This window comes from Leucopleurus acutus, assembly GCF_964270905.1.
Source record: "Leucopleurus acutus genome assembly, chromosome: 2".
NCBI lineage: Eukaryota > Metazoa > Chordata > Mammalia > Artiodactyla > Delphinidae > Leucopleurus > Leucopleurus acutus.
In genome coordinates this window covers 182,818,990-182,891,078 of record NC_139143.1, presented here as the reverse complement: position 1 = coordinate 182,891,078, position 72,089 = coordinate 182,818,990, and positions in this window count along the sequence as shown.

Here is a 72,089-nt window from a genome sequence, read left to right as displayed (position 1 = left end):
ATCAGAATGACACATTTCCATTTGCTTCATGGAAGAGAAGGTAGAGGAAGGTCACGAATAAGAAAACAAAGCGGCTTGTGATTCGTGATGTTTGGGGTTTCTTTTGAAATTCATTTCCTTAGGAAGTTCATAATCCATCATTTTCTGCTCTCAGCTTCATTTATCCAAATTGCCAGAAGACCTTGTGAGCGAAGACGGAAATATTTTGTCTTCTGAGTAGAGAAAATTTTAATTTCCTCTAGGTTCCTTGACAAATTTAGGCCTTGAAGGTATAAAATCTCAGAATTTCTGGCTCCAGATATCTCTTTAGGGGGTACCAATTCCATCCTCTGTGTGATAAGATTATACCTGCAAGGTTAATGTTCCAGCTGGTCACAGCCATGCCCATGGGAGATGGGGAGAGAAACGGATTGGAGGCCAGCGCTTTATTAGAAGCAGACACCAAGAGCCTCTTCCCACTCTCCCCTCTCTGTGTTTTAACACACTTAACTCCTTAAGTGCCTAGCAATAGCTAGGGTCTGGTTAAAGCTTTACCTTTCTTGGATATCACCTTTCATAAAGGAGCACATTTTCCTGCTTTTAGTCTGTGGTGGGTTTGGGGGACGGCGGTGATGGTTGTGAATCATAGCGCAGGCCTGCCTTTGGGGCCGTTAGACTTGGCTTCGTGGCCGAATACTTATAGAACCTTCTAGACATCAGTATGGTAGCTCATTGTGCTGTGGAATATTATCTGGCAGGTACCGTGTACATCACTAAAATTAAAATATAATTTGTAAAATAGAGGAAATCTTGGTATTGGGGATCGAACACAGATCTCTCAGGAGGGATGTAAGGTTATTTGTTCTGAAATCCAAGGATGGCATTCTTCAAATGACGGATTTGGTCTTTGACTTGACCAAGGTCCTATGCCCCCAGTATTTTGAATTTGCAAATGTCATGATGCCTAGGTATCTTGACATAATTGTATGACCTAGTATTTAAGTTGTCCAAAGCCTTTTATTGTCATCATCATCATCATCAATATTTAAACTGGAGAAGTTAAAATAAAGAGTTGTTAAGCTATGGGAGAAGACTGACTATAAAGTTATAAAGAGAAGCCTAAAGGGTATGCTAGGATGAGAAAGAGTGCCAGGGAAGGACAGACATGGAAGGGGGGCCCCTCCCCCGGGATGGGGTTTAGCCCATGTTGGAGAAAATGTGGTTGCAGACACTAGATGCTGGAGAAGTTCTCTGGTACAGGGTCATCAGAAAAACTGGAAACAACCTGCAGAGGCATGGAACACTTGTTATCTTGCAGAAACAAAGATGGTGGCCTGGAATGGTTGCTTAGCAGCAAGATCTTGTGAACATGCTTCCCTCCCTGAGCTTTGCAAAAATCAAACTATAGCAGGCTTTTTCCTGGCAGAAGCCGTGAGCCCAGTGCCAATACCTGAGGAACTTACGCAGTCTGCATAAGTTTGGGGTCCTCATAAAGCCAAGCTTTATGAACCCTGTCATCAGCAAGGCACTCGACAGAGACCCCAGTTGGTGCCACTTGATACCGACTTACCCACAGTATGAGTTTCCTACCCATGCTCCTTTTGGTGTGGCAGAGCTCTGTAATCTACAGTTACGATTTTCTTTTTGTGTATTCTCCTCTCTTGTGTTCTTTGGTTAGTCTTTTTTTTTTTCCTAAGAAAAACTCCGAAATTTGAATGTTCTCCCAAATCGCTATTCTTTTTCCAAATATTAGGAAATTGTGCTGAAATTACTCTTAAACTTCTTTGAACTGATTTTTCAGATAATACAAGAAGCTTGGCCATGAAACTGATCCAAAATGCAAGTCTCTGGATTAGTTAAGACTGTTTGGATTTGAGGGAAATATCATTGATTTGGTGGGAGGGAACAAAAGGTAGGAGGAGATTTATAAAGTATCTAATGGAACGCAAGGTCCCTAGTCCTTGGCCAGTTACTGAAAACAGGAACTCAGAAGCGCCAGGACCCTCTATCTGTCTATTATTTATGCCTCTTGCAGAAGGTCTGACCTTTTTCTCTTTTTCTGAAGAAAGAATGTCTCTGACCCATAGTCCCTGCATTTCCTTTTTTTTTTTTTTTAACTCAACTGACTAGGCCACACTGCACTAAAATCTTGTTGATTTCTAAGAATCAATTTGAAGTTCACTGAATAAAGACTCTTGTTGGTCCCGCTTGGTCATTTGTCCACCCTGTGTCTAATCTGCTATGGTCAGAGGGGCAGGGTCATATCTGGTACAGACAGAGTGGTTGGGACCCCACATTGGTGGACAAGGGAAGCAATTCATGTCAGATGGGAAGGCAGCCTGAAAAGGACCCTCAACAAACACGGAGAGATTGCATGTGCCATTTAGAATTTATGACAGGTGGGGTATGGGCACTGACTTCCTAAAGCAAAGTATACAACCTTTTTATATTTTAACAAGGCAGGCTTTTTAAAAATATACTTCCGTGGGCAGAGATGTTTTTTATAAAGACTCCAGGGGTGAATGACTGTCAAAAATGAATTTCTGACACCCCAAGTGCCAATACTTTTGTTGTGAAAGTCAAGAGGTATATTAATGTAATACCCAGGATGCATACCACAAGCTCAGACTTACTAAGGATAAAAGGAGCAGGACATAGTTAAGGATAAATGCAAGCCTGGAATGAATGGGAAGAAAGGCAGGACCAAAGCACAGAATGAAGGGTAGAAATGTGCTAAGAGCAACCACAAGAAATATTGTTTGGGTTTTAAAGGTTGTAGTAAATCAAACAACAAAGAGTAGAAGATTCTAAGAGGAACCAAAAGAAATATCATTTAGCTTTTAAAGATTACGGGAGTAAGAAGATAAAAATGGAAGAGGACACCTGTCTCTTGGATGTAACTGAATAATGCCAACAGATGCTGGAGAAAACATAACTATGCTTAATCTCTTTGGGCTTTCATTTTCTCTGTCAAGGGAAAACCTATGGAGGTTAGAACTAAATTGGGCATCCTCGTCAAGGCTCCTTGAGTTGAAAGAACCTATCCAAGCTAGCTAAGAAAAGGTGGTTACAAGAATGCTACAAGAATCTCACATAATGGAAGGAGGGGAAGCCAAGTACAGCTAGATCTCAGGAGAACCAGAAAGAAAGATGCTAACAAAAATGACTGCCCTCTCCAGGTCTCGGGGGCGGGGGGGAGAAGTGCTTTGACCTCCTGGATCCAACGCTCCCTTTTTATAACAAATGTTTTTACAACATCCCTTTTCCTATCTTGGAATGAACTTCATAGATAATTTCAAAATAAAATTAAGACAATGCCTTAACTGAAAAATTACAGATGACAAGGAAAGTAATTTAAAGCAAAAAGTAAGATATAGTTTAATATATAAACATTTAGACAGAACAAAAAATAAAAAAAGAAGAAGCAGCCCTGCATTTGCATCCGTGTGTGGAATCACCGTGAATGGAACAACTTCAAATATAAACTGATAAAGTCGGATTGTACTGGCGATACGATTCAGTTATTTATTGCAGTATAACAAATCAAAACTCAGCGACCCCAAGCCATCATTTTATGATGCTCATGGATCTGACAGGTCAGGAATTCAGAAAGAGCACAGCAAGAATGACTCTACCCGGCTCTGTGATGTCAATGGGGCCTCAGTCGGGGGAACTCCAGTGACTGGCCCTGGAACAGCTGAAGCTTAAAGCATCACTGTCAGGGTGGCTATACTTCCCTCACTTGCCTGGCCTCGGGGCCAGGAGGTTGAAGACTGTGCTGCCTGCATGTGGTGACCCTGCATGACAATCTCAGGGTGTTCAGGCTTCTTACATGGCAGGCAGGGCTCCCAGGACAAGTGTCCCAGCTGAAGCTGCATAACCTTTTATTGAACATCACAACATTTCTGCCATAGTCCTAGTCAAAGCAGTCATATGGGGTAGGGGTAGAGTCGGGGAGGATGTGAATACATAGATTCCATCTCTTGATGGAAGTACTGACAAAGAATTTGCAGCTATGTTTGAAACCACTACAGTGACTGGCTCTTAGCAAACTTCCAACAAAGCAAACTGTGCCTTTCTTTAAATTATACACTAATTGCATTCCTGGGAAATTCAACATGTATTAAAACCTTGTGAACAATACGTTATGTATATATGTAACATGGAGTCAGTTCTAGGCTTGACCTTTATCACATTGTCCAGCAGGACTTTTGAAGGTTGTGCAGGACACAGGATGCTTCCTTGTATATAAAACTCCCACACATTGCAGGATTCTGTGTATCCTTGGCCTTTGACCATTAAATGCCAGTACTGTCAGTATGGTCATTTATCTTCCTTCTACAGACAGGCTCCCTTTGCTTATTCAGTAAATTGCTTGTGGACCAAAATGTCATTCTCAACCCTGAATCTACAAGCCTTTCAGCTTATCCCTCCTACTCACCTGGGTTCAGAGGGTGATGACAGTGACGGTGATCATGACGATGATGGTGATGGTGGTGATGATGATGATATTTATATTGATGATGATGATATTAATCTTGGTGATAATGATGGTAATGACAGCAGCAGCTAACCTTACGAAGTGCTTCCATTTCGCCAGGGACTATATTGTTATACACCATCTCACTGTACACTGACAGCAACCCTGAGGCAGGTATCATTGTCTTTGTTTTCCAGATGAAGAAACTAAGGCTTAGAAAGCTTAAATAACCTATACAAGATCACAGATCTAGAAACTGGGGAACCAAGATGTTCAGGGTTTTTTCAGGGCTCTGGACAGCTCCAGGTGACATCTGGATTCTACACAATCAGCTTTGGCTGAGGGGAAAGAAGTGGTGTCCTGTATATAACTGGAAGCAATTCCCTCAGGAGACGGCTGTAGGCAGGCGGGCACAGGGATCAGCACCTCTGGTACAATGAACGAGAGGAGATTGAAGTTCAAAATAGATGTGGAAATTGTAAAAGAACATTAGCCTGCTCTCCTGGACGAGATAAATTACCCCCTAGACTCTCAGAAGACATGGCAGAATCCCTACCCATAATCTTTGGGAATCCTGGAAAATAAAGCAAACTTAGTTCTAAAATTGAACCAAAGGAAGAAGATAGAGCTTTTAAACTTTAGCCTGATGAAAAATTCCAAATCATGTTATGAGAAAGGACGCCATGCTCGTCTATTCATTGTTGCCTGGCCAAGGAGGTCTCTGCAATGTTTTCTACATACCATTAGATGGGCAAGGTATCCCTGCCTAGACCACCCTCTTTGTCTCCGCTGGTCCACATTTCCAGAACTGCACTCAGGATATTATCTATGTGACTCACCATTACATGCCCGTGGAAGAGCTTTGAACATCTATGACTCAACTGAAGAAAATACAAAGCATATCTACTAATGAGTTGCCTTCGTTTAGCAAGAAAATAATTTATAAGCTCTATTTTGTATGATCTTTAAAAATGGGAAAAATAAAATTGCACTGTGAACTATAAAAAGACACAAAAGAAAAATACCTTACCATTCTTTAATTCAGTTGCAGTCAGCTGGATTTCTCTCTTAGCTTTTTTAAAAACCAAAACAAATTTATAATATAAATGCTTTTTTGACACATAACATATCCTGCTTTATCATTGCATATCTGTTTTATGAAAGTGTGTTTATAAAAGTCTTTGAACGCTTCTTGGAAATATACCAACATCTTTAGAAATAAGTGTTGTCATGGTGTTGTTCTCTGAATTTAAAAAGAAACAGCCTGAATATAACATATTTTATGCCCATGTAACATTTTATATAAAAATATGGTCATATTGTGGGGGGAATGCAAAAGATGAAGAGATGTAAAGAAAATTCATACTCCTGTTTGCTTTCGGACCATTAATTCTATGGCAAACAATGTCTCTAACATTCTGTGTTTTCCTTGAATGGTATTTTCACAGCATATATGCATATCTTCTTCATATGCCCCCTAATGATGTCCTCAGCTGTATCTTGGTTGTCATTTTGATCCTTTCAGGACCCAAGCCCTGGACAGGAGTCAAGTACTTAGGGGATGCCAACGTCATCTCCTCCGATTTCCTGCCCTGGGGAACCTGCTGTCATTATTAAGAAATCACACACAGAGATGTTCTGAAAAATTGATTATCTCTCCAAGGAGCGTTAGATACTCAGGGATGCAGAGGGACCACTTTGGCTTATCTGGTCCATCAACCTTCCTTCAGCAGAGCTGTACACAAACTCCCCTATGCGAGTGAATGTGTTCCCTGAATTCCTTATGAACCTATTCTTACTCTAGACCCATGATTCCCAACAGAAATTTCCGTACTGATGGGAATATCGTACATTTGCTCTGTCCAGTATCGTAACCACAAGACTCATGTGGCTGTTGAGTGCTTGACATGTGGCTAGTGTGACCAAAGAACTGACTGCTTAATTGTAATTAATTTAAATTTAAATAGCCTCATGTGTGGCTAGTGACTACCATATTGACCTATTGACCATGCAGTTCAGGGATTTTGAAAAAAAAAAAAGCAAAAACCTATTGACCATGCACTTCAGGGATTTTGAAAAAAAAAGCAAAAAAAACCCAAAGGTTAATATAACCAGCTCAATCTGTGTTGAATAAAACTTCCAGGATTACTTGAAAAGTTGTCTTTTTCAAGAAACTAATAACCCTTGAAATAAACCCTGCCATTTAATGGGCACCGTCCGAGAGCCAGGCAAGTTGTGGAAAAACTTTAGCAGTAGTATTTTTATTGTATTATTTTATTTAACCTTCATAACCTCCTTATGAGGTAAGCATTATGATCTTCCCTCCTTTTTTATCTGCAGATGAAAACAATGTGGCTTTGAAGGATTCAGGCCACAGCTTGTTCTGGGCAGAGGGAGGCTTTGAACTCAGGTCTGAGTCCAGTGCCTGTGTGCAGGGTTTCACATTCTTAAATAGCTTGTCAGAATTCACGCTTTCTTCTAACTAGAAATTCCAAAGGCTCTACTGACTGGGTAAACATAACTTTTTGCTGGAAAGTTCTATTTCCACATGAGACCCTTTTATAAGATTATAAGCCCTGTCGTGGATAGTGACCCTAAGACTCTAATTTGTAAGTTTCTGAAACATCTACTAGCCCCTTGGTGGCACTATTTTTCCAGTACAAAAGCTATAGAAATGATCCATGACCTCCTGAGGTGCTAGAAAACATTGCATTTGCATTTTTATATAGTCACATGACAGTCCAGTTTAGTGCTAGGTTACAAATGACGGTCTCAGAGATGTCTAATGCATAAGGGCAGGGCATTGTGCAACCTCAGACAAGTTACATCATCCTTGGAACCTCTGTTTTGTCATCAGTAAAATGGGCATAAAAATAGTTCCCACTTCATGAGTCCCTTTCTGTGAAACAGTGAAGGGACATATTTGAAGTACTTAGCACAATGCCTTATATGAAGTAAGCGCTCAATAAATGTTAAAGGCTATTGTTATTATTATTATTCTATACCCATTTCAGCAATACTGTGTTGATGTAATTTCTTACCTGATTTTTACTAGTAAGGAAAAGAGGTCGTGGCAGTGGAAAGCACATGGATCAAAGCCAATGAGATGTTGTCAGTTGACTTTTTCTCTCTTTTGAGATGTAAATACAGTCAAATGAGTCCCTGAATTGCTGGTTTGTACATAATAGGGGGAAAAAAAACCCTGAGAAAATGCTATTTTCCCTTATAATTAACAAAATGCACAAAGAAGAGGAGGCTCTTCCTGAGTTTTTCTCCCCAGCATGGCCCAGATTCTTGGCTATTTAATACTCACCTCTAGCTTGTAACTGTCCATGCTGCTGTAGTATGCAAAAAAATAAAGGTCGAATGGTAGATCAGACAAAGCCTATGGCAGAATCAAAAAACCTGGGTCTGAGTCCCAGCTCTGCAGTCTTATACAAATTAATTGAGTCCTCAGTTGATCCATCTGTGAGATGAAAATTTTAAACCCCAGGGGCTTCCCTGGTGGCGCAGTGGTTGAGAGTCCGCCTGCCGATGCAGGGGATGCGGGTTTGTGCCCCGGTCTGGGAAGATCCCGCATGCCATGGAGCGGCTGGGCCCGTGAGCCATGGCTGCTGAGCCTGCGTGTCTGGAGCCTGTGCTCCGCAAGGGGAGAGGCCACAACAGTGAGAGGCCCGCATACTGCAAAAAAAAAAAAAATTTAAACCCCAGGAATTCTCACACACAACCTGGTTATAACGCTGGTTATCTGTGTCCAGTGCACCAATCATGACACAGAAACTGTTTTATCAACAGCCATTTAATTACATCTGGGTGAGTTAGGGCAATGCTAGCTACTATAATAGATGATTATCCAAGTCTCACTGGCTTAGCCTGGCAAGAGTTTATTTCTCATGCATGTAAAGTCTAAAAGGTGCTCCAGATCGGCAGATAGCAGTCCTTCAAGTGGTGACTCAGGGATCCAGGCTCTTCTTGTTTTGTGACCCTGCGGTATTCAACATTCATTCCAAGGTTGCCAGCTTCCGGGGTGGGGTGGGGCGGGGGGGGGGGGGGGGGAAGGGTCTGGAAGACGGCTTGGTGGGGGAGTTTATATGGGCCAGGCTATTGGGAGAACTACATTCTGCATTCCATTGGTAGAACTCAGGCTCACCAGCACATCTCACTGCAAAGGGGGCTGGGAAATGTAGTCTGGCTGAGTGCCCAGGAGGAAGAGGAAATAGATGTGGTGAACATCTAGTGCCTTTGCCACAGCCTCTCATTAGTATTAGGTGATTGGTGCTGGCACACCAAGTACCTCCTGTTATAGTCAAAAGCAATGTAACGTGAAGTTTTAGGTAGTTTGGTGATTGTGTGTGTATATGTGTATATGTATGCCTATCTGTGGTGTTTGAAATATTGAAAATAGTTGGTGAATTATTTTTTCATGCTTGTAGATTCTTAGGTTTAGCCTCTTGACAAAGCACATAGAAGCTCCATCCCCTGTTGCTAGTACCTGGTACCAGCGACACAGACACTCTATCCCACTTTCTGGGTTCTCAGGGCTCTGGAGAGGACGTCTTGAGTTCTCCCTAGAAGCCAGCAACATCCCTTCCATTGCTGATGTTCTGACGTTCTGGCATTCTCTTTGAGTTGGCTACTTACACAGGGCTTTATCCCAATTGATACAGAACTGAGATACAGTGGTCCTTTCTTCACTGCATCTTTCTAAAGCATTTCTCTCTGACTTAGAAGAATGTTTCATATCATCCCTGTTCTCGTGCATGCTCCTGCCAGATGTTCTTAATTGTTGTTGCTTGATTTTTTTTCTTGACTGGTTCATTAATTTTTTTTCATAGTACTTCTAATTTAAAGAAAACAATGAATATTTTTAAATAAAAATAATTTAATATACCAATTTCTCAAGACTCATATAAATTACAAAGAAAAAGTTAGGTAACAAGACAATGATATCACAGGCAAATGTGATCACCATTTTTAGGGTAAAAGCTTTTAAAAAAGGTAAAGGAAAAAGGTAAAAGAATGAAGCTTTTTTTATATTTGGAATATTTGATTGTTTTCCTATCATTTTAACAGTGGGGCTAGATTTTCGAGGGCCTGTGTGTACCTGTAAGCAGCATAGAACAGTGAAATGAGATCCAGGTTTGTGGTCACCCCTGTGTTCCACAAGACTCTCTACTTCTCTGATCTCAGTATTCTCACGTGTAGAATGACAACAGTGGTAGCTGGTTGCTAGTTCTGCATTGACGTTTTGAAGATTAAGTGAGGTAAATTATAAAGCATATAGCAAAAGCGTCTGGCACATCGTAGTTGCCTACTACAGAATCACTTCCTCACCCTTCTGACGTGGTTGGTGGAATCGCAAAGCCAAAATAGGCTGATTCTCTGCCTTTAAAGGTCCTGCGATCCCACAGAGGACCCAGAGGCATGAACGTCTGCCCCACTGGGCAGTGTTCTTAATAATATAAATGCAGCACCACTTGCCCAACTTACATGCTTTTTAAATTACTAGCCAGAAAGCCTTCACGGTGTCTTTTGTATGCAGAGTCCTTCCCTGCTTGTTCTGCCAAAAAAGAAAATAAATTGAAGACATAGTACCTGACTTTAAGGAGCTTGAAAAGCACACACAGATGAAGACTCTTTAAGAAAATTCCCAAGTAATTTACAGATGGAGCTTGAAGATCTGGGCAGGGTGTGGGAGTGGAGGGGGTGATGTTAGATGTGGGTGGTACACAGAGAGCAGAGTAAAAGACAACTTGGGATAAACTTTAGTTCCTGGACCAAATGAAACTTGTGCCAGATTTGGAAGGTGATGGATGTGAGTTAATGAAACAAAAAGAAAACTGTTAAAGAATTGCTTATGCCACCTTTCAGCAAAGAAGTTTGGCAGCATGTATCAAGAGGCTTTAAAATGTGCATGCCCTTATAAAGTCTAGAATTCCACATCTGGAAATCTACTTATGGAGGGAATCCTCAAAATGGAAAAAGCTCCATTGCTGATAGGATTATAAAATGGTACTTTGGAAAATAGTTTGACAGTTCCTCAAAATGTTGAACATGTAGTTACTGTTTAATCCGGCAATCCCACTCATAGGTATATACCCAAGAGAAATGAAAACATATCCACACTAAAACTTGTGTACAAATGTTCACAGAAGCATTATTCATAATAGCCAGAAAATGGAAACACACAAATGTTTCCATAATCTGATGAATGGCTCAGTTATGTGCAGTATATCCATACAGTGGAGTATGACTTAATCATAAAAAGAACAAAGTACTATAACATGGATTAACTTTGAAAATATTATGCTTGGTGAAAGAAGCTAGTCACAAAAGGCAACATATTGTATGGTTCCATTCATATAAAATGGCCAGGATAGGTAATCTATAGAGACAGAAAGTAGATTACTGGCTGTCTGGGGATGGGGGATGGGGTTATGGGGAGTGACTGCTAATTGTTAAGGTCTTTGGGGAATGATAAAAATGTTCTAAAACTTGATAGTGGTGATGGCTGCACAACGCTGTGAATATCCTAAAAACCTCTGAATTGTATACTTTACAAGGGTGAGTTTTATAGTATGCGAATTATATCTCAATAAAGCTGTTATAAAAAATAGAAAAAGTTTTATGCACGAAGATGAAACAGTGGCATGTTTTCTAAGAGTGAAAAATTGGAAACAATCTAGATGTCAATCACAAGTGAAGTAAGAAAATGATATAGCCACCAGATGGACTCTGAGGCATCCATTTAAATGATCATACAAGTGACGAGAGTCCCTGCAGGCTTTAATGCTGGAAACAGCCCCCTTGACAATGACCTCATCTCTTTCTGAGCATCCTTCCACTGTCTCACATGGACCCAGCTTAGCTTGCTGGGTTTTGCTTTGTTTTGTTTCACTCTGGTTTCGTCCCTGTGTTGCCTGAGATTGTCTCTTCAATGGGAAAAGCTGTGCTGTCATCACTGTTTTATCCTTAGGAGAAAAGATATCTATGTAATATTGTTTTAAAAAAAAATACACAGAATCTTCTCTTAATTTCCCAGAATACAGTGGTATATTAGTTTCTGGGAGCTGCCATAACAAAGCACTACAGACTGAGTGGCTTAGCCAACAGAAACTTATTGCCTCTGGAGGTTGGAAGTCCAAGGTCAAGGTGTCGGCAGGGTTGGGTTCTTCTGAGGCCTCTCTTCTTGGCTTACAGATGGCTACCTTCTCCCAGAATCTTCACATGGTCTTCCTTCTATGTGTGTGTCCTCTTATAAGGACACCAGTCATGTTGGATTAAGGCCCACCCTAATGACTTCATGCTACCTTAATTACCTCTTTAAAGACCCCGTGTCCAAATACAGTCATAGTCTGAGGTACTAGAGTTTAGGACTTCGACATAGGAATCTGGGCTTGGGGGCACAATTCAGCCTATAACAAGTGGAGATAAAAATCCCCCTTTTATAGATAATTTCTTAAGATTTATATACAATGGGTAAAAAGTACTATACAGGTGATAATTTATCCCTCCTTCCCTGTGCCAGACGAATCCTAGTGTTTCTAGTCTCCAGCTTCTGCCTAACTTCCATCCTGCCTTCATACGGTTTTATTTGGGGTAGGGAGGTGTGGAGAGCCCTCAGTAGTATCTGAAGCCTACAGGCCTTTGTATGATTGGCAATAAAGGCCCAGCGGACTCCCAGACCCCGAGAGAGAAGGAGTCCCCCCCCAACACACTTCCTAGTTCAAGATCTGCCACATGTGTCTTCCTCTTCTGCACTAGGATTGGCCAATTCTGAAGATAACCAAGGAGAGATGATCTCTTCTCTCCCCCTCCCCATGAGGGCATAGGTGTGCTCACTCTGATTCCCCAAGTGTAGGTTACTTGATGCAGGGGATGAAAACAGACTAGAAAACACATTGCTCAGCTTCATCCAGCTCCCTTCCAGGTACTTTTCATCAAGGGTTCAAGAGTTTGGGGCTAGTCCCACCCACTGTCATATTTTATAATGATTAAGTATTAACACAAGGAAGTGTTATTAAAATGAAGTGAAAGAAACAAAATAAGCAATAACATATAAACAACAAAAATAAACTAACCAATGGGGGAAATGTCTGAATTTAAAACACCCAAGGTCGTCAGAAAATACCTTTTCCTGTTTTGCAGTATTTCCCTCACTGGGTGAGTGGTGGGTGGGAACATTTTTTTTTTTTTTTCGGCACGCGGTCCTCTCACTATCGCGGCCTCTCTTGTTGCGGAGCACAGGCTCCAGACGCGCAGGCTCAGCGGCCATGGCTCACGGGCCCAGCCGCTCCGCGGCATGTGGGATCTTCCCAGACCGGGGCACGAACCCATGTCCCCTTCATCGGCAGGTGGACTCTCAACCACTGCGCCACCAGGGAAGCCCAAGGGTGGGAACCTTTTAAAGATTTGTTTTCAGAAGAGAGCAAATAGGGATGTGAACATGTTTGGAGACCTTTAACATCTCACTCACTGATCTTCAGGAGTTGTTCCTGTTTCTAAAATGAAAACTGGGTTCAGGAGAGAAGAAACAGAGAGGAGGAAATGTTAATGAATCTCTGGAGTGACCTGGACAGAAGGGCCAGTGTATTTTCCCATTAACATGATGGTTAGCTGAGGAGCGAGCCAGGCCCAGAAAGCCCTTGAGTACCAATTGCTTAGGAAACTAACTGCGAAGAGCTCCGACCTTTTGCCTTAAATCATTTCCTAGTCCCAGGAAATCATTTCAGGCATTCCCTGGTCTTTGGCCTCTTTCATTTCCAAATGCATTTGGAGAGCTCAGTTTGCAGAAGCTTTTCTCTGAATATTTTTAACTTAGTGATGTCCTCTCCCCGGCAGTGAGTGAGGATACCCTGTCATAAGGCGGCATAAATCACCCAGGAAAGCGCTGGAGCAAATGACCGTAGAATGGGTTGGTGTCATCAGTGTAATAAAATAATTCAAGCAGTTAATTCATTCAACACACATTTATTAAGTACCTACTAAGTGTGAGGCTGTGGGGATGTGAAGATGAATACTGCATCCTGGGCTTCATACTACCCTCCTAGATCATGATTGATTGAGCCAGAACCGTGGGCGACCGTGAACTCTACAGGGTCTGTAAGAACATCAGCAGTGATGCCAGAGAAGCCTGGATGGGGATCCAGCTGTGCCACATACAAGCTGCGTGACCCTGGCTGTAGGAATAAATTCTGCCTCAAAAAGTTCTTTTTTCTAGCTTATAAAGTTGGATACTGGGCTCATTAATTTTCTGCCTTCCTTCTTTTCTGACATGCAAAGTTAAGGCTCTACATTTCTCTCTTTGGCAGCCTCCAGATTTTTTAAAAATAATATTTTAACAGCTTTATTGAGATATAATTCACATACTATACAATGCACCCATTCTAAAGTGTGCAGTTCAAGGGCGTTGAGTATATTCACAGAGTTGTGTGGCTATTACCGTAATCACCACTGCTGCGTCGAGTCATTTTGGACATTAAATAAGATAACGTACATGAGGCACTGGACTCAGTGCGGGACACTTAGGTATTTTTCTACTGGTGATTATTGATTTTGCTGTTGCAGTTGGGGGTTGTATCACGGAAGGTGGAAAAGTGGGGTGATGGAGGCAAATGGGAGGGAAAAGAAACACAGGGGACCCATTGCCTGGGTATCCTTACCAGATGGGAGTGACAGACTGTCTGTCTTAGCAGCTAGTGGCTTATTTTCCAGCCCCAATAACAAGCCAACTAAAATGACTTGACAGGAGTCATTTGGGACTAGTTTGGGTGGGTTCAATTCAAAATTACGTATCATTAGGCCTGGCGGCCACACGCCAACACAACAAACAAACAAGCAGCAACATACTTCTGAGACGAGCAATAGTCAAGCTAAATTTTAGCCCTTATGGCTGCAGCCCACGGGAGGCCAGACATCCCTCTGGACACTTCTCATTTGCTAAGGCAGTACAGCTGGCCCGCACAGGGTGCATGGCCAAGCACAGCAGGCATATTTCAAACGAAATGGACTGCTCTGTTTGGAGTATTTCAATCCTGATGGGGAGAGGATGGAAGGTCTGGGCTCTTCCAATTTCAACGTTATTTTTAGAGTGTTTAGATGTGTCTGAATCACCAGCACAAACTCCACTCCTGCATTTGTTACCCTGGGCAGAGGAACAATGCATAATCAAGGCTGACCATTTTCTTTTGAATGGCAAACAAGCTCTTGAAGCTGTCCCTTCTGTGAGCACCCAGGTAGCCAAGGACTTTGGGGTTTTGATTACTTTCATGTTGGAGGAAAACTCTGGCTGTGATTCCATAGATTCTCCAGCAATTTCAGATGAATGGTTCCCTCGCTTTCTCTCTTTCTGGCGCTAAATTGCTGAACTCTGTGTTCTCCAACACCCCCAAAATTAAAAAATGTAACTAAGCCAAAAACTCCTTATTTTCAGTAAATCATGTTTTTGTTTTTTGCTTCAAGGTGGCAATTGATCATATGCTTTAATGGACAAGAACATGCAGAGATGATACCTTGACTCCAGTCTTCAGCAAAATAACGATTTTTAATCACTTTTGTTTTCCATGCTCCTCAGAAGTCTTCTTGGAGGCTGGTTCACATTGTGTCATTTTCTCTGTATCATTGCTGTCAGCTCTGTGAGCGCTCAGAGCTCGGGAACCTGAACTCTAAAAAGGAAACAAAAGAGTTCAAATTGACTTTTTCTTTTTTTCTTGCCAGTGAATTACAGAGTAAGTTGGGGTTCTTTAGACCATTCGTTAGACCAAGTGAGGGCAATTTTTCCCCCTAGGGGACATTTGCTGGAGACATTTCTGGTTGGGTGTTGGAGGTAGTGGGGGGTGACTGGCATCTAGTGGGAAGGGGCCGGGGGTGCCGCTAAACATGATACAATGCATGGGACAGCAACTGCCCCCTCCCCCAACAATGAATTCTCCGGTCCCAAATGTCAACACTGCTTAGGTTGAGATGGAACTGTATGTCTACTGGAGATGACACTGTTGGACACTTGGGCCAGTGGCAATGACCGTCAGCTTGCTGTCCTTTGTCTCTGAGCCTCACCCAATGAGACTTGATCTTGTAGATAGGCAGTATGGCCCAGCGATCAGAACATGTGCTTCAAATCTGAGAGGCCTGGACCTGGGTTCAAGGAGAGCAGGGATGAAAGTCATAGACCCTAGTCATTCCTATGCACAGACTGTATCAACAGCAAAAAAAAGACAGAGGAAATGTCTGGGCAAGGGCAGCTCCCTGGTACGTGGGACCTCCCATGCCCATGGCGCACCTCTGCATGATTAGACAAGGATGCTCATGCTGCCCTGTGGGCACCATCCTCCAGACAGATACAACCCCCACCGGCTGCGCAGGATAGAGGCAGGGCAGCTCTAGATTTCAGCCCCACTGTGCACTTTCACCAGGCAGCCACAAGAGGGCGCCCCACTTGGGGGATGTTGGGAGGGGTAATGACAGTCAGCCCAGGGTGAGACATCTGCTTGGCCCAAGGAGCCCAAAACAAAGGAGTAACAGGGCTCTGGCAGACACCCGCCTCTCTGACCCCTTCACCAAGATCCCTACTGCTGCAGCAGGAACCTACTTCATTAGCATCCACAAACTTGGCTACCATGTAGGGCTGTCATTCTTCAACTTGGAGATCCACGTCTCTTGAGCCTGTTGTCCACATTTGGGGTCTCAAAATTCCTTCTGGGCCACAGCTGTGCCGTCTCATTTTATCTATGCCTATACTAGAGCTTATGGAATCCCCTAAAGGAGCCAGCTTTGCGAGAATCAGGAACACTCCATTTCTGTTGACTGAGGGTCATTTCATGGGCGGGATTCACACTTGATGAGTTTACATCCCAGCTCCACCGTGACAGAGGGTATAACCTACAGCAAGTTTAAAAAAAAATTTCTCTGAGACTTCACTGTCTCATCTGTAAAGTGGGGATCACAGTGGTACCTCTCTCATAGGGTGGACCTGGAACTTAAATGAAATCATAAACGTCAGGTGCTTAATCTAAGCCCTGGCTAAATGGAGGAGGCTACAAAGGATATATTGTGTTGGGTCTGATCACACCTGTCTCATCTGTCAACTTCCATAGCAGCCTTGGGCCAGGTGGCCTTATTGTCCCCCTCATTTTGGCAGATACAGAAAGCAATGCCCAGAGAGGTCATATTCTAGGAGGTGAAGAACCAGACCAGTATAAGAACCTGACCTCTGGTCCCTACCATGCTCTGGCTTCCACTACGTAGCTCTGCTGCCTCTTCAAAGCTGTGTATGCTATATGAGCCAGCAATCCCACTTTTGGATATATATCCAAAAGAATTGAGAGCAGGATCTTAAAGAGATATCTGCACTCCCATGTGCGTTGCAACACTATTCACAATAGCCAAAATATGAAAACAACCCAAATGTCCATCGACTGATGAATAGATAAAGGAAATGTGGTATGTCCATACAGTGGAATATTATTCAGCCTTAAAAAAGGAAATCCTGCCATCTGAGATGACATGGATGAACCTGAAAGACATTATGCTAAGTGAAATAAACTAATCACGGGACAAATCTTGCATTATTCCACTTCTATGAATCATCTAAAATAGTCAGACTTACAGAAGCAGACAATGCAATAGTGGCTGCCAGGGGCTGGGGAGAGGCAGAAGTGGGGAGTTGCTGTTCAGTGGGTATAAGTTTCAGTTACGCAAGATGAATAACTAGGAGATCTGCTGTGCCTGGAGTTAATATGGCATTGTGCCCTTCGGAATTTGTTAAGAGGGTAGCTCTTGTGTTAAGTGTTCTTACCACAAAACAAAACAAAACATAAAACCAAAGGGACACAAGGAAACTTTGAGAGTTGCTCATATTCCCTTGACTGTGGCGATGGTATCACGGGTGTTTACCTGTGTCCAAACTCATCAAGTTGTACACACTAAATATGTAAATATGTGCAGTTCTTTGTATATCAATTAAACTTCAATAAGCTGGGTTTTTTTAAAAGAGCAATTAGTTGGCCACCCCATCCATTGATTTCAAGGGCACTAGAAACCCTACCTGCCCTTCCTCGCTCTCTTCATCTTCTACTGATCCGGCAAAGCTCATGTTGTCTCTTGTGGATTACAGCACTGAAGGCAACTTTTAAATGTAATCCTTTTTGGAAGACAGACTCAGAATAATGATCATAATAATAAAAGTTGTTAATAAAACTAGTTAGTACTCATTCCTTCACCAGGTAGTTCTTGCATCTCTCCTGTGAGCCAGCAATCATGTTGCTACCTTGCCATGCTTTAGTTCACTGAATCCTTCCAATCCCTGTGTGGAGGTGGGAGTGGGGGTTGTGTTGTCATTCTTCCCATTTTACAGATGAGGAAAGAGAGGCTCAGAGAGGGACTTGATCAGGACCATAATGGGGGCGGTACTCTAGAAGCAAGCAAGAAAGTGGGCTCTGAAAGAAACTTCAAATTCCTGGCAAGAGTCAGAAAATAGAAGAACTTGCGTTTCATAATGCTTATCTTCTCAAAGAGACCCAACTTTCTGAAAGCATGGTAGGATATTTGCTTTTTATTATCCATCTCCTCCTATCCACCCTGCCTCCAAAGAGTGCCAAACCTCTTTCCTTGTGGATAACGGTTTGGGGCTGTCACATAGAGCAGCTTCAGGGAAGCCATGGAGTTCTTTGCACAAATCATCTGTCTGATCTGACTCTGCCCTATTTTCTGACCTGTTGCTACGTGAAGTATCATCTTCATGATGCTTTCCAGCAAGCGTGGCCTGAGCTCACATTTTCCTCTGGCCAAAAGACACAGATTCTCTCTGAGGTTATGTCATACCCCTACACTTAAAATTTATTTTAAATAGTGGAGAAGGAAGTAAATCCAAAAACTGTAAACTGTTCAACCAAGAGGAGAATTGCACAGATAAATAGATAATACCTCGGCTTATAGCTGCCAGTTGTGGAAAATGGTAACAGATGGGGGAAAATCATGAAAATCACCCTGTGAAGCAAGAGGGCAAATTCAGAGAGGTTATGTGAGGTTTCCTTCAAGGGAAACCCAGCCAACGTAAAATAGAACTTCCATGAGAATTACCTTCCAGCATATGTGCTCACCATTTCTCAAGGAGGGAGAGAAAGAAACACCCTGGAAAAAAACTGCATATTTATTCAAACAACAAATATTTACCGAGTGCCCACCCTGTGCCAGCTGGTACTATAGCAGTGACTCCCTGCCGCCCACCCACCCACCCCCGACACACGCACACACTGCCTTTCTGTTTTCTGCTTGGTTCTCTTTTGTTTGAAACCATTTCCCCTCTTGGGCTGCCTCCATAAACTCAGCATCTTTCTCTTTTCTTTGAGCACAAATTCACCCTCTCTCCTCTCACAGCACCTGCTAACCCTGAAGAAGTATTAAGGCACCTCTGCTGACCTGTGGATTCCCAGGTTGGCCCTGCCCTGGCCCACAGGCAGAAGGTAAAATTTCCTTCCTTTATGTGCCTCCCCACCCCCGCCCCATCTGTGGGAGGAGGAGGGGGAGAGAATGGAGTGACTTATTCTAACATGGACCAAAACAATTATGCTCCTTCAGGGCTTCCCTGGTAGCGCAGTGGTTGAGAGTCCGCCTGCCGATGCAGGGGATACGGGTTCCTGCCCCGGTCTGGGAGGATCCCACATGCCGCGGAGCGGCTGGGCCCGTGAGCCATGGCCGCTGAGCCTGCACGTCCGGAGCCTGTGCTCCGCGACGGGAGAGGCCACAGCAGTGAGAGGCCCGCGAACCGCCAAAAAAAAAAAAAAAAAATTATGCTCCTTCATTTAGACCATAAAAGCAGCCATGCTGGGTCTTGGTTTCGCATAGCTCTTCGTTACATGAGTACTTATCCCGGTGAATCTGAGACAGAAGGAAATTGCAAAAGCCATGTTAGGAATTTGCATGTAGTCAACAATGGTCTATTATTGTGTGCTCAGAAATTGATTAAGAGGATATATCTTATGTTTAGTGTTCTTACATCAATAAAAACAAACAAAGCTTGGTGCTTTGTGACCACCTAGAGGGGTGGGATAGGGAGGGGGGAGGGAGATGCAAGAGGGAGGGTATATGGAGATATATGTATATGTATAGCTGATTCACTTTGTTATAAAGCAGAAACTAACACACCCTTGTAAAGCAATTATACTCCAATAAAGATGTTAAAAAAAATAAAAATGAACCACAAACAAACAAACAAATAATAGAATTTGCTGGTGCGATGAACCAGTTTGTAGAGTGTCTGCTGCTGTTGCTAGGGGCAACCTTATTTATCTCTGTGTGAACTTAAGATAGGGTCTGTGCTCCATGACAAGGGAAAGGAGTTTCTGATCTCACTCTGGGGAGAATGGGGAAAACGTAATTATACATTTTTTGAACGAGATGGGATGTGGAGCCCTGACATCCTTATCTTGCAGAGGGCAATGTATTGGGCTGGCCAAAAAGTTCATTCGGGTTTCCCGTAAGATGTTACAGAAAAACCTGAACAAACTTTTTGGCCAACCCAATAGTTTACGCATGATCACAAACCACACAGCTATACTCCGGGCCCAGAAAAACCAGAGTTTCCTGACCCAGGACTCAGTCCCAGTTGGATGTGTAGAATAGCTTACTGATTTTGCAGTCAATCCATGTTTATTGTTAAAACAGTAGAAACAACCATTAAACAGAAAAAGAATCATTCATAATCACCTGTAGTGTTGCCATTGTAGAAAACAAGATAAACTCCTGGGGTATAGCCTTCTTTTAGTTCCTTGAACACTTCCAGATACTCCTGCCGTGAGACACCTGTGCCTCACTGTTTCCTCCTCCTGGAACATTTCCTCTCTGGGTCTTTTGAGGCCTGGCTTCTTCTCCTCATGCAGGTCTTGCTCAAATGGCACTTTGTCAGAGAAGCTACCTGTGGCCACTCGATTTAAAGAAGCAACCTGCCTGCCTGCCCCACAGGGACTCTCTAACCCCTTATACTGTATACCTACTTCATTATACATTTCACCTTCTGGATTGACCTTTTTCATTTGCCCATTTATTCAGTGACTTATTCATGCAATAACTATTTATTGAAGGCTTACTATGTGCCAAGCACTATTCTAGGTTCTAGAAATACAGCAGAGAACAAAACAGACCAAAATCCCTGCCTTCCTGGAGCTGATATTGGAGGCCACTTGGAGCATTTTGGACAGAGGAGCGACATGATCTGGCTTGTGTTTTAAAAGGTCCATTCTGGCTGTTGTGTTGAGAATGGGCTGCTGGAAGACAAGGGCAGAAGAATGTTTAGGAGGTCCTGACCTTTACCCGGGCAAGAGAGGGTGAAGGCAGGAGTCCATTTGGTAGCACACACACGCATAAAGACACGCTTTTGCAACAAAGGGAACTTGTGCTCATGTATTCTGTTCTATTACTGCACTTCTCACTCAACAATATGTCCTCTGCATCTTTCCATATCAATAAATATGGAGCTATATCATAATTTTAACGTGTTTGTATTAGTCTCTTGCATGGTTGTACCATAATTTATCTAGCCAGTCTTGAATTAAACACTTTGGCAGTTCCACATTTTTCACTGTGATAAACAATTCTGTAATGAACATTCTTGAACATCCATCCCTGAGTACCCACTGGTCCAAGTATTTCTCTGAGATAGAGTCCTAGACATAGAACCACTGGGTCAAAGTCTATCAATAGATGAGGGGTTTTCATTCACGTTGGCAAATAACCTGGAAGAAAAAGTGTCCTAAGTACATCCCAACAGCTATGTGCCTGTCTCCTCATTCACCTGCCCAGTTTTAGGTATTATCACCATTTTTATTCTCTACTAATTCCATAGATTAAAATTTGGTATTTTTTGTTGTTGTTATTGCCATTTCATGGCTTTGCCCATATATTATTTTAGCTACTGAACTTTTAAAATTAATTATTAAGAGCACTTAGCATATTAAAGACATATTGTCTTAGATGTTGCAAAATTTTAAGGATTTTCCATATAATCCTTCTATTTTTTGTTTAAGAAATTATGAAACATTACATGCATATAAAGTATATACTTATGAGAAGTATAAAATGTAATGAAACAAACTCCTGTGTACCTATCACCCATCTTGAGGAGTGGAACATTTGCGATACCACAGTTGTATCTCCTTTCTTCCCCAGCTGAGCTAATCACCCTCCTGAGTTTGATGATGATGATTCCCTGGCTGTTCTTTAGTTTTAGCTGACACTTACGTCTTCCTGAGCAACATGGTTTTAGTTTTACAAGGTTTTGCACTTGACGTAAATAAGAACACATGGCACATGTTCGTTCATGATCTGCATGTTTCAAACAATGTTATGTGTGTGAGCGTCTTCCTTTTCGAAGCCTGTAGTTCACCTCCTTTCATGGTGATCGAGTGATCAGGCTCGGTTTTTATACCCTTGACTTACACATTCTCTTGCTGCTGTGCATGTGGGCTTTTTCTGGTGCTGCCGTGAGCCTTGTTGCTCATCCCTCCCAGTGCAGCTGTGCAAAAGTTTCTCTAGAAGTGAGATTTCTGAGTCCCAAGAAATGCATATCTTTTTTTTTTTTTTTTTTAGATGTTGGGCGTAGGAGTTTGTTAATTTATTTATTTATTTTTGCTGTGTTGGGTCTTCGTTTCTGTGCGAGGGCTTTCTCTAGTTGTGGCAAGCGGGGGCCACTCTTCATCGCGGTGTGCAGGCCTCTCACTATCGCGGCCTCTCGTTGTGGAGCACAGGCTCCAGACGTGCAGGCTCAGTAGTTGTGGCTCACGGGCCCAGTTGCACCGTGGCATGTGGGATCTTCCCGGACCAGGGCTCGAACCCATGTCCCCTGCATTGGCAGTCAAATTCTCAACCACTGTGCCACCAGGGAAGCCCCAGGAATGCATATCTTAATATCTACTAGCTCATGATAAATTATTTTCCAAAGTAATTTTTACCAATTTATATTTTGATAAGAATATGTGAGACTTCTGATTTGTCCACATTTTTGCCAAGACATGTTATTGTCACACTCCGTTTTTTCCTAATTTTCCTGTACATGAAAGAGTCGTAGACAAGGAATGTTTTTTGATTTAAAAAAAAAAAAAAGGACAAGCTCTTAGAAGAGGTAGCTAAATGAAAAATTATGGATTTGTAAAATATTTGTTTGTTGTTTTAGTGTTCCTAGAATACTAAGAAGGTAAACTAACACTTCTGTTTAGGTGGGAATGATCAGAACTTTTGTTAGAAATTGAGGTAATTTTAAGGCCAGAAAAAACAGACTATTTTGGGGGCAATTTGCAGGAAGAGATAGTTACACTATTAAAAAGTTGAATGCTTTCCTCTTCGATGGTTGTGGATAAGATCAGTGTTAGAATGTACTATCAAAAAGGGAAAAGGAATTCCTGAAATAATTTCTTCTGGACCAACATTTTAAAACATTCATTTGCTTTGGTACATAAAGGAAGTAAGTAGGTCAGTAGTTAAATGTATTACCTCGTGTTCTCGGAAGTGCTTGCTGATAAATATCTATGAAAAGAAACTGTGCAAGTTGTGCGTACCATCTAGATTTAGTTTAGATTCTTTATATGTAGATTTCCTTGATAATACAGTTTTACTTTGCAATTGTGACAGGTTCATGAAAAGTGAAAGTTGCTCGGAGTGTTCTTCTAAAGCATTTCGGAACAAACACTCACCTTTCTGTTTTTGTTTTTTCCTGGCTATAACCCCCCTGCGTGTTGGCATGCCAAACATCTGGCCCACATATGCAGGGACCCAGTTGTGCCTGTACTGCACATCTCAGCTGGGAAGTACAGAGCCTGCTGCCAAAATGCATAAGCTAATTAGGCATGAACTAATGCAATCGGTTCTTGTTTCTGAAAATGTAAAATGCCACTCTCAATCTATTGTGTTTTTTTCCGAGGTCTAAAGCATCACAAATTAGTTTGGGAAGCCAGAGATTTCCCTGGCAGAGGCTGGCTGCACAGATGCTCCTGGGTTCATGACCACCATATGCAGGCCTTTCTGAGCATCCCTCAGGGCCTTATGTTTGGAACACTGTGGTGGTGTAGGAGGACCATGGGAATTCCAGAGAGGATCCATGGGTTCTAGATGCCTACAAACAAGTTGTGTGACTTTGAACAATGTACTTCCCTTTCTGGGCTGCTGTTTTCTCATTTGCAAAGTGAAGGGGTTGGAAATTTTCACTACATATGTATTCTTTTAGCATCTTCTGTATGTCAGGAGCCAAATAAAAGTAATTGTAATGATAAAAAGCATGATATGCACTCCTTAGAAAGTGCACAGTTTGGAGAAGAGGGACAAAGAAAAATGAGACAATTTCAACTTGGCGAGACAAGCAGAAGTGTGAATACAGCAGAGTAAAATCACCCCTAGCCCAGTTCAGAAGAAGATAGGAGATGCTTCTTCAGCACGTAACATGCTACAAAGCCAAGGAGGATGAAGGGAGAGTCACTGGGAGGACAAGGGTGGGAGAAGAATGTTACCTGACAGGAGAAGTATGTGCTAAGGCAAGGAAGTATGAGGGAAAAGAAGCGCCACGTGCATGGTGCTCTTAAAACACAGCTCCAAATTCTTTGACACTCTTCCCATGGACAGGTGGGAGTCTGTGTCCCCTCCTTTGAATCTGGGCAGGCTTGTAAGCATAGTGGAAGTGATGCTATGTGAGGCTAAGCATGAAAGATCAGGCAGCTTCTATCTTGTTTACTGGGACATTTTATCTTATTCACTGGAACTTGGAGCCTTGAGTGGCCATGGAAGAAATACAGCTATCCCAGGGCCTCCATACTGTGAGGAAGCCCAAGCTAGCCGCATGGGAAGGCCATGGATAGGTGCTCTGTTTGGAAGTCTCAGCTGAGCCCAGCCTTTGGATCACGACTACCCAGCACCAGATGTGCCTTTGCATAATTCTAACCTCAAATGATTCACATATTGTCTATGGAGGCCTCTGATATTGTGAAGCAGAGACAGACCATCCCTGCTGTGCTCTATGAATTCCTGACCCTTAGGATCCACGAGAATCACGCAACAGTGGTTGTTTTACAGCATTACACTTTGGGGTGGTTTGCCGTGCAGCAATAAAGGATGGGAACAGGTCCCTTTTAGCTCTAAAATTTGGATATTCTGTAAAACCCAAATATATCCTCCTGTTCTTCCAAAAGAAAGCTCTGGCTCCATGAACTTTTGGTTTGAAGAAACGGTGGTAGGAACATCAAGACAGACATTGAATTCTTCAGAGAAATTAGAATAAACAAACCCAAATTGGTTGAAATCATAAAAGGAATGTGTTGATTCACTCAACTGGGAAGGTCAAGGTGTGAATCCAGCAGATCAGCCTCCAGGTGTTCAAGTGATGATTGGAATCTGATTCTCTCCAGTTCTGCCCTGTGCTTTGCTCTGTGTTGCTTTCATTTTCAGGCAGGCACTCCCCAGGTGGTGGTGAGATGGCTACAATTAGCATCTGCAGAAAGAGAGGGTCTCTTTCCCAGTCATTTCAGCACGTCTCTCAGGGCTGACTGATGTTCACTAGCCTTGACTGGACTCCACTCAGATTCCATACCTACCCTTTGATCCATGACTATGGCCATCGGAAAGCAGTACCCAAATTGGCCAGGCCTGGGCCACATTTCCACCTTTTGAGCCAGAAGACATTGTCTATGAATTCCTAACAGTGGAAGAAACAAGATTCCCACTTCTTGTTTTATCAGAAGGAGAAATAGATGCTTACCAAGTAAAAAAAATCAGGTATCTTAGGCAGAAAGTTCTTGTTCTATTCATAGCCACCCATTTGGCATAACCTGAAACTACTCAAGCATCATAGAACTATCCCTTGTATGGGTTTTGTTAACACCAAAGCAATAAAATAGTTAGATCTCTGATACAGGTTGTAAAAAAGTATTTCCCAGGCTTATAGAGCTTCAGTGATCCCTAATACCAATCCATTCCTTTCGTCATTCTTTGTTTTTTGTTGTTGTTAATAAACATTTCTGAATTTTAATATGGGTTCTCTTATACATGCTTTTATGCAGTACTAAAAATTGAAATAGTGTGTCTTAGTTTCCTTCAGATAATAGTCTATTGTTAAAAATCAGAAGATATTTAGTTTCAAGGATCTTATTCTAATCATTATGTTTTACTCAAATGGTACAATAGAAAACCCCAGCTCTATATACACATTCCTTTTACACATGTTCTTTTGCTTCAAGTTCTTCATGTTGGATCTCACTGTCAACTTCAGGATTCCAAAACACATATGCATGAGAGCTAGGACTTTTTCTTTAGGCCAATCAATAAAATGGAACAAAAAGAGAACCAAAGTCAGCAAGGCATTCAAGAGATACCTTATACGTTATGGATAAAAGGTGAAGCAAAAACACAGAGATCTAAGGAGGGAAAAAGACAACTTGCATGATAGAAACTGTATGGTGAGGTTTAGAAAAACAAACAACAACAGAAAAACCCATGTCTCCCCTCCTAGCATGCTCCATGCCCCATGGTGAACCTAAACTAACTAGCAGGAAAGATTCTGGCCCTGGAATTGAATCTAATATATGTGACCTATGCTTGTTTGATCCCTTGGCATAATTCAGGGACCCTTCTCATTGCGGGGACCCCAGGATTCCACCCACAGAAGTGACAACATTCATAATACCACCAGTATCAGCATCTGTTGATCTGTTATAACTACCATCACTTTCTTACATGAAGAAGAAGCTCCTGTTCTCACTAAAGATGATAAGGTTGATTGAGATAAAAGTCCCTCAGTCTTAGAAAGCACTCAATCATTCCCTTCCCCTGGATCTGACCTGTTCTTGCCATCATCTCTAGAAAGGCAACATACCCTCCCTCTCTTGTCATGTTGGATTCACCATGATTTGGGTAGAGAAGAAGAGTAGGGTCAGAAGTCGCTGTAAAGTTGCTCAGACTCCATATTAGACATTCTGGGAGAGAGAGAAGGGAGCCTACTGTGCCTCTGTGAGATTTTCCTTCATCTGGCACCTGGGAAGACTCAGAAGGCCAAATTGATTTCTGGGATGGGTTCAGGGACATCTGGGCACAGCCTGAAGTTCCTCCTGGATCCCTAGGGCAGGCCATGAAGGTGAAGTTCAAGTTTCTGCAATTGCCAGACAATGGCCAGGATCAGAGAACAGCCCAGTCTGGCCAGAGGAGCCCAGACCCCAACATAGGGTCAGTAGTGAGAGGCAATAAACCAGCTCCTTCCTTGTGTGTATATCATGTATTCATACCTGTGCCTTCATGGCAGTATGATTTTATCTGGAAATGTGTTTTTCAAGCTATGAACTATTTTCTAAGGATCCAGGTGTTCCTAACGGATGTCTGTTCCACCCGGTTTCCATCTCGGTCACAGGGATGGACATGGAGCTTCATTTTATATTCAGGTCTGTCACCTCTGTAGTAACAAGCTGCTGGATGAACTGGAATCCACATGACCCAGCATAATTAGTCTACAGCAGAATTCCATTACCATGGCTTTAATTGCAGGCCAGAATGTGAGTGATGGTGAGCATTTCCTGGGGGGGCGGGGAGAAAAAAAGAAAAGAAGCTTAACTTATACCCCTGCTCGCTTAATTTTACTGGCCTCCTTTCTGTTTCTCCAATCTACCAAGCTCCTTCCTACCCCAGGGCCTTTGCTGACACTGTTCCCTTCACCTGGAACACTCCCTCCACCAACAACTTGGGGGAGTCATGTTATCCGTCAAACATTAGTTCAAGGTTTCGCTTCCTCTAGTCTCTCTATTGGCACAAACCCCCCACCCCATCCTATTTATTCTCTCACATCTCTGTTTACTTCCTTCATAACATATGACATAGCAAGTGTAACTATATCTTTAGTTTTTTCACTTACTCTCTGCTCGTTCCCCAGCTCCTGTGAGAAAGTCTGACCCATGAGAGCAGGTGTGTTCCCTCTCTGGTTCACCACTGTGTCTACCTCCTGTACCTGGCACAGCACCTGGTGCCTGGTGTGGGCTCAATTAATCTGCATTCAGTGCATGAATACATGAGAAAAGGGCCAAGGCAAGGATCCCAGAGAAAAGCGCCTGGCGAGTGCTGCTGGCTTGGTTGGGTTGCAAATCTCGTGGCATTGCTGAGTGCCCCCATGAGCTACCAGCCACCTCTCTGGTGGGTGCAGTTAAGGCCCTTTGTGTGCAGACTGGGACCCGTGAGCACAGGGGACCATGGGCCTCTCACCATCAAAAATGCCTCCTAGCCATGCAGGAAGGGAACCAATGTTCATTCAGTCCTACCATGCACCCAGTCCTGTGCGGGCGATGAATACTCACCTCACTTAATCCTAACAAACATCCAGTGAGGGTCCATATCCCTGACCCCACTGTCAGGTGATGACACAGAAGCTTGTGGAAGCTAGATGTCCTGGTCGGAACTCACAGGCGGCATGTGAATGGCTCAGGATCGGCCCCCACTTCCTTCTGCTGCTGAAGCCCCGTGACTACAACACAGTGTGTCTCCACAGGGCCCTAAGGCTTCCTCATGAACTCAGGAAGCCTGTAAACTTTGTCATCTGTTACCCACCTGTCTTCACTTCTATGCTTTCTCTTCCCCATTGTTGGTCCCAGAGTTTTCATTGTTCTCTAGCTGGCTGGCCTTAGGCAAGTTACTTAACCTCTCTGAGCTTGAGTTTGCTAACCAATGAAATGGGGATGATAATAGTATTACATGTTACATATGGCTATTGGAGGGATTAAAATACTCAGACAAACCCTTGGATACATACCTAATGGGGATTAGCTATAATAATTATTATTATATTATTAGTTAGGATAAGTAATGTTAGTTGTTTCAGCAGCTAATCCTCAGCATCTCAAGGGCTTAATCCTCATCTGTCAATCCAGTGTGGGCCAACGGAGGAGCTCAGTCCCTTGTGACACTCAGGGCTCCAGGCTCCTTCCGTTGTCCAGCTCCATCATCTTCTGCAGAATCCACCATGGAATTGTTTGCATCAGCGGGCAGTGGAGAGAAGAAAGGGTAGTGGATTGTGCAAGAGGTTTCACAGGCTGGCCTAGAAGCAGCGGACACCTGGGCTTCCGACCTAGCGCAGCCTGATTACCTAGGGCAGGGATGTATATGTAGTCTAGCTGTATGCCCAGAGACTGTGGATTTTAGCACTAAGGTTTCCTGCTACATTATTACAATTATAATAGTTATTTCCAAGCCCCTTATCCCATTTTTGCAATCCACCTGGGTATTTCTTCCCTAAAAGGTACCCCACCTCTCCTGAGTTCCCTACCTGACCATTGACACTTACGTGCCATTGTCTGAGATCCATAAGGAATCATGTATTTAATTCTGCCAGGGTCCTATTTGTTTAGAACTTCAGAACCATGATCACAGAGAAATGTTCCCCACATTAGAAAAGAGCTTTTTTTTTTAAGTCATTAGTTCTGAGTGATTGGCTAGTAATGGGTTAATGTATAATGTATAATTGTCTACAGCACTATTTGCATTTTGAAATAAGACTCACAGAAAAAAAAAAAAGAGCTATTTGGGCTTTTGGCAAGGGATAACCTTGTCCCTTCAGGTAAAGGTCAAGTGGAGACCCGGATGACAGTCTGTTCTTTCTTCCCTCCTTTCCAGATGTAACAGACACTGCTGGGTAGGGAAGGCCACCTCCCTGCCTCCACGTGCCGGGGCTTTCTACCGCCCACACGGCAGCCTCTTTTATTGCCCCCTCTCCAGTCTCCTGAGAGAGCGCTCTTCCGCATACAAACTAGGACATGGGCATCCTTAACAGTGCTCTTCCTTTCATTTCACGGAGCCCTCCCTGACCAGATAGATAAGATGCAGATGTGTGAGCTCCTACAGCCATTACCCCTGACAGAACAGTCAACAAATATTTAACGAGTGGTTTCTTCAAGCGAGGGAATCATCTCGTTTCTTTAATAGAGGGGGAAAAGCACGTACTTTTGGTTTAGGCTATTTTGTTTTGGGAGTTTATAAAATGTTTTAAGTGGCAAGTTGCTCAGAAAAAATTTCCTACCTAAAAAACAAAAAACCCGTTTTCCTATCTGATCTGCCTTTATGCAGTTTTCTAAGCCCCTGGTTTTCTAATTAGGAGGAAAGAAGAGGAAGTTTTATTCCCGTGCCCATTATAGCATGTGACCGTGTTTCAATTATATTTTTCTTTTGGCTGAGTAAGGATAACAAATGGATCTTTATCAAATACTTTGAGAGCCTTTATTATATCCAGGAACTTGTGCTAGTAAGATGAGCTTGGAATCTCATCTGTGTTTGAAGTTCACACTGACATCTGCAGGAAGTCAGAGAGGCCCAGCTCCAGCGTTTATGATCTGCATCTCCACATTACTCTCCACGTTGTTCCACAGACGTCAAAGATGTGTAAAAACATTCCTTTTTGGCAACTCAAGCCCATACTCCTAATGGTCCATTGAACCAAAGAGCAATAACAATCACAATACAGGTTCGGAAATCAGTGAATAAGCTGCAAGTGGTCAAAATGTAGTCCCTTAAATGGCCCTTACAGTAGATTGCCTTTTCCCCCCAGAACTGGGACAGATAGCTCTCTGATGGTCAAGCACTGGGTGAAATAGTAGGGGACTTGTTCCATGAGCTTTTATGTCTTGGTTTTACATATGTGCGTGCATATGGCCGACCGTAGTCCTCCCAGCAAGATGGAGACTCACAGAAACTGAGATCCATAAGGAATCATGTATTTAATTCTGCCATCTCCCACTGAGTATATGCACATTGAGTGGGATGGTGGACAGAATTACCTGTACCAATCAGATAGATCTATCCATCTATCGATCTATGTCATATTTACATTGCTGACGTCACCCCAAGTAAGTGATAGACTGTGTGACTTTGGCAATGATCATTCATTGAGTACTTACAATGTGCCTGACACTGGGCTAATCTTTTACAAGTGCAATATCATTTTATCTTTTCAAGAACCTAATGAGTTAGGTAGTTTTATAGACAGGGTAGCCTTATTGAATCACTGAAAAATCGAATCATTTGCTCAAGTAAATAGTGAGCAAAATAATTTGAACCAAGATTTGGTTGCCTCCAAAGTGCATGCCACTGTGCTACACCACCTGTGAGTCATCACTGATAACCTCACACTAGGCAAGAAAATGGTTGGGATTGAGCTAAACCCAGAAGAGAAGCTTGGTTTTTCATTTCTGGTATAAATTAGAGTCTCCCTGCTCCAGCCTCTCTCTCATCCTTAGGTGTCTGCATGCAACAAGTTCTCAATAAAATGCTCATTACTCTTTAGATTCAGTTTCTAGAGTTTCCCTTTCCCTAGTGTCAAAACCTCTTGGTTCTCTTCAGTATCCTCCTATGCCTGCAACTCAGGAAGGGTAGGGTTGCCAACCCTCCATCTACTAGTTGATCTGAGTTGCAAAGATTTTTGCAACACATGTAATCACAACTTACCTTGGTGTTTCTTGTACCCTCAAAGATGAGACAAATGGCTTTGCCCACAGTTAACATTTACTATACATATTGAAATCAGAAAATAGATACCCTGTCTCACCCCTACCAACTTTTTGCATAATGAAATAATGGTCTTATCCTGAAATTAAAAGGAAAGGAGGGAGGGAGGGAAGAAGGAAGGAAGAAAAAAGGGAGGGGGGGAGGGAAGGTAGGAAGGAGGGAAAGAGAGGGAGATAGGGGAGGCAGAGAACAAGGGGAAAGGAGTTTGTTGCCTACCTGCCCCCAAGAGCTCCATTCGGCTCACGCTAGAATAAAATATCAGAGGAAGTTGCATTGGCCATTAAGTCACATCTCATCAGAGCAGATCCTTCTTGGCCATGTGCTTGGGCAACTCTTTCAACTCTCCTGAGCCTTGGCTTTATCATCTGTAAAGTGGTGAAAATAATGGCATGCATCCCAAAGAATTTTGGAATAATGTATTTAATGGATATGGCACAGAGTGGGTCCCCCACCCCATAAATTTAGTTTCTTTCCCCAAGAAGGGCTGAAGTCTTTCCTACTTGTGAATTCTTCATTCAATTGCAAGATTTATAAAGACACAGACATCCCTTCTATTTCTTTAGCAACTTTTCCTGTCCCCATCCCTGCCCCAAATGGTACAATTGGAGTCCTTGCTATATTCCCCCAACATGACAATCAGCATGTCTGACTGACTAATTCTTTGTTCGAAGGCCATGTCAATGTTTAATTACCCTTTTGACCAGAGAGTTCATCCTTATCTCTTAGGCCCCTTCTGCTATAATTTATTTTATTTTTGCTTGTTCAGCCCTGAATGTAGTATGTCTTTATTTTTCAAAGCAGCATTGAAAAGAAGGGGGAAGGGTAAGAAAGGAAAAATTAGGCAATTTTAATGGAAGCCTAGATGTTTCTATGAAGTGTCAGAGGCAGGGAAGATAAAAAGAGAAGAAAGGGAAGGAGAGAAAAGGACCCTCATGGCAATATCTCACAATGAACCATCCACAGTCTTAAAATTGTATTTTACATTATTACTTCTTTTTTTCTTTTTTTAAGACAGAGGTCAACTGTAATTTTGGGAGAGGGACTTCTTTTGCCATTAGCTTAATTGAGAATCTTTATCAGGGAGAGCCAAATGTGTTGGTGAGTTGAGCTGCTTGGCTTTGGAATATTAAATTCATTTCTCATTTCTCAATTCATTTCTTGCATTTCATGGCAGCTTGGGGTGGGAGGTTGTTATCAGACCAGGTTAAGTCCAAGCTCTGCCACTTATTGGCTGTGAAGCCTCATGCAGGTTGCTTTTGATTTTGGGATCTCACCTGAAATACAGCTGTTTATGACCTCACAGAAATATGTAAGGGCTATATGATTTAATAGAAGTGAGAGAACCCAACATTGCTGACTTCATGGTAAATGTTCAGTAAATATTTATTGCACAGTTGGTTCAAGATGGTAGAGTAGAAGGATGTGCCCTCACTCCCTCTTGTGAGAGCACTGGAATCACAACTACCTGCTGAACAATCATCAACAGGAAGACACTGGAACTCACCAAAAAAGATACCCCACATCCAAAGACAAAGGAGAGGCTGCAGTGAGACAGTAGGAGGGGCACAATCACAATAAAATCAAATCCCGTAACTGCTGAGTGGGTGACTCACAAACTGGAGAACACTTATACCACAGAAGTCCACCCACTGGGGCGAAGGTTCTGAGCCCCATGTCAGGCTTCCCAAACTGGAGTTCCGGCAACAGGAGGAGGAATTCCCAGAGAATCAGACTTTGAAGCCTAGTGAGATTTGATTGCAGTACTTTGACAGGCCTGGGGGAAACAGAGACTCCACTCTTAGAGGACACGCAAAGTAGTGTGTGCATCAGGACCCAGGGGAAGGAGCAGTGACCCCACAGGAGACTGAACCAGACCTACCTGCTAGTGTTGGAGGGTCTCCTGCAGCGGCAGGGGGTGGCTGTGGCTCACTGCGGGGGACAAAGACACTAGCAGCAGACGTTCTGGGAAGTACTCCTTGGCATGAGCCCTCCCAGAGAGCCCCACCAAAGAGCCTATAGCCTCCAGTGCTGGGTTGCCTCAGGCCAAACAACCAGCAGGGAGGAAACTCAGCCCCACCCATCAGCAGACAAGTGGATTAAAGTTTTACTGAGCTCTGCCCACTGGAGCAACACTCAGCTCTACCCACCACCAGTCCCTCCCATCAGGAAGCTTGCACAAGCCTCTTAGATAGCCTCATCCACCACAGAGCAGATCGCAGAAGCAAGAAGAACTACAGTCCTGCATGCAACCTGTGGAAAGAAAACCACATTCACAGAATGATAGACAAAATGAAAAGGCAGAGAACTGGGTACCAGATGAAGGGACAAGATAAAACCCCAGAAAAACAACAAAATGAAGTAGAGATAGGCAACCTTCCAAGAAGAGAATTCAGAAGCATGATAGTGAAGATGATCCAGGACCTCAGAAAAAGAATGGAGGCAAAGATCAAGAAGATGCAATACATGTTTAACAGAGACCTAGAAGAATTAAAGAACAAACAAACAGAGATGAACAATAAAATAACTGAAATGAAAAATAGACAAGAAGGAATCAGTAGCAGAATAACTGAGGTAGAACGAATAAGTGACCTGGAAGACAGAATGGTAGAATTCACTGCCATGGAACAGAATAAAGAAAAAGAATGAAAAGAAATGAAGACAGCCTAAGAGACCTCTGCAACAACATTAAATGCACAAACATTTGCATTATAGGGGTCCCAGCAGGAGAAGAAAGAGAGAAAAGACCCAAGAAAATATTTGAAGAGGTTATAGTCGAAAACTTCCCTAACATGGGAAAGGAAATAGCCACCCAAGTCCAGGAAGTGAAAAGAGTCCCAGGCAAGATAAACCCAAGGAGAAACACACTGAGACACATAGTAATCAAACTGACAGAAATTAAAGACAAAGAAAAATTATTAAAATCAACAAGGGTAAAACGACAAATAACATACAAGGGAACTCCCATAAGGTTAACAGCTGATTTCTCAGAAGAAACTCTGCAAGCCAGAAGAATGTGGCATGATATATTTAAAGTGATGAAAGGGAAGAACCTACAACCAAGATTACTCTGCCTGGCAAGGATCACATTCAAATTTGATGGAGAAATCAAAAACAGACAAGCAAAACCTAAGAGAATTCAGCACACCAAACCAGCTCTACAATAAATGCCACAGGAACTTCTCTAAGTGGGAAACACAAGAGAAGAAAAGGACCTACAAAAACAAACCCAAAACAATTAAGAAAATGGTATTAGGAACATACATATCGATACTTACCTTAAATGTAAATGGATTAAATGCTCCCACCAAAAGACATAGACTGGGTGAACGGATACAAAAACAAGACCTGTATGTCTGCTGTCTACAAGAGACCCACTTCAGACCTAGGGCACATACAGACTGAAGGGGCAGGGTTGGAAAAAGATATTCCATGCAAATGAGAATCAAATAAATCTGGAGTAACAATACTCATATCAGACAAAACAGACTTTAAAATAATGTTACAAGAGACAAGGAAGGACACTACATAATGATCAAGGGACCAATCTAAGAAGAAGATATAACAATTATAAATATATATGCACCCAACATAGGAGCACCTCAATACATAAGGCAAACACTAACAGCTATAAAAGAGGAAATCGACAGTAACACAATAATAGTGGGGGACTTTAACACCTCACTTACACCAATGGACAGGTAATCCAGACAGAAAATAAGGAAACAAAAGCTTTAAATGAAACAATAGACCAGATAGATTTAATTGATATTTATAGGACATTCCATCCGAAAACAGCAGATTACACTTTCTTCTCAAGTGCGCATGGAACAGTCTCCAGGATAGATCACATCTTGGGTCACAAATCAAGCCTCGGTGAATTTAAGAAAATTGAAATCATATCAAGCATCTTTTCCAACCGCAATGCTATGAGATTAGAAATAAATTACAGGAAAAAACATAACAAACACATGGAGGCTAAACAATACATTACCAAATAACCAAGAGATCACTGAAGAAATCAAAGAGGAAACCAAAAAATACCTAGAGACAAGTGACAGTGAAACCACAATGATCCAGAACCTATGTGATGCAGCAAAAGCAGTTCTAAGAGGGAAGTTTACAGCAATACAATCCTACCACAAGAAACAAGAATATCTCAAATAAACAATCTAACGTTACATCTAAAGGAACTAGAGAAAGAAGAACAAACAAAACCCAAAGTTAGCAGAAGGAAAGAAATCATAAAGGTCAGAGCAGAAATAAATGAAATAGAAGCAAAGAAAACAGTAGCAAAGATCAATAAAACTAAAAGCTGGTTCTTTGAGAAGATAAACAAAATTGATAAACCATTATCCAGACTCATTAAGAAAAAGAGGGAGAGGACTCAAACCAATAAAACTAGAAGTGAAAAAGGAGCAGTTACAATGGACACCACAGAAATACAAAGCATGCTAAGAGACTACTACAAGCAACTCTATGCCAATGAAATGGACAAACTGGAAGAAATGGATAAATTCTTAGAAAGGTATAACCTTCCAAGCCTGAACCAGGAAGAAATAGAAAATATGAACAGACCAATCACAAGTAAAGAAATTGAAAATGTGATTAAAAATCTTCCAAGAAACAAATGTCTAGGACCAGATGGCTTCACAGGTGAATTATCAAACATTTAGAGAAGAGCTAACACCCATCCTTCTCAAACTCTTCCAAAAAATTGCAGAGGAAGAAACACACCCAAACTCATTCTGTGAGGCCACCATCACCCTGATACCAAAGCCAGACAAAGATAATACAAAAAACGAAAATTACAGACCAAAATCTCTGATCAATATAGATGCAAAAATCCTCAACAAAATACTAGCAAACAGAATCCAACAACACATTAAAAGGATCATACACCATGATCAAGTGGGATTTATCCCAGGGATGCAAGGATTCTTCAATATATGCAAATAAATCAATGTGATACACCATATTAACAAATTGAAGAATAAAAACCATATGATCATCTCAATAGATGCAGAAAAAGCTTTTGACAAAATTCAACACCTATTTATGATAAAAACTATCTAGAAAGTGAGCATAGAGGGAACCTATCTCAACATAATAAAGGCCATATATGACAAACCCACAGCAATCATCATTCTAAATGGTGAAAAATGGAAAGCATTTCCTCTAAGATCAGGAACAAGACAAGGATGTCCACTCTTGCCACTCTTATTCAACATAGTTTTGGAAGTCCTAGCCACAGCAATCAGAGAAGAAAAAGCAATAAAAGGAATACAAATTGGAAAAGAAGACATAAAACTGTCACTGTTTGCAGATGACAAGATATTATACATAGAGAATCCTAAAGATGCCACCAGAAAACTACTAGAGCTAATCAATGAATTTGGTAAAGTAGCAGGATACAAAATTAATGCACAGACATCTCTTGCATTCCTATACACTAATGATGAAAAATCTGAAAGAGAAATTAAGGAAACAATCCCATTCACCATTGCAAAAAAAGAATACAATACCTAGGAATAAACCTACCTAAGGAGATAAAAGACCTATATTCAGAAAACTTTAAGACACTGATGAAAGAAATCAAAGATGACACAAACAGATGGAGAGATATACCATGTTCTTGGATTGGAAGAATCAACATTGTGAAAATGAATATACTACACAAAGCAATCTACAGATTCAATGCAATCCCTATCAAATTACCAATGGCGTTTTTTTATAGAACTAGAACAAAAAATCTTAAAATTTGTATGGAGACACAAAAGACCCTGAATAGCCAAAGCAATCTTGAGGGAAGAAAACAGAGCTGGAAGAATCAGGCTCCCTCACTTCACACTATACTACAAAGCTACAGTAATCAAGACAATATGGTACTGGCAGAAAAACAGAAATATAGATCAATGGAACAGGATAGAAAGCCCAGAAATAAACCCACACACCTATGGTCAACTAATCTGTGACAAAGGAGGCAAGGATATAGCATGGAGAAAAGACAGTCTCTTCAGTAAGTGGTGCTGGGAAAACTGGACAGCTATATGCAAAAGAATGAAATTAGAACACTCCCTAACAGCAAACACAAAATAAACTCAAAATGGATTAAAGACCTAAATGTAAGACAGGACACTATAAAACTCTTAGATAAAATCATAGGAAGAACACTTTTTGACATAAACCACAGCAAGATCTTTTTTGACCCACCTCCTAGAGTAACGGAAATAAAAACAAAAATAAACAAATGGGACCTAATGAAACTTAAAAGCTTTTGCAAAGCAAAGGAAACTACAAACAAGACGACCCCCAGAATGGGAGAAAGTATTTGCATACAAATCAATGGACAAAGGATTAATCTCCGAAATATATAAACAGCTCATGCAGCTCAATACTAAAAAAAACAAAGAACCCAATCCAAAAATGGGCAGAAGACCTAAATAGACATTTCTCCAAAGAAGACATACAGATGCTGAGAAGCACATGAAAAGCTGCTCAACATCACTAATTATTAGAGAAATGCAAATCAAAACTACAATGAGGTATCACCTCACACCAGTTAGAATGGGCATCATTAGAAAATCTACAAACAACAAATGCTGGAGAGGGTGTGGAGAAAAGAGAACCCTGTTGCACTTTTGGTGGGAATGTAAATTGATACAGCCACTATGGAGAACAGTATGGAGGTCCCTTAAATACTAAAGATAGAATTACCATATGACCCAGCAATCCCACTACTGGGCATATACCCAGAGAAAACTATAATTCAGAAAGACACGTGCACTCCAATGTTCATTGCAGCACTATTTACGATAGCCAGATCATGGAAGCAACCTAAATGTCCATCAAATGGATAAAGAAGAAGTGGTACATATATACAATGGAATATTACTCAGCCATAAAAAGGAACAAAATTGGGTCATTTGTAGAGATGTGGATGGAACTAGAGACTGTCCTACAGAGTGAAGTAAGTCAGAACGCGAAAAACAAATATCGTATATTAACACATATATGTGGAACCTAGAAAAATGGTACAGATGAACCGGTTTGCAAGGCAGAAATAGAGACACAGATGTAGAGAACAAACGTATGGACATCAAGGGGCGAAAGCGGGGCGTCGGGTGGGTGGGATGAATTGGGAGATTGGGATTGATATATATACACTAATATGTATAAAATAGATAACTAATAAGAACCTGCTGTATAAAAAATAAAATTCAAAATAAACAAACAAAAATATTTATTGCATTTGAGTTTAGATTTTGATAACACAAGTCAGAGTGTCTTCAAATGTGGGAGGCAGCGAGAGTCAATAACGGGGATGGAGGGAGACTCCAAGGTCTTGGGTTATTGACAAATCACATGAGCCACAGAGCATAGGCCACAAAAGCTTGGAGGGTCCTGGGAGGGCTTGTGCAGCTCTGGACAGGACAGTTTGTTCCAGATGCACACAGCTGTGAGCCTCTGAGGGCCAAGGCTCCAGGCTTTCTCTAGGAGGCATACTGTGCTCTCTCTTTCCCTAAGAGGGACTGACGGAGACCAGCACAGGCTCTCACTGTGCAGAGCTGGGACAGCGGCCACGACACAGAAAAAGGCACATGACATCCCCAGGCGCCCCGGACACCAGTACCAAGACCTCCTTTTTAACCGTCCAACCCTCTGTGGTGTGCCTTTCCCTTTTAGGCTTAGGAACATTCCGGCTCCACCTCCCTGGGGTGTCCTGGGAAGACCCTCATCCATGACATTAACCTGGCTCTGGTTCAGCAACCATCTGGAATTGGCACATTCATTGTGCTCATCTGGGGTTTAGCAGCCTTCGCAAATGAGATGTTAGAAACTCCTCACATTCAACAGACATGACTCCCTTGAGTGATCCCTCCTCTCAGATCAAGAAATCGCAGAGGTGCAAAAGGAATATTCAAGGCTAGGCAGACAGCCACTTCTAAGCTTTGAGAAGGCTTTGGAAGAACTGGAAGGTCCTCTCTGAGCTCCAAAAATTCTCAGTGACTTAATCCCACTCTGTGACAATGACTTTGGGTGACCTCGAGGCTTTTGACTGGTTCTAGGAAATGCGAACGCTGCTGAGACGTTGTTCACTCTCCCCTTGAACGCACAAATGCGCTGTTACCGAATTGTGAGGTTTTACAGAGGCACAAAGCAAGGGGATGTTTCTTTTGAAAAGGGAATAAGCTGCTGACTCTTTTTTCCTTCTATTTTCTTTTTTATTTTATAGATCTTTGTTGGAGTATAATTGCTTCGCAATACTGTGTTAGTTTCTGTTGCACAACAAAGCAAATCAGCTATATTCATATACATGTCCCCATATCCCCTCCCTCTTGAGCCTCCCTCCCATCCTCCCTATCCCACCCCTCTAGGTCATCGCAAATCACCAAGCAATCTCCCGGTGCTATGCTGCTGCTTCCCACCAGCCAACTATTTTACATTCCGTAGTGTATATATGTCGATGCTACTCTCACTTTGCCCCAGCTTCGCCCTCCCACCCCACGTCCTCAAGTCCATTTTCTATGTCTACCTCTTTATTCCTGCCCTACAACTAGGTTCATCAGTACCATTTTTTTTTTAAGATTCCATATATATAAACATTGTGGTACATGTCTCTTTTTGAATTATGGTTTTCTCAGGGTATATGCCCAGTAGTGGGATTGCTGGGTCATATGGTAGTTCTAGTTTTAGTTTTTTAAGGAACCTCCATACTGTTTTCCATAGTAGTTGCATCAATTTATATTCCCACCAACAGTGCGGGAGATTTCCCTTTTCACTACACCCTTTCCAGTATTTATTGTTTCTAGATATTTTGGTTGTGGAGCATGGGCTCTAGGCGTGCAGGCTTCAGTAGTTGTGGCTCACGGGCTGTAGAGGGCAGGCTCAGTAGTTATGACACATGGGCTTAGTCGCTCTGCAGCATGTGGGATCTTCCCCTACCAGGGCTCGAACCCATGTCCCCTGCATTGGCAGGTGGATTCTTAACCACTGCACCACGAGGGAAGTCCCTCCTTCTATTTTCTAAGTTGGCTGTTATCACTGTTTTTGATTTCTCTACCCCTGAAGTCAGTCATTCTATTATCTTGGCAAAAGTTTCAGGACATCTCCTCCTTTCTTTGCTTCCCCTATTTCTTTATTCATTCAACAAATGCTTGTTAATGTCCTGGGATGTGCCAGACACTCTTCTAGACACTGAGGATACAGGAGTGAACAAAGAAGACAAATATTCTGACCCTGGTGGAACTGATATTCTAGTGTAGGAGTTAGTCAAGAAACAAGAGAAACAAGTTGAATTCTGACACAATGTCGAGAAACAAGTTGAATTCTGACACAATGTCAGGTGGGGTAAGCGCACAGAGAACATGAAGAGTTATAAGGGAGAAAGGATGGTCTGGACATTTGTAAAGAGATTTGAGGAGGTAAGAGAGCCTCCCATGGAGCACGCCAGGCAGCTAGAACAGCAAGTGCAAAGGCCCTGAGATGGGAGCATTCAGGTGTGTTTAAGCATCAGCTGGATGGCCAGTTTGACTAGAGCAGAGCAAGGCATGGGGGAACAAGGGGGGAGAGGTCAGCAAGGCTAGGGGGAGACAGATCATTCAGGGGCCATGGCAAAGGGTATGGATTGACCTTGACTGGAGTGGGGGTCAGTGGAGGCTTTTGAGCCAAGAAGGGACATGATATGACTTACATGTTAAAACGCTCCCTCTTGCTGCTGTTTCGAGAATCTGTCCCAGAGTGGTGAGAATGGAAGCAGGAGACCAGTTAGGAAGCTCCTGCAATATTGGGGTGGGGGAGGAGGGTGGGGAGAGAGTATGAGTGGGAAATATTTGGAAATCAGAACTATACTATGGAGGTAAAACAGACAGGATTTGAGGGATGCGGGGGGCATGTAGAGTCATGTCCAAGTCTCCAGCTGGTTGGAGATAGGATCCCCCCTGAAGAAGGACTCCCCTGGGAATAGCTCAGCTCTCGAGCTGGCAGGTGGGAGGCTGCTGGACCATGCACATCATAGGTCGTCTTGTACAGCAGTTAACTACTTGCCAGGCACCGTTTATGCTCTATGTAAATAGTAACTTATTTAATTCTCATCGCACACTTGTGAGATGGGTACTGCTATCCCCCCATTTTACAGATGAGGAGGCTAAGGCTGGAGGAGGTTAAGCCATGGGTCACAGGTCACATAGCTGCTAAAGGGAGGCATTGGAATTCAAATCGGGCAGACCTCCTCCAGGGTGCATGCTCCTACCCAGGAATGATACTGTCTTTGTGCTGGCATGATGATGACGTCCATAATACTACATGCTCCTTACATGTGAACACACACATTTAGTGTGCTGTTTGTTACATGTATGATATTATCTAATTTTTTTTGAAAGTTAATAAACTTTATTTTTTAGAGCAGTTTTTAGGTTCATAGCAAAATTGAGCAGGAAGGACAGAGATTTCCCCTATGCCCTCTGTACCCATCCATACCGCCCCATCCACAAATTCCTCCACTATTGACATCATCCGCTACAGTGGGTGTATTTACTGCAGTTGATGAACCTGCAATGACACATTGTTATCGCCCAAAGTCCGTTGTTAACGTTAGAGTTCACTCTTGGTGTTGCACATTCTGTGGGTTTTGATGAACGTATAATGATATATATCCACCATTGTAATAGCATACAGAACAGTTTCAGTGCCCTAAAAATCCTTTATGCTCTGCCTGTTCATCTCTGCCCCCACCCCAACCCATGGAGACCACTGATCCTTTTACTGTCTCCATAGTTTTTCCTTTTTCATAATGTCATATACTTGGAGCCATACAGCCTTTTTTTTTTTTTTTTTTTTGCGGTACATGGGCCTCTCACTGCTGTGGCCTCTCCCATTGCGGAGCACAGGCTCCGGACGCGCAAGCTCAGCAGCCATGGCTCTCGGGCCCAGCCGCTCTGCGGCATGTGGGATCTTCTCGGACCGGGGCACGAACCTGTGTCCCCTGCCTCGGCAGGCGGACTCTCAACCACTGCGCCACCAGGGAAGCCCCATACAGCCTTTTCATATGGGCTTCTTTCACTTAGAAATATGCGTTTAAATGTCCTCCATGTCTTTTCATGATGTGATAGCTCATTTCTTTTTAGTGCTGAATAATATTCCATTGTCTGGATGTACTACAGTTTATCCGTTCACCTACTGAAGGACATCTTGGTTGCTTCTAAATTTTGGCAATTATGAATAAAGGTGCTGTAAATATCAGTGTGTAGGTTTTTGCATAGACATAAGTTTTCAACTCATTTAAGTAAATACCAAGGAGCATGATTACTGGATTACATGGTAAGAGTATGTTTAGTTTCATAAGAAGCTCCCAAGCTGTCTTCCAGAGTAGCTGTGCCATTATGCCTTCCCACGAGCAATGAATGAGAGTTCCTGTTGCTCTGCATCCTCGCCAGCATTGTTCTTCTCCTTCAATATTGAATTGTTGTTCTGGGTCTTTTAATCTTCATATAAACTTTAGAATTGGTTTGTTGATGTCCACAAAATGCTGGGACATTGACTGGAATTGTGTTGAATCTATAGATTATTATCTAATTTTAATAATGCACCTTGGGAAGGAGGAAAGTAAGACTATTTTCAAGAAGTTGTTGGACTTGGGTGAGACCGTCCAATGGACAAGTTCTAAACCGTTTGTCTTCGTCCATTCAGGCTGCTCTAACAAAATTACCATAGACGACGTGGCTTAAACCACAAATATGTATTTCTCACGTTTCTGGATGCTGGGAAATCCAAGATCAAGGTGCCTGCAGATTTTAGCGTTTGGGGAGGACCTGCCTACTGGTTCATAGATGGCTGTCTTTTTGCTATGTCTTCACCTCACAGAAAGTACAAGAAAGCTCTCCTGGGTCTCTTTTTCAAGAGCACTAATCCCATTCACGAAGGCCCTGCCCTCATGACCTAATCACCTAACACAGGCCCCACTGCCAGATACCATCACATTGGGGATTAGGAATTTGGGGGAAGCACAAATATTTTGTCCATAGCAGTGTTTAAGAGGGTAGGGTGGGGAGCTGGGCTTTCTGGGTTCCAGTCCTGGCTCCATCACTTACTACTGTGTGACCTTGGACAGGGGATCTCAAATTCTGAGACTCAGTTTCTATAGCTGTAAATTAGTGTTACGCTGTACCCACCCTCCCCCCCTCAAATTCAAGTCCAAATTCCAATACCTCAGAGTGTGACCTAATTTGGAAATAGGGTTCTTGCAAATGTAATTAAAGTTAAGATGAGATCATAATAGAGGAGGGTGGACCCCTAATCCAGTATGACTGATGTCCTTATCAAATGGGGAAATTTGGACACACACACACAGAACACCATGTGAAGATGAAAGCTGAGACTGGGGTGATGTGTATACAAGCCAAGGAATGCTGAGGATTGCCAGCAAGCCATCGCAAGTTAAGGGAGAGGCCTGGAACAGGTCTTTCCCTCATGACCCTTGGAAGGAACCAATCATGCAACACCTCAATCTTGAACTTCTAACCTCCAGACTGTGAAATATGTGTGTGTTGTTTAAGTCCCCCCAGCTTATGATAATTTGTTGCAGCAGCCCTGGCAAACAAATACAAATGGAAGTAACAGAATGTGTACTTCGGGGGGAAGTTTTAAGGTTCAGTTAGATAATGTATTTCAAAGTCCTGGCACGCAGTAAAAAGTCAGCAAATTTCAGATCGGATCATCACCATAGACTTATCATCATCGTTTTCATCTAAAATTCCCATTTCCTTGCCTAATATTCTCTCCACTAGGTTTCAGTGCCCAGGCCTTGGATTAAGGTGAGCTGGGTCCTCAGGACAGAAGCCGGGCCGTTCCCAAAGGTGATCAAATTGTTATCATAAGAGTCGTTTTCTCAGCTATTGATTCACCACATGACCTTTTGTCAACTTGCTTCACCTCCCTTTGTGCTCATTCCCCACCCAGGAGACCCTTCCAGAAGGATGCCAGGAGGCTGAATAGCCATTTGTAAGGTAACTTTGATATTCTGGGGTGGAAGGTGTGTGTGTCACCGTGAGACCTAACTCCTTCCTTCCTATATCACTGTCCAAGGCCAATCCTTCTCCTCTTCAAAAGCTCACTGTCTTGGCTTAAGCGTGAGTTGCGATCTAAAACAAAATGTTCTAGAAATCCTACCTCGTGCTGCACAGCCATCTCCCTCTTTGCTTGAGAAGTTCTGGAGTTTGATAGGAAAAGTCGCAAAGGCTCTGACTCACCTCCTGCAGCTGAACTGCAGGGAGGTAATTGCAGACTCACTTTACCCAGATGCCAGGGTCCCCAGTGGTGATGAGCAGATGACTGCTGTCCATGTGATGCTTTTAGGGCACATGTGGAGAAGCACTAAGATTTTACTAGTCATGCATTTAGCTGACATACAACAGAAAAATATATGACCAGCGTATCAAACTAATAGTGCAAACTTTTGGAATTAAATTTGTATAAAAAAGAAAAAGGAGTTACTTTCTGAAAATGTTAAGCAAATCATGCAAGTGGTACACAGTTCGGGCAAAAACCACTGTTGTGGTTCTTAAGTGACAAAAATTTGGTAAAACATGAGGCACTAGACAATCCATGTGGGCACTTAGAACCCAGAGGTACGGCTTTGATTTTGCGGCTTTCAAAAGTTATACTTTGGGGGTTTCCCTGGTGGTGCAGTGGTTGAGAGTCCGCCTGCCGATGCAGGGGACGCGGGTTCGTGCCCCGGTCTGGGAGGATCCCACATGCCGCGGAGCGGCTGGGCCTATGAGCCATGGCTGCTGAGCCTGCGCTTCCGGAGCCTGTGCTCCGCAATGGGAGAGGCAACAACAGTGAGAGGCCCGCATAACAACAAAAAAATTGTACTTTCTACACATTGCTGGCGAGTGTAGCCCCTTTGCTCTGCTTGCCTTGCTCACTAAATTCAGAACTAGAGCCTTGTTTGAACACTTTATTTTGTTCTCATTTTATGCTGTGGAATTCAGATGGGTTGCCTGCCTTGGACACTGTCCAATGTCATCTAATCCTGGAAGGACCCCCATGATAAAAACCACTTTAAATTTCTGTTCAAAAACCTTGTTAATCCTTCTCTCCAAATTTACTGTTTGAAACTGTTCTGTAGTGAGAAATACAGGCCTTTCTGAGAGCCACTCCTCAAACTCTCATGTAAGGCTGTTCGTAGGAGCTGTAAATCACTCAGTCGTGGCCATGTGAAGCTATAATGAAACCTCCAGCAACACCAGGCCTGCAGCTGAAACTGAGATTAGCATTTGAGAGTTGGCTGTTTCATTCTTCTTTAAAATCAGAGGAGAGGGGGGCTCCCCTGGTGGCGCAGTGGTGGAGAGTCCGCCTGCCGTTGCAGGGGACACAGGTTCATGCCCCGGTCCGGGAAGATCCCACATGCCGCGGAGCGGCTGGGCCCGTGAGCCATGGCCGCTGAGCCCACGCGTCTGGAGCCTGTGCTCTGCAACGGGAGAGGCCACAGCAGTGAGAGGCCCGTGTACCGCAAAAAAAAAAAAAAAAAAAATCAGAGGAGAAATTTACCACTGTCTGTACAACCTCCATGTAATACTGTGTAACCCAGGCAATTCCCACTGTGCGGTCCATGAGTTCTATTTCTGACTGTGCAGTGTGCATGTGTGTGTGTGTGTGTATATCAGTTTACAACTCCACGAGCTGATTCAAACACCACTGATGACCATTTCTGACTTTTGCAATTTTATTCTGAGATTTTTTTTAACATCTTTATTGGAGTATAATTGCTTTACAACAGTGTGTTAGTTTCTGCTCTATAACAAAGTGAATCAGCTATACGTATACATATATCCCCATATCTCCTCCCTCTTGCATCTCCCTCCCACCCTTCCAATCCCACCCCTCTGGGTGGTCACAAAGCACCGAGTTATTCTGAGATTTTAGGGCAAGCCCAAATTAAGTGTCCCTAGGCATTTTAAAAGTTCTTTGAAGATACTTGGAGCTTAACTTTCCTGCCCAGGGTTTCTTACCATCTTTCTTTACCCCTCTAGGCCTATTTTATGTTGAGCAGAGACAATAAACTGATGTAATACAAGGAACAGCTAATTACAAAAATCAGGTCTTTTAACAACTTAAAAGAGGATCTGGGTTTAAATGAGGAAAACAAGCCAGGTTGTGTGTTCCTCATTTCTGGATGGCAAGCTGAAATGTCACAGGGTGTGCCCTCAGCTGTCAGCTTCTAATCTAATTAGACAGGATAATTGGGGAGGCTGAGCTTGTGGACGGCTGACAAACATTCGTCTCATTTCATTCATTCTAATATGACGCTGGCAACATGGAGCTTCTCGTGTAATCATGTCAGCCCTGGCTGGCCTCAGTCACAGAGAGAAGAAGGGCCTCTGAACTCAAAGGCAGAACTCTGGCTCAATCTAGAGTTGGTTTGTGGGTGCAGAGATCTTTGCTGAAGAGGACTGGGAAAGTGTGTGTGTTGGGGAAGGGGGGTGTCAGTCAAACCCGTAAGTTCAAACTAACAGAAAGGATGATTTTTGATTGGAGGAGGTAGAAAGCTAAACTGAATTGCTAAACTGTTGTTAAGGAATATCCCTTTTATGTCTTTTAAGGACTTGCAGTAAACAGAGCCTAAGCTGATAGAACATTGCCTAGGACACCTTTTTAGAGACCTGCTGGCAGCATGACTAAGAGGGATCCCTTACCATCTTTTCATTTCTTCATCCACAAGGCTGATATTCAAGCAAGACACAGTGTTTCAGCCTTCTGGCAATTCTGAGGGATAGACTATCAGTTCCTAGGCCATGCTGGCTACCAAATATTTTTAATAGCTACCCCCCCCCATTGTATTAATCTTCTATTGCTGCTATTACAAGCTACCACAAATATAGCAGCTTAAAATGATCCCCATGTATGATCTTATTAACGGATCTCAACACCCATTAAGGTTTCTTCTGCAAATCAGAAATCTGGGTACAGTGTGGCTCAGCTGGGTCCTCTGCTTTGGGGAGGCCAAAACTAAAGTGTGGCAGGACCACGTTCCTTCCTGGAACTTCTGGACACAAATCTGCACCCAATCCCATTCAGCTTGTTGGTCAAATTCAGTTCCTTGCAATGGGACTAAAGTCTCCATTTCCTTGCTGGCTGTCAGTGTGTGTGTGGGGGGGTGTCTTTGCTCCTAGAGGCTATGTGCACCCTTCTCATGCTTTCCATGCATCCTTCTTCCAGCAAGAGTGGGCCAAGTCCTTTTTCACACTGCACATCTCTCCAACTTCTTCTGCCTCAACCCTCTGCCTCCAGCTGAAGAAAGTTCTCTGCTTTTAAGGATTCTTGTAATTAGATTGAGACACTGCAGATAATTCAAGATAGTCTCCCTATTTTAAGGTCCATAACCTCATTTACATCTGCAAAGTCCCTTTTGCCATGTAACAGAACGTCTTCATAAGATCCAGGGGTTCGGGTGTGCGCATCTTTGGGGAAGGATAAACAATGATTTCCACAGGATTGTACGTGCATGAAAATACTTTATCTTCATATAACTTCTCCCCTAGATCTTATCTACATTAATAATTTTAATTTAGCAAATGCTTTCTTTTTCAATTTAATTTTTAATTGAAGTCTAGTTGATTTACAATGTTGTGGCAATCTCTGCTGTACAGCAAAGTGACTGAGTTATACACACATAGAAACATTCTTTTTTTCATATTCTTTTCCATTATGCTTTATCACAGGATATTGAATATAGTTCCCTGTGCTATACAGTAGGACCTTGTTGTTTATCCAGCCTATATTTTCATAGATAGCTCTATGTTAAATTTTGGCCCAGGCAGTATCCCAGCTACCATTTATTACTCCAAATTAGTGGGGTCCAAAATAATGAAGTTCCACAAAATAAAAAAAGGGGTCTCCTGTTACTGGGCTAAAGGTATCTGTCTGGCCTCCCTGTTAATGCCCAGTCTTGTAGGTTCAAAGATGCTAACACTTTGGGGCTCTGGGCATTGGTTTAATTAATCAAATATGATAGGTTGATTATAGAAAAATGGTTATAAAAAGATTATTATACCACCCATACTTCATGACAATCACAGTAGGTATGGATGTGGAATCACAAATTTGATGGTAAGGGGGTACCCAAGGCTGCTGGCTGCATGGTAAGATGTACAACAGAGATGAAAGTGGAAAAAGCACTGGCCTTGAGCAGGTACCTCTGGGTACACTCAAGGAACCACATTTGGCGTGGTCAGCAGGATGCTTCCTTACAGCTCTGCTCAACCCAAGCTTAACCCCAACAGGTTGGAAAAGCAAATATTTCACTCCTACTCCCTGACAGAGGAACAGAAATCTAACCCTCAGTATGGAAGTTTTCTGCTTTTTTTTTTTTTTGCTGTACGCGGGCCTCTCACTGTTGTGGCCTCTCCCGTTGCGGAGCACAGGCTCCGGACGCTCAGGCTCAGCGGCCATGGCTCACGGGCCCAGCCGCTCTGCGGCATGTGGGATCTTCCCGGACCAGGGCACGAACCCGTGTCCCCTGCATCAGCAGGCGGACTCTCAACCACTGCGCCACCAGGGAAGCCCCCAAGTAATACATTTTTTACATGTCCCCACAGCCCCCTGTGACTCAGGAAGGAACAGATGCAGATAGTGATTAAGTAATTCGTCAAAGATGACACCATGACAAAAATGGGACCAGGACTCGGGACTCCTGATTGTGGCCAGTGGAGGGATGCTCTCTAGTGGGGGTTACCAAGCAGGTGGTAATTGACATTTTTGCTTAATTTCCACTTTCATCTCTTAGTGAATCAATTAGAAACGTAACTAACCATATATGACTCTGCAAAGCAAACAACTGTCAGGTGTTTCTGTTTGGAGTTTACATGGAATGGACACTCCCTGGTATGTTGTTTCTTTTAAATCAAAGATGACAACTTTGAATCCTGCCTCCACTTGATCTGAACAGCTTCCTTTTTCTAGTGCCCAATATTTGACACTGGATGGATGGATAGATGGATGGATGGGTGGGCGGATGGACGGATGGATGGATGGATGGATGAGTGGATGGTCAGGTAGATGGATGGATGGACAGATGGATATAATGGATAATTATGACATGGTGTGCCTTTACCTATGTCTATTTGGGATGCTAAACTTAATCATGCAGCCGAGATGCAACCACATCAAAATTACTGGCATAGCTCTGGAACTATAAAAGAGATAGATTAAAAGAACAGCATTTTTAATCTAAGAAGAAATATAACCAAATAATATAGAAAATATATAATCATGATTAAAAGAACAAAAGAGGGGCTTCCCTGGTGGCGCAGTGGTTGACAGTCTGCCTGCCGATGCAGGGGACACGGGTTCGTGCCCCAGTCTGGGAAGATCCTACATGCCATGGAGCGGCTGGGCCCGTGAGCCATGGCCACTGAGCCTGCACATCTGGAGCCTGTGCTCCGCAACGGGAGAGGCCACAACAGTGAGAGGCCCGCGTACCGCAAAAAAAAAAAAGGAACAAAAGAAACTATATCCAGAGAAGTTACCATGGCAGAAAAAACATTTTTGTGTTCTTGGAACTATTTATCTTTTCTCATGGAATCAGAATCTTGAATTCCTACAGTGTTAGACATTATGCATCAGATTAGTGCCAGAGGGTAATTAACAAACATTTTTCTCCACCTTCTATTCCATCACACATAAACATACATGCACACCCTTGATATGGTAAGGAGTGCGCTGTTTTATCATGCTCATGACATTTTGCTTTGTTTGTATCTATTTTTAATGTCAAGTAACCACTCTTTTGTAGTCTGGTGAAAGAGTAAAGAGAGGATGATTTTTAATGTGAAAGGATAGTTTTTAACACTGCTGGTTAAGAATTAGAACTCACTTCTCTACCCTAGGTGTCTCTCTACAACACATTTCCTTTCCAATTGTAAATTACCCTTTCATAGCTCTCTTTCTGAGGGTCATCCCTGTTCAACTCATGTCTTCCTGATTCACAAAGATGCCAGTGGGCAAGTGAGAATATGGGCAAGGGAGGGAGGTGCTTAATCAGAAGCCATAAATTTTCAGGGGTCCTTCTCAAGAAGAACAATGGCCCCTGGGACAGTGCTACTTGATATCTACTCACGCATACCATCGGTCCAGCTCTTTGCAACGGTATTGCCGTTATTATTTCCGATCATCACAACCACCTTTTCAAGTAGAAGTTGCCATGCCCATTTTTTAGATGAGGAAATCAAGCCCAAAATCACAAGTAAGTTGGGAGCCAGCTCAAATGCTGCATCGTTGGTGAGGCCTTCTGATCCTTCAGGTTGGGTCACTTGCTTATTTCCTGGTGATGTCTCAACAGCCATACATCTCTCCATGAAAGCACTGGAATGATTGAATGACATCTGTTACCGTGTCTGAGTCATTCTTTGTATCAGTACACACAGGGACACTATGCTTTGCACATGTTAGGCTGTCGGTACCTTTTTGCTGAATGAACGTAGGGGCCTCGTAAGGAACACGTGTTTATACTTAAGGGGTTTCTGCACCACTGAAGAGTTAAGGAGAAAATTCCAAAGAAAGGAACATCTAAATCTCTTATCTTTTTATTTCCACATATCCAGCACATATTTTCCTCATCAGCTTTCTTAAAAATATTTCTGTCTTCTTACATATTTATATGCATTTTATTACCCACCAATATCCCCTCAGAGATGGTAGTATATTTTTAAAATAATCTATGTTAATTCTGTGACATAAAGAAAATGGAACTAAAAATTTTACTTTGACATTTCTTGCCTAGTTAGAGTTGGCTTAATTAACAAAGCTAGATGTGGTTGGTTTATTTTTTAAAAAAGAGAGAGAGAGAGGCAGTATTTCTTATGACCAAGTCCTCAATTCACAATGGAGTTTTTAGTGGTCCCTCATCTATTCCCATCCAGGATATTCCTGAGCCAAAGCATGGGTGTCAATTCCCAGTGTGTCTGCATTGCAAGCCATTCACATTCTTCTCTCTATGCAGTAATCTTATTGACCATTTTCTTTGCTGGGACCTGGGGTACAATGGCGAGCAAAAGAGATTTCAAACCTGCCCTCACAGAGCTTACTGTCTAGTAAAGGCAGGATATCATTTGTGGGCCCAGTAAAAATGAAAATATGGGGCCCCTTGTTCAAAAATAGAATTTCAAGATGGTGACCATAGAGCATTAAACCAAGGATTAGACCCTACTAAACATGGGGTCCTGTGTGACTACACAGGTTGCATAGCCACACAGCTGGTCCTGGGTGGAGGAGACAGGTATTAACACATACACAAATCTATAAACACAGCTGTGATTAGTCCAAGTTCCATGAGAGACAAATTATAAGATTTTTTTTGAATTTTATTTTTATTTTTTTAAACAGAAGCTTCTTATTAGTTACCTATTTTATATATATTAGTGTATGTATATCAATCCCAATTCATCCCACCCACCCGACCCCCGCCTTTGCCCCTTGATGTCCATACATTTGTTCTCTACATCTGTGTCTCTATTTCTGCCTTGCAAACCAGTTTATCTGTACCATATTTCTAGGTTCCACATATATGTGTTAATATACGATATTTGTTTTTTCTCTTTCTGACTTACTTCACTCTGTAGGACAGTCTCTAGTTCCATCCACATCTCTACAAATGACCCAATTTCATTCCTTGTTATGGCTGAGTAATATTCCATTGTATATATATACCACTTCTTCTTTATCCATTCGTCTGTCGATGGGCATTTAGGTTGCTTCCATGATCTGGCTATCGTAAATAGTGCTGCAATGAACATTGGGGTGCATGTGTCTTTTTGAATTATGGTTTTCTCTGGGTATATGCCCAGTAGTGGGATTGCTGGGTCATATGGTAATTCTATCTTTAGTTTTTAAAGGAACCTCCATACTGTTCTCCATAGTGGCTGTATCAGTTTATATTCCCACCAACAGTGCAAGGGGTTCCCTTTTCTCTACACTCTCTCCAGCATTTGTTCTTTGTAGATTTTCTCATGATGCCCATTCTGACTAGTGTGAGGTGATACCTCATTGTAGTTTTGATTTGCATTTCTCTAATAATTAGTGATGTTGAGCAGCTTTACATGTGCTTCTTGGCCATCTGTATGGAGAAATATCTATTTAGGTCTTCTGCCCATTTTTGGATTGGGTTGTTTGTTTTTTTAATATTGAGCTGCATGAGCTGTTTATATATTTTGGAGATTAATCCTTTGTCTGTTGATTCGTATGCAAATATTTTCTCCCATTCTGAGGGTTGTCCTGTCGTCTTGTTTGTAGTTTCCTTTGCTTTGCAAAAGCATTTAAGTCTCATTAGGTCCCATTTGTTTATTTTTTGTGTTATTTCCATTACTCTAGGAGGTGGGTCAAAAAAGATCTTGCTGTGGTTTATGTCAAAAAGTATTCTTCCTATGTTTTTATCTGAGAGTTTTATACTGTCCAGTGTTACATTTAGGTCTTTAATCCATTTTGAGTTTATTTTTGTGTTTGGTGTTAGGGAGTGTTCTAATTTCATTCTTTTAAATGTAGCTGTCCAGTTTTCCCAGCACCACTTACTGAAGAGACTGTCTTTTCTCCATTGGATATCCTTGCCTCCTTTGTCATAGATTAGTTGACCATAGGTGCATGGGTTTATCTCTGGGTTTTCTATCCTGTTCCATTGATCTATATTTCTGTTTTTCTGCCAGTACCATATTGTCTTGATTACTGTAGCTTTGTAGTATAGTCTGAAGTCAGGGAGCCTGATTCTTCCAGCTCTGTTTTTTTTCCCCTCGAGATTGCTTTGGCTATTTGGGGTCTTTTGTGTCTCCATACAAATTTTAAGGTTTTTTGTTCTAGTTCTATAAAAAATGCCATTGGTAATTTGATAGGGATTGCACTGAATCTGTAGATTGCTTTGTGTAGTATATTCATTTTCACAATGTTGATTCTTCCAATCTAAGAACATGGTATATCTCCTCATCTGTTTGTGTTATCTTTGATTTCTTTCATCAGTGTCTTAAAGTTTTCTGAGTACAGGTTTTTTTATCTCCTTAGGTAGGTTTATTCCTAGGTATTTTATTCTTTTTGCAATGGTGAATGGGATTGTTTCCTTAATTTCTCTTTCAGATTTTTCATCATTAGTGTATAGGAATGCAAGAGATGCCTGTGTATTAATTTTGTATCCTGCTACTTTACCAAATTCATTGATTAGCTCTAGTAGTTTTCTGGTGGCATCTTTAGGATTCTCTATGTATAGTATCTTGTCATCTGCAAACAGTGACAGCTTTACTTCTTCTTTTCCAATTTGTATTCCTTTTATTTCTTTTTCTTCTCTGATTGCCATGGCTAGGACTTCCAAAACTATGTTGAATAATAGTGGTGAGAGTGGCCATCCTTGTCTTGTTCCTGATCTTAGAGGAAATGCTTTCCATTTTTCACCATTTAGAATGATGATTGCTGTGGGTTTGTCATATATGGCCTTTATTATGTTGACGTAGGTTCCCTCTATGCCCACTTTCTAGAGAGTTTTTATCATAAATGGGTGTTGAAATTTGTTGAAAGCTTTTTCTGCATCTACTGAGATGATCATATGGTTTTTATTCTTCAGTTTGTTATTATGGTGTATCACATTGGTTGAATCCTTGCATCCCTGGGATAAATCCCACTTGATCACGGTATATGATCCTTTTAATTGTTGTTGGATTCTGTTTGCTACTATTTTGTTGAGGATTTTTGCATCTATATTCATCAGTGATATTGGTTTGTAATTTTCGTTTTTTGTATTATCTTTGTCTGATTTTGGTATCAGGGTGATGGTGGCCTCATAGAATGAGTTTGGGAGCGTTCCTTCCTCTGCAATTTTTTGGAAGAGTTTTTGAAGGATGGGTGTTAGCTCTTCTCTGAATGTTTGATAGAATTCACCTGTGAAGCCAGGTCCTGGGTGGAGGAGACAGATATTAACACATACACAAATCTATAAGCACAGCTGTGATTAGTCCAAGTTCCACAAGAGACAAATTATAAGATGTTGAATCAACCCCCACCATGACTATATTGTGTTTGCGCAGAGTAGATGCTCAAAAAATATTTAATTAACTGACAGCTTCAAGTGTTCTGGTATTACAGAAAGGATTTCCTTGAGCTGACATAGAGAACATGATGGATTATTATACTAATAATAGCTAAACATATTGACTGTGGTTGACAGCACTGTCAGTGCCAAGCACTGCATTAAGCCCCTCTTATGATTGTGTCATTGAATCACCACATGGTTCTATGTGTTAGGAATGATATCATCCCCATTTTTCAGATGAAGAAACAAGCTTTGAAAGGTTGGGGTACTTGCCCAAGGGTCACCCAGCTAATACATGTTGGGACCAGCCAGCCAACTACTATTTGCCTAACATCTAAGCCTGTGTTTTTAACCACCATGCTATATGTTTCTTCAAGGGCAAAAGCAAGTATTTAATATCTCTCCATCATGTCCCATCCTGCCCCACTTTTTGAGAGGTTCTCAAGCTTATTGTACTTCCAGTTAAATTGGGCCAACCAACATATATGGAACCTAGTCCTTGCTCTGTGCAAGGCCCTGAGAACTCTTCAGGTATCTGCAATCACGCTAGGCCAATGCAGCTGGTTCTATTGCATAATAAACACCCAGAGGTTGATGGCTAGGTCTGGTTTTTCATAGGAGGTTGCAAGAACTAAAGAAGTTAATATATGTAAAGAGATGTGCGTAGTGCTCTGTCCACAACGCTCTGTAAGAGCTAACTCTGGTATTAATGTTATTCTCATTGTACCCAAGGTCCACTATAGTACCTAGTACATAGTGAGCACTCATCTGCAAATGAATGGGTAGAAGTTAGGAAGCCAAAGGGATTATTGGATAATATGGTTTGAAAACCAGGGGACTTTTTGTGTGGGATGAAAAGAATGACAGTACAGTAGTAGAGCTGCCAGTATGTCGCAAAGGAGGAAGAAACTAAATAACACAGTGAGAGGAAACAGTTAACCAGGAGAGGCAGGATGGGGAGGGGTAGGAGAAAACCTTACACTTTCTTCTTACCTCTCTTTTTGAAGGGGACACATTACCTGTGGGTGATTATTCCCCTCTCCTGTTGGCTTGCAATGTGAAGTTTAATAAGATAACGATATATATGTATATGTACGACTTTGAAACCAGAATTTGACCTGCTAGGTTAATAAACACTAGCAGTTACTGTAACTCACAAATTACAGGTCCCAATTTTCACAGCCAGGTTTCAGGCATTAATTAAAACTGGTGCTGCAAATCACAACACCAGTTTTTTGGAATGCCTGCAATGTTTAAATTATCAATGGTGTTGCTACCTTAATTTAAAAAAGCAACTTCCATCATGTTTCAAAGAGTACTTTAAGCTGGAATAAACCCATCTCTCACGCTCACAGAGTCATTAATGTGCTAGAGCAAATGAAAGATTTTAATGTCTTTCAGTATGTTTGAGTACAAATTACCAGACTCGCTCCTGGGGCCAACTCTGCCCATTATAAAGTACAGAATAATTAAGGTGATGTTCGTATAAGTAAGTTTCTAGTTTGGCTGGCTTATCTTAACCTCTCTCTTTCTTTCTCTTCTCTCTTTCACAAACATGCATTTCTAATACTGGCAAAATTCCTCCAAAGGGGTGAAAATTGGTTCTTGGGAAGGGGGCCTTATGTGTTACAATTTCACGGCCCTCTAAAAGGCCACAATACATAAACAGACATACAGTGTATCTGTAGTAACATTTTGTGGTGTGGGGTGGCAAATAAGAAAAAGATGTCTGAAAAGACTCCTTAGGGAGATGATAATGATTTAAAAAAGCTTGAGAAACCGCCCTGTTACGATGGCTTATGTAACACTTGATTTTGAACCATCCACCTCTTTTGTGATAAAGAATATATCTTTTTCAAATGTCATTGCAATGGACTGAATGTTTACATCCCCCCATAATTCATATATTGAAATCCTAAATCCCATAATGATGGTGTTAGGTGGTGGGGCCTTTGCGAGGTGCTTAGGTCATGAAGGTGGAGCCGTCATGGATGGGGTTAGTGCCCATATAAATGAGACCCCAGAGAGCTCTCATGCAGCCTCTCGGCCACATGAGGCACAGCGAGAGGCAGCCATCTGTGACCCAGAGGAGAGCCCTCATCATAACCCGACCATGCTGCTACCCTGATCTCACACTTACAGCCTCCAGCACAGTGAGAGAGAAATGTATGAGCTGAACAGTTTATGGTACTTTGTTACAGCAGCCCAAGCAGACTAAGACAGGCATTATACAGGGAAAACAGAGAAGTAGGTTTGGAAAAAACAAAACAGAAATAAAAGGGGTCCATTGTGGGTGTGAACTGGTGAACATCCTGCTAGAGAACTGGGAGAAAGTCAGGCTCAGAGGAGAGAATAAATGGCAACAAGAGCCTAGAATCGGATGACAACAATGGTGGAAATTTAGGGGTTGGGTCAGAGAAAGGAAGTGATGGAGGTGAGAGGAAATGCTGTGAAAACCTCAGAGAGCTGTGTTGTGTAGAATCATATGTGGTGACAACAGGGAAATCGAGGGACATAATGACCTCGGGGTAGGCAGTAGAGAGCAGAAGTTAATGAAATAACAGATAAGGTCATGGGGCTGACTGTCCCCCTCACAGAAGGGCAGGAGGGACAGGGCATTTCCGTACAGGTACTTTAGGGAAGGTAGCTCAGGGGATGGGAAAGACATGGTTCTGAAATCTCTGTGGTTTCTCCAAAGTGTTAGTTAATACCTCCGATCAGATCAGCTTGAATCATGTGCTCAGTCCTGATCAATCGTTTTGGAAAACCCAGCCCCAGTCAAACCATGTGGGGAGTAAATGGAGGAAGGGGATATCATCTCCAAGGAAGACTCAGATTCAGATGTGTTACTGCCAAAAGAACAGAGAATGGATATGGGGGTCGGGGTGGGGAAGGACAGCTGATGTTGACTATTGTGTCACATAGGGCTGCTTTCCAGTGCTGGCACCCTGGGCACCTTGGCAAAATACTGCATGTCTCTGAGCCTCACTTATACCCATCACGTTAACTGTGGGTGACAACAGAACCTCCTCTATAGGATTATGGTGAGGATTGAATGATACGATGAAGGTCGTGTGCCTGGCACATAGTCAGTCCTTGGTAAATGTGAGCCTTTTTCCTTCCTACTGAGGAATTCTGTCCTACCACAGAAGGGTAGTTTGTGTTGATTAATGTGTGTCCACATTAAGCAATTGAATGAAGAGAATCAGTGATGAAATTTGTAATTCATTAACTGTGTGCTTTCAATGAGCTTATTAACTCATGAATTCTCCACAGGGTTACTTGTCTTCTCTTTCAGTACCCCTCTTTTTTCTGGACCTTCTGGGGCACTAATATCAATATATTCCCATTTTCCTTTCAATACTTTGCTTTGCTCTGATTTTGACATTTTTCCCCTGCCATCCTCACTTGAAAAGTGCCTGGTAATGACACTGTTTGCCAAGAAATGGGGTACAGCCTACAAGGAGGAAAGTAAACCTCAAGATGCAGTGAGAGAGGATCTGCCATTGTATTGATTTGCAAAGACTGCTGTAACGAAATACCACAGATGAGGTGGCTTAAACAGCAGACATTCATTGTCTCAGTTCTGGTGGCTGGAAGTCCAAAATCAAGGCGCCAGTGGGATTTGTTTCTTTTGAGGTCCTCTCTCCTTGGCTTGTAGATGGCCGTCTTCTCCATGTCCCCACATGGTCATCCCTCTGTGCATGTCTGTGTCCTAATCTCTTCTTATGAGGACACCAATCGTATTGGATTAGGGCTCACCCTAATGCCCACATGACTTCTTTAAAGACCTTATCTCCAATACAGTCACATTCTGAGGTACTGGGGGCTAGGACTTCAGTGTATGAATTTGGGCACACAATTCAGCCCATGACAGCCTCTTAAAAGCCGTGAGCCCACGAATAGGTCTCCAAACAACTCAGCTAGCAGATTAAAGCTCTCTTGGATGCAGTGAACTGAAACCCACTCAAGCCAGTACAAGCAAAAGGAGAAGTTACTAATGAGTTACAAAGTGTAATCCCCTGAGATAGGAACTGAAATCCAGCTATCCTCTCTCCATATCTCAGGACTGGCAATATGGCTCTCATCTCTGCTTTATTATTCATATTTATTCCTTCCTTCTCTCTCTCTCTCTCTCTCTCTGCCTCCCTCCCTCCCTCCCTCCCTCTCCTCTTCTCATCTTGTTCTCTACTTATACGTGGTCCAACAAGGCAACTCGTCCCAAGATAGTATGATCTTTTATCACTAAACAGTTTTGGTCTCTAAGTTCTTATTTGAAATTCTCAAGAGAGAAAAAGCTGATTGGCCATTGGCCAGCCCTGATTGGTTGATCTTGAGTCAGGTGCTCATTGCTGGTCCAGTCAGCTATGTCTGAGTCATAAGGGAGCAGGGCTGTGTAATACAGAACTGACTTCCTAGGCCAGTCCATTCAGCAAGTACTAAGGCACGGGGTTCCCATGTAAGGGGATGGAGCCGTGAACAGCTATCCCAAACTATGTCAACAATGTAAAATAAACCTCAGCATTCTCATTTGTAAAGTAGACATGATAATACATACTTCACAGAGTCATTCTATCAAGTAAATGAGATAATGAGTTGTAGAATTCTTTGGTGACCTGAAGCACCTAAGGTTTTTGCAGAGTTCAACAAGAGCTTACCAATTACATTGCTATGTCTCTGTATCAGTTAGCTCTCAGCACAAAATTGCTGTGTAACAAATCACCCCAAAATCCAGTGACATAAAACAACAATCATTGTTCTCATGGATCTGTGGTTTTCCTGGTGTTGGCCAATGTAGGCTTGTCTCAGTTGAGAGTGGTTCTGCTTTAGATGTCTCTTACTTCCCTGGAACCAGTGGACTAGTCAGGATATATACTCCTCATAGTGATGGCAAAAGTTCAAGAATGCAAGTAGAAGCAGTCAGGCATCTTAATGCCCAGGAATCTGTCTTTAGTTTTGATTTTTTTTATTTTTAACATCTTTTTTTTTTACATCTTTATTGGAGTATAATTGCTTTACAATGGTGTGTTAGTTTCTGCTTTATAAGAAAGTGAATCAGTTATACATATACATATGTTCCCATATCTCTTCCCTCTTGCGTCTCCCTCCCTCCCACCCTCCCTATCCTATCCCTCCAGGCGGTCACAAAGCACGGAGCTGATCTCCCTGTGCTATGCGGCTTTTTGTTTTTTTCTCTTTAAATGTGATACCATCCTAGGACTGGGCCATCTGGATCATAGCTTTATAAATGTTACATGTGTAGCAAATCAATCACTTATACTTTCATGGTCAAATCTAAAAACTTATATTTTCATGGTCAAATCTAAAATATAGTCAGGGTTCCTTTTGAATTCATGTAAGTACATGATTTTTCACAGGGACTCCTTACTCCAAAAAGTGAGGTACATAAAACTCAACATCCTTGTGAAGTCAATCAAATTTTACTTATTCAGTGATGTTTTTGTTGAATTCTTTATTTAAACTATAGAATCCCAAAAAAATGTTAGAGCTCTGAGACTTGGGAAAGACCTAATATTTCTCTTTCATTTCTCAAGTGGGAAGATTGAAGCTTGGAGAGATAAAAAGACATATCCAGGGCTTCAAAAGAATTTCCTAATGTACTTATTATTGGGCTGAATGAAACATGGATCAAACTAAATCTGGAAAGTTTAATGCTGCTGGGAAACTGGAGATTAATAAATCTGAGATTTTTTTTTGTTTTTGTCTTGGATCATACCCAACTTGGTTTAGCTTAGAGGTGCTATTCATTACTTCTTGGGCCCCATCTGGAAATCTGGAAAGTAAACAGAAAGGTAGGAGTCGGTAAGTGGAAGAGGAATCCAGAGAATATGCAGTTGAGTTGCCAAGTTGAGAAGATCATTTTCTACCTGCTCTGCAGCTTTTTCATCAGTCTCCTGGCTCTAAAACTCCTTATGAAATTAGTCTTAGTAGTATACATGTACAAACCTCTACTCTCTGAATTGCTTATTTGAGCTTCTCTGCTGCTGGGGATTTGATTATTAACGATGATGAAATGACTGGTAGGGAATCAGAGGTTAAGAAAATGTTAGACGATCATCTGGTTTTAAAAAATTATACAGCTTATATTCAAAGTTCAGCACAGAATTAAAGGCAAGAAAAATGCTAATAAATATACGGAAAGGCAAAAACACATCCTAATGTTCTCTGCCTCACAAAGCAGCCACGAAGAGCCTTCTTAAACTACAAGAAAAGATGTCAGACATCTTCCTTCCTTTGAGCCATTTCTACACTTATGTCCTCTCCTCCATCTTCTCTTGATCTTACCTTTCTGATAGCCAAGCTTATTGTTTTGAAAACAAGATCTTTCTTAAATTCTGAAAGCTGGCGAAAGAATTTTTATGATTCTCTCAGGCCTTGGTGAAAAATAATCTAAGTAAAAGGCATTTGGGTGAAAGTAACAGATTCAAAATATGCAAATTATGAAACACTCATTCTGTAGTCATATCAGAAGCCAGACTCCTACTGCTATCAAATGTGATTCTCCCATCTGGGAGGGCTGGAGGGTTGCTTTTCCTATTGATGTATTTCTTTCCAAGGTACCCTGTGCTAGGGCACACAAAGGCTGCAGCACCCCATATGATTCTAGTGCCTTTGTTGTCTGCTTTTGAGCATTAAAAAAAATGCAAGTTATGAGCTACAAACATCACCTCGGGGTTAATATTTTTGTAAATGAAAAATGTAATGAAATGGACATTTACACATCTCTAATTACTACAACTCTTTTAAGTAGAAGCACTTTGTTGTATGAAATAGGCAAGATAGCTCCCTTGCTGACATCAGCACAGTCTTAATGTCTTACATCTCTAGTCAACTGGCTTCTATTGTCGAGTATATTTCACCACACATTCCTCTTACACCCTGACTCCACCTTCACCTCAGATATACAAGTTTTTTAAATTATATTTGTTCTCATTTTAAGAGCTTACAGAGGCTGGCCAAGGATCTAATGAGTCCTGTTGTCCACTGTGATCTGGAAAAATGTTGGTCCTGATTCTATCTTCATTTATACATAAGCTTCATCCAAGGAACTGAATAAATGCAGATTCCAAGGCCCACCTGCACAAAATCTATGATAGGCTGGCTTGAGGCTTGGAGATCTGATTTATAGAACATGGCACAATTTTGATGCAAGTGATCAGTAGACAAGACTTTGTGAAACACTGGTGTGCTCACAGAGTGGGCCCTCAGCCACCCAAACTGGGTTTGAATTCTAGCTCCATCGTAGAATAACTGTGATGCTGTGAGTGCAAGTTACTATTCATTGTGTTCTTCAGTTTCCCCATCTGCAAAATAAGATGATAATGTATGCATTGCAGCACCGCCGTGAGGCTTGCGTGAGTCTTCCTGGTATCTAGATGGAGCTTAGTAAATGTACTTTTCAAAAAAATCTCTTCAGTAGTTCTTCAGTTTAGCTCAGTGGTCCATGACTCACTTTTTTTTTTTTTGGCCACATCCCACAGTGTGCAGGATCTTAGTTCCCCAATCAGGGATCGAACCTGTGCCCCCTACAATGAAAGCACGGAGACCTGACCACTGGACCGCCAGGGAAGTCCCCATGACTCATTTCTTATTCAAGAATATGACTCAACAGAGAAAAGTTAGCATAGAATGAAAGAGTTGTGTGGGACCAATATTTTTTCATGCATTGTTTTGTTTACATTTTAAACTGTTAACAGAGATTGTATTTACAAAAATGTGACTATAATTCTTATGACTATTTTAAAGAATAATTTTTAAAAGACCACCTGTGCCAAACAGCCTGGTGCTCACCACCCAGTTTAATAAATAGGACATGACCAATATCTTTAAAGTCTCCTCTTTGTTTTTTCCTAATCACGTCTTCCTCTCCAACCAGGAGAACCACTATCCAATATTTGGTGCATTTCTCTGGACCAGCAGTATCAGTATCTCCAGGAAATTTGCTAGAAATACAAATTCTCAGGCCCCATTCCCAGACTCACTGAGTTAGAAACTCTGGGGGAGAGACCGAGGAATGTGGGTTATGAAAACACCCCTAGGTGATTCTGATGCACGCTGAAAACCACAGATTTGTAGTAGGCAAATTGTGTGTGTGTGCGTGTGTGACTAAACAGTGTCTTATTTAGTTTTACCTTATTTTGACCTTTGTGTCAATGAAATCATGCATTCTTTGCTACTTGATATTTTTCCCTACATTATGTGTTTCGAGGTTCATACATATTCATGAGTATTCATAACGTCATTCATTTTACAGCTATATAGTATCCATTATTGGATACATGGCAATTTATTTATATATTTTACAGCCAAAAGACATTTGGGTTTTTCCTAATGTTTTTCTATTTTTAGCAGTGCTACCATGAACGTTCCTGAAAATTTAACTGATGCACCTCTGCAAAAAAGAATGTATCTAGGGAAGTGCTTCTCAGATTTTTTTTTCATGTCACAGTGAACATGGGAAATGATAATATTCATAAACAGGGGCAAACAGGCTTCTTGGGGCCTATAGTGGATTCTTAGGCTTGGTTCTCTGAACTCCTTTCAACCGTCCTTCAGTGTGGAGGGGTGGAAAATCTACATAAAGAAAACAAAACTCCCAGACTGGCTCGTGGCTGCGTTTCAAGAGGCAAATGAGATTTTGCCAATTAGATGCATTCATACAAGTTGGGGAAGGCCTTAGAGGGTCCAAAGCCATCCTTGTTGCTCCTGGCTGCTGCTGCTGCTACTGCAAGTTCCCTGTGACAGGCTCCCTGTGCCTTTCCTCACGTATTTGAGAGACAAGAAACAACAGCAGGGTAAATGCCAATCAAACCCACAGTGGGATACCACTTAGCACCTATGAGGTTGGGTATTATCAGATAGACCAGATGTCCCCAACCCCTAGGCCACAGACACTAGTACTGGTCCTGTTAGGAACCGGGCTGCACAGCAGGAAGTGAATGGTGGGAGAGCGAGTGAAGCTTCGTCTGTATTTACAGCCGTTCCCCATCGCTCTCGTTACCACCTGAGCTCCACCTCTTGTCACATTAGCAGCGGCATTAGATTCTCATAGGAGCATGAACCCTACTGTGAACTGCACATACGAGGGATCAAGGTTGTATGCTCCTTATGAGAATCTAATGCCTGATGATTTGAGGCAGAGCTGAGGGGATGATGCTAGTGCTGGGGAGCGGCTGCAAATACAGATTATCATTAGCAGAGAGGTTTGACTGCACAGACCATAGTAAATCCCTTGTTTGCAGACTCATGTCAGAACACTGTCAGTGAGTGGCAAGTGACAATTAAGCTGCATCTTACAGAGCAGACTGGACATAAGCAATAGACTTCGGGTGTCACTGTCTCCCATCACCCCTTGATGGGACCATCTAGTTGCAGGAAAACAAGCTCAGGGCTCCCACTGATTCTGCATTATGGTGAGTTGCATAATTATTTCATTATATATTACAATGTAATAATAATAGAAATGAAGTGCAGAATAAATGTAGTGTGCTTGAATCATCCCGAAACCATCCCCGCAACCCCGGTCCATGGAAAAGTTGTCTTCCACGAAACCAGTCCCTGGTGCCATAAGGGTGGGGCCGCTGAGACATAGGACAGCAAGTGTTGGCAAGGATGTGGAGAAATTGAAACCCTTGTACCTTACTGGCGTCCATGGAAAATGGTGCAGCGTTTTGAAAATAGCCTGTCCAAAGGTTAAACATCGTTACCAGGTAACCCTAGGTATATACCCAAGAGAAATAGAGGCATGTGTCCACACAAAATCTTGTACATGAATGTTGATAGCATTATTCCTGCTAGCCACAAAGTAGAAACAACCCAAATGTCCACCAACTGAAGAATAAAAAAAAGTGGCATATTCATACAATGGATTACTATTCAGCCATAAAAAGGATTGGGGAACTGATACATGGATAAGGAACGAAGTACATACAACATGGATAAAACTTGAAAAAAAAAACAAAACTTGAAAACAGTATGCTAAGTGGAAGAAGCCGGATACAGAAGACCACATATGATGTGATTCCATGTATGTGAAATATCCAGAACAGGCAAATCCACAGAGATAGGAAGTAATTCGTTGGAGGATTACTGGACTGAATGTCAATATTATGACATAGTGTGAGCGTGTTTCGTGTTTGGTAATTGCAATCATTGTTGCTTTTGTTGCAGTCATCCAGTTTATTTATCTCTTGTAAAAATAAAATACAGTGTGTGTGTGAAAAAAAAAAGAAAGTAATTCGTGGTTGCTGGGGTGGGAAGGGGGAGGAATGAATAGGAACTGACTGCTTCTTTTAGAGGAAATGGAAGTGTTCTGGAATTAGATAGTGGTCATGTTCTCACAAACTGTGACTACATTAAAAACCTCTACATTGTACATTTTGAAAGCGTGAATTTTATGGTATGTGAATTATATCTCATTAAAAAAAACAACGAACAGTGGAAAGGGCTCACTTCTGGACCTAGCTGCCTAATTCTGGGATAGAGGCTTCACAAGCCCCTATCTACCCTCCTGGGTGTAGCTAGCAGTTGCAGAGAGAGCAAAGATGAATGCCTGCAGCATAGCTGAGGGGCAGTTGGTCCCAAAGTGGCCCCATTCTATATATTCCTGGCTGTGTCATGGTGGCAAGAATGTTCCTTCCACCCCTCCAAAAATTTTATAAGCGCCTAATTCCAAATAGTAAATCACTCTCTATCTTAAATACATAGAATGGTCTCTGTTTGGGGCATTAAGCCCTGACTAATTTATGGCCCCAGGCAACCACCTAGAACTCCATCCACCGGCAAACCCCACCTGCCTCCCTGAGGGATAGCAGGGTTGCTGTCCTAAGGCACCTGTAACTAGTATTGTGAAGCCCTTTGATTTTGGCCGAGGTATGAAAATCTGAAATAATATCTTGTAGTTTTGGTGAGCATTTTATTGATTACTAATGAAGATAACATCTTTTAATAAGTTTATTATCCATTTTTGTTTCTTTTTCTATGAAATGCCTGTTCATGTGTTCTGCCCACCTTTAAAAATTAAGTTGTTTGTAATTATCATCTTGATTTTCAGGAGTTCTTTGCCCATTCGGGATAGTAACCCTTTGTCAGTTGTTATAAATGGCAAATATCGTCACCTTTTTGGTGACTTGTCTTTTTATTCTTTTAAGTTTTGATGTAATTGAGTTTTGAGTCTTATTTAAGAAATCATTCCTTACCCCAAGATAATAAAGATATTATCCTATATTGTTTTCTAGAAGTTTTAAAATCCTACCTTTTGCTTTCAGTTGCTGGGCCATTTGAAACTGGTGTTTCTCTGTGGTGAGATAGGATGTAGTTTCATAGTTTCCCCTTAAGGATAACCAATCTTTCAAGCACCGCACTGATTTGTAATGTCACCTCCATCATACCCCAGGTTTCCATGTATGTGTTGGTCTGTTTCTGGGCTTCTACTCTGTTCCACTGTTCTGTCTTATATCTCTTGACGAATACCACATTTTGTTTTCTACTATAGCTTTATAATTCCTGATAGTGAGAGTAGGGCACATTCTCCTAAGTGGCTCCTTTTTTTCTTTTTTTTAATGTCTTGGCTATTGGGGGTATTTTGTTCTTCCATTTTGGGGGGTTTTCAATCAGCTTATCTAGTTCCAGGAAAATTCCTTTGGGATTCTTTTCTTGGAAGTGCATTAGATTTAGAATAATTTACATCTTTATAATATTCAGTGTTTATATCCATGAGCAGGGGATGTCTCTTTACAAAGACATTTTTAATTTCTCTTTTATAATTTCCTACTCATAAGTCTTGCACATCTTTAGTTAGATTTATTCTTAGGTGCTTAATATGTGCTAAGATAAATGCTATTTTTAAATTACATGTTCTATTGCTGGTGTATAGAATTCATTGCCTTTTTTATATCAGGAAACTTGCTAAATTCCCTTATTCATTCTAATAATTTGTCGATAAATTTTTGGATTTTCTATGTTGAAAATTATATGTGAAAAGTGATAATTTTATTATTCTAATCATTAGTTTTTTCTTGCTGTCATTTAAAAAAACTTTCTATGCTGCCTAGATCCTCTAGTATAATATTGAATAGAAGTTTTGACAGTAGGTATGTTCTTGTGCTTCTTCTGATTCTAAAGAGAAACTTTTAAAAATTCTGCCACTTAGTATAATGTCTGCTGTAAGTTTTTTGTACCTATCCTTTATTAAATTAAGGAAAGTCCCTTTCTTCCTAGTTTGCTAAAAGTTATATCGTCATCATCATTATCTTCATGAATACCAACTATATTTTATGGATTTCTTTTCTGATATATATTGAGATGATCAGGTGTTTTCCTCTCCTTTATTAATATGATGAATTACATTGTATTACTCTCCTGGAGCTGCCATAAAAAGTACCATGAACCAGGTGGCTTAAACAACAGAAATTTACTGTCTCAAAGTTCTGGAGGCTAGAAGTCTGAGATCAAGTAGTTGGTGGTGTCCGTTCCCTCTGAGGGCCGTGGGAGGGAATCTGTTCATGCCTGTTTCCTAACTTCTGGTAACCTCAGGCATTACTTGGCTTGTAGATGGTGTTCTCCCTGTTTCTTCACATCATCTTCTCTGTGCATATTGGTCTCTTTGTACAAATTTCCTGTTTTCATAAGGACACAGTCTTTTTGGATTAGGATCTACCTTAATGATCTCATCTTAACTTGCTCATCTGCAAAGACCCTATTTCCAAAATAACTCCCATTCACAGGTACTGGGGTTAGGATTTCAACATCTTTTGGAAAGACACAAGTCAACCCCTAATGTACATTTATGATTTCCTAATGTTGAACCAACCCTGAATTCCTTTATGATGTTATTTTTTAATACATACATTGTTGTGTTTAGTTTCCTAATATTTTGTTTAAATTTAATTTAGGATGTCTGTCTATATACTCATCAATATGACTGGCCTCTAATTTTCCTTATTGAACTGTTTTTATCTGGCTTGGATATCAAAGTTATAGGAGTGTCACAAAGTAAGTTAAGAAGTAGTTCCTCTTTTTCTTTTTTCTATTTTAAAAATTTTAATGAAAAATTTCAAACATACAAGGGTAGAGGAAATAATATAAAGAACCCTCATGTACCCATTACTCAGCTTCAAAAATTAACAACATATGACCAGCTGTATTTTATCTGTTCCATACTCTCTCAGTTTGGGTTGCTATAACAGATTACCATAGATTGGTAACTTAAACAACAAACATTTATTTCCCACAGTTTTGCAGATTAGGAAGTCTAAGATCAAGATGCTGGCTGATTTGGTTTCTGGTTAGGACACTCTTCCTGCTTTGTAGAAGGCTGCCTTCTTGGTATATCCTAATGTGGTGGAGAGAGAGATCAACTCCCTTCTGTCTTTTTTTATAAGGGCACTAATCCCATTTATGAGGGCTCCACCCTCATGACCTAATGACTTCTTAAAGATCCCATCTCCAGCACCACATTGGGGATTAGGTTTCAGCATATGTATTTTTTGGGGATACAAACATTCAGTCCATAACACATCCTACTCTGAATTCTTTTAAGGCAAATCCCATACATCATATCATTTCATCCAAACATCTATCAGTATCTATCTCTAAAAGGTAAGGCGTCTTTTTAAAAACACAGCCACAATGCCACTTATAACACCTAAATTTTTTTCAAAAATATGCCAAGTTAGAAAGAGCAGTATAATGGACTCCCATATGCACATTTCTCAGCTTTGATAATTATCAATTCATCATCAATTTTGTTTCATTTCAATTCATACTCATAACCCCCTCCAAATCATTCTGAAGCAACTCCCAGGCATTATATGATTCTAACTGTAAATTTGTAATATGTATGTTTAAATGATAAGGATTCTATTCTTAAAGAACTCTGTAATACATTAGCACACCAAAAAATTGACAATAATTCCTTAACCTGATCAAAAATCTAATCAGTGCTCAAGTTTCCCATTATGTCTCAGAATTTTTTTAACTGTTGATGTATTTAAATCAAATGCAAGCAAAATCCAGATGTTGCATTTAGTTGATCTGCTTCTTACAACTTTTTACATCCATGGTTTTCTTCTCTCTTTTTATATATTTCATTTTGGACCATTTATTTGTTGGAAGGAACTAAATCATTTGCCCTATATGTTTCCCACATTCTGGATATTTTTAAGTCCACACATGGCATCTGTTAACATTTTCTTCTCTCTCTTGTATTTTCTGTAAACCAGTGTGAGGTAAGCCCAGAGGCTTGATCAGCTTCAGTTTCTTTTTTTAGCAAGACTAATTCCTCGATGCTAATGGTGCTGCATATTGTGTCAATCAGGAGGCATAGAATGTCTGTTTTGTAAAACTATGAACCATCTCACTGATGTTTTTAGTGGCCATCTAATTTGTAATTATCATAGGTTTAAGGAGTTTCAAAAGATATAACTTCTGGCATATTATCAATATTGACGAAAAATGTCATATTACTCATTTAAATGTATCCATTGTAACCTAAATACTAAAGTAATTTAACACCCTCTCCTTTATCATCCTGACAAGTCCCTGTATTGCCTGGCAGAGAGCAGACTGAATGTGAGCTCTTAGCAGGCCTCCTGAGAAAGGAGAAATGAGCAAGGGGCTTAATTAGGCATGCCCAGTCCTTCATCCCAAACTCAGCAATCAGAGAAGACACTGAATTAGTGATTGAGAGAGGCTAGGGGTGGTTCTAAACTACTGTTCCTTCCAAGGAAAATATAAACTCAAAGGAAAAGTGGTTCCTGCCCTCTCCAACCTCGTATTTACATCCCTTAAGCAGTTGCTCTCAAACAGAACTGGTCTCAGAATCACAGGGAGGCATTTGTTAGAAATAGAGGTGTCTGGTGATTCTCATTCAGAGATTCATGGAGGGGCCTTGGAATCTGTTAGGCAGACATGTCTTGTGAGTTCACCACTGTCAGAGCTCTGGAGGGTTCTAGAAAACCAGCAGTTATACAGGTGGTGCCTCATTCCAAAGACAGTAGCTCTGAGTATGAATGAATTATTCCCTTTATCATAAAACAAGATAGCGATGCTTATCCCCTGGAGTTGTTTGAGGATTAAGGCACATCCATTCACTTAATAAATATTTATGGAGTGTCTGCTGTGTGCAAGGCAGTGTCCTGGACCCTGGGATGGGCGGGGAAAGAGAAAGAGAAGGAAAAGTTGCCTCAGGAAGGGAGATGGGCCTTAAGCCAGTGGTAACAAGGATGTAGGATGAGGCTGAAGGACAGAGCAGGAGAATCTTTGCTGATCTAGAAGATACGGGGTGGGGAGTGGAATGCTGACCACCCTCTTCACTCCCTTTCTGCAGGCAAAGAGCTCACAAGTCTAGAAGGTAAATAACTGTTAGGCGTTGAATGTTATCTCCCCAAATCTCATATGTTGAAGTCCTAACCCCCAGGGCCCCAGAATATGACCTTATTTGGAAATGCAATGCAAATCATTGTAGATGGAATTAGTTAAGATGAGGTCGTACTGGAGTAGAGTGGACCCCTACTCCAGTATGATTGATATCCTTATAAAAGGGAAAATTCAGACACAGAGACATGCACACATGTGAACGTGAAGGCAGAGATCAAGCCAAGGAATACCAAAGATTGCCAGGAAACCACCAGAAGCTAGGGGAGGGGCATGGAACAGATTCTCCCTCACAGCCCTCAGGAGGAACCATCCCTGCCAATATCTCGATCTTGGACTTCTAGCCTCCAGGACTATGAGATAATAAATTTCTGTTGTTTAAGCCACCCAGCTTGTGGTACCTAGTTAGAGCAGCCCTAGCAAACTCAGACAGCCACACGTACAGTACAGACGTTCATTTGGTAAAATGACAATAACCCACCTTTATTGAGTGAGGACCTGCATACATGCCATTTCTGTAAATGCATTACCTGCTTCATCTCACTTATGCCTCATGACAACACTAGGAGGTAGATACTATTATTATCCCGATTTTACAGAGGATGAAACTGAGGCATGGAGGTTAAGCCAGCTGCCTGAGGTCACATAGGCAGTAAGTAGTCAGGATTCAAACCCAGCACACCTAGAGTCTCTCAAGCCCAAGCTCTAAGCTTCCACAATCCCTGTTTAACTCGAAGCACTGAGTGTTTGTGCAAAGGCTCTTGAAACCAATGTCACTGGATATTTCTGGAACAATTTCCAGCCGTTCTCAGCTGGCACAGTGTCATGTCAAGAGGTGTCCTGTTTCGCTTGGCTGCTTTAATTCCGTTGGTCAAAACAAAAATCCAGGAGCCATACCACTTGGGTTTCCCTGAAAGAGCTGTGTGTGCCTCCACGTCTGCAAATTGCCCACCCCCGTTTCTCTACCGGGTTTGAAGGGTGAAGGTGGCTGAGATACACATGTATATTTTAGCAGCAGCAGCAGCTTCAGGGATTGCTGCTGCACACATAAGCAAGTCTGCTGGAAGGCAAATTGCAGCCATCTGACTTTGAAGGAACTTTCGTGCCGCTGAGCAGGATGGGAATCCCAGGACTGCCATCACCTGACATGGCCCAGGACCCAAGGATTGTCCCTTTGTTACCAAATGTGGCCCCATGTGGCAGCGTGAGGCTGAGCCCCTTCGCCTGCCTCCCCACCTCGAGCCCCACCAGGCAGTTTTCTCCCCCTGAACTGCACGCTTTTGTTGGGGGCTCTGCAGAACCTGGTCCGGCCTGCACTTCCCTGAGCTATTGGATTTAGAATCTGGGATTTTATTTCAATGCAGCCCTCATCCAAAGCCAGAAGTGGCTGAGCGTCTCCAAGCCCTGGGGTGGTTGGATGGGTGGTCAGGAAAGGCACTGCTGCTAAACAATGTCCTGGCCAGCAGCCCTGGCAGGCAGCAGGGAGCCACAGCCCATACAGCTTGTGGAAAGGATGGTGATCCGAGGCATGGGTGGAAGGCGGCAAGGAAAGGTGTGGGCCTTTTGGGGTCCCTTTGAGACGCACAGAGGCATAGTATGATGGCCAGGTCAAGGATGCTAGAACAGACACACCTGCATTATCATACCGGCTCCCGTATCAACTCACTTTCCTATCTCTAAGTTCTACCACATGTGTTTGCTTCACATGGTAATCACACGAAGCATCTGGCCCAGTACCTGGAACATTCTAGAAGTTTGATAGATGCACCTCCCTTTCCCCTTTTCTTTCTGGCATTTCCTCTATGACAGCAATATTTTAAGGGTGTTCTGGGGGTTCTATGTTATTTCAATTCAAGCAACATTTATTAAGTATCTTCCATAAACAAAGCACAGAGCTCGGTGCAGGGGATAAAGAAATGAACAACAGAGACCCTGATCCCCACTGTCACGTCACTCACTGGAGCCCTAGAGGTTCCAATGGGAAGCCATAGCCAACTGGTCCAGTGAGCCCACATCCCACAAGGGTGACCTACTGTCCCAGTTTATCCAGGACTGAAGCAGTTCCTGGGACATGGGGATAAAATCAGGAAGGTCCTGGGCAAATTGTGAGAGGAATTGGTGGTCACCCTAGTTCCAACACCCCAGCTCCCCGTTCCCACACATACAGTTTAGGTAATCCACTTGGATCAGCTTAATTGTTTTTATCTCCTGTATATAGTGAATTTCCAAGGAAGGTTTTGTCAGAAGAAATATTTTTGTTGCCTAAAAAAAGTTTTTTTTTTGACATCTTCACCTCCTTGCCCTATTCGATGAGCCATTTCTTTTGCAGACATTTTATTCATAGCGTGCACTCATGCACCAGACGTGATTCAACTGCTGGAAAGTACACACGTGCAGAGCTTCTCTCCACCTACAAAATGGGGTTATCAGTGCCGGCTTGAAATTCCCACCAAGGGAAAAGCTCACAACAATTTGAATTTGAAAATTACCCCTATAAATACAACTCAACCTGAAAGATGTGTCTTAGGACAGGAAGTCCCTTCAGCTTATCTATGTGCTTGAATGATTCCTTATTCCCTCCTATTGAATGAAACCTTACTTGTGAGATTACAGAAGCCACAGTCTACCTTTGCGCCTGAGTGTATTCAAGCATCGTGCTCTGCAAGGGTATTA